The sequence below is a fragment of the Biomphalaria glabrata genome, chromosome 1 (assembly GCF_947242115.1).
Source record: "Biomphalaria glabrata chromosome 1, xgBioGlab47.1, whole genome shotgun sequence".
Lineage (NCBI taxonomy): Eukaryota > Metazoa > Mollusca > Gastropoda > Planorbidae > Biomphalaria > Biomphalaria glabrata.
The window spans coordinates 3,305,282-3,366,229 of record NC_074711.1 but is presented as its reverse complement, the minus strand read 5'-3'; the positions used below and the strand labels follow the sequence as shown (position 1 = coordinate 3,366,229).

Below are 60,948 nucleotides of genomic sequence, written 5' to 3'. Positions count from 1 at the left end.
AGACATTTCTTCTATCAGTCAATGCTAGCTCAGTAGAACCTTGACTGATGGGGTTACTGTGAAAATGCCACCAGGGATCTCTTCTGGTTAGAACCCATTTTCATTGGAACATCTCAAGAAAGACCAGGTCAGACCTCAAACATGCCATTTCTCTGTACTGTCACAGGAATGAACGCAAAAATTAATGTCCACCTCCCTTCTATTAACATGCTGGGAATATATTAGTACTAGTACAACGCATGCTTTAAGTGTTTTCCAAAAATTTATTGACTGAAAAAATATTTTATTGACTACAACAGCATAGAACAAATACCTATCACAAACTGTATGAAGCTGAAGCAATGAATAAATTGAAATGGAGAAAACATATTTACTGGCTGAGTTAAGGGAGACAACTCTTACTGGTCAAGCTCAACATTATTCTCATCGAACCTTTTATAACACAAGATGGGGTGGGGAGGAGGGGGTTGTGAAGAAAGAAGTAGAGAGACTTATCATGGGCTTTATCCCAACGAAATGATGAATGAGTAGAGAGACTAATCATGGGCTTTATCCCAACGAAATGAGAAATGAGTAGAGAGAGGGTTCAAGGTGGACATCATCTTTTTTCAAGTTCAGAGTGAAATGGAATAAGGATATTGAGATGAACAGTTCTGTGAGGTTTATGTTTAAGTTGTTTACACACAGCAGAGATATGCCCACTCCACTTTAAACACAATACAAAAATAGTTTTTACTGGCTTCTATTTGGAATCCTCTGACCACAATGACAAATTTCATAGCCATGATAACATGAAGTTTTTTAACAAGGAAATTGTTGAATCAACTGAAAGACACTATCCTCAGTACATACAATCCTCACTTCGTATTTCTACAGACACAATCATCACATACTTCCATAGTCTTTAGACACAATCATCACTACATGCTTCCATAGACTTTTACCAGTTTAAAACCAACCAATAACATCAATGATTTAGTCTTTAAACCAAATGGACAAGAACATTATTGCAGTAGTTCTCTGACCAATGGAGGTGTAGAAATTCAACTCATTGAGCAAATGAATATTTCTTCAATTTTGATACAATCATAAAAAAAAAATAGAATAGGATTCTATGCACAATACAAGAAGTTCATATTGCAGTGACAAATACTTGATAATAAAACATTGCTGAATTTAACAAGCACTCATTCCCTCTAGTTAGTTTAAAAAAAGTAAATTAATAACAGTACACTCAACCCAATGCCAATATCACAAAGACTAAGTTTAAGTAAAACTAGAGCTGACTATAAGATCAAAGTTCACCGTATACTATAAGACAATTAATGTCTCTGTGAGACACAGAGAGAGTGGAATGTGCAACTCAAAGACATTATCTACCAGTTCCTTGTAATTGAAATAAACATGAACTACAACTGTGAGTCATCTAAACCTCACTTCTGACACCAACTTAAAACCAATAAACAATGTTTTCTAATAACTCAAGTGTTGTACTTAAAAAGGAGTGTTAAATTTTGTTGCTATCCCAACCTCTGAAGTTGACAAGTTTTTACCCCAAAACATCTCAATGTATGCTGCTGATGGTCTGGTGTTAATGCTCATTAGCTTATTTGCCTGTGAGGCAACAATGCTTATCGCAATCATCACCCAACCATAACAAACTTTTTTAACCCTTCCCTTTCAAAACAATATTAACAACCATAGGACACATTTCTAATTGAACCACTAGTTTGCTCTCAACGTTAAATGATTCATACTGACATAGTCCTTGTGCAAAAGTTAAACAATATTATGCTGGTTTGAACATGTTACTCAAGTATTTCTCCACTGGTGAGTTCACTGAATGAGAAAAGTACTTCTAACTCCTTTCATTGTTGCTAGTAAAGTCACTGTGCAAATGAAGGCAAAATATAAGTCTTTACAAAATGATAATATGGGCTGAACAGAACACAGTGGTTTAATAAACTAAAAACTAAATATTGCATTATTTAATTCCCTTCAACAAGCATTGCTCTTTAAATCCTACATACAAAAGAGTTCTAATACTAGATTTAAGCCAAAAGTTAAATAGAGATTCTACTGCAGGAAAAAAACTTAGGCAATTACTACAGAAATAGAAGAAATACTAAAGCAGAACTACTGATACTAAAGAAATAATGAAAAAAACTTTAAAAAAAACAACAACAAAGCTTTCAGTGAGTAATCTATATAGATGAATGCCGCCAGAACTAGACAGTAATGTCAAGATGCTGCTGATCTGAGGTAAAGGTGAAGACTCGACAGCACTGAAGATAGAGGATAAGGCTGTTTTAGAAGGGTTTGACTATGTACACTAATGATGATTAAAGGTCAACTAAGGTCCAATAGAAAGAGCAGATTACAAATTAAAACTTTTGTCTAACTTAGAATTGGGGGTTAATCCCTTTTTGGATCCATTCTTTTGATCCTATTTCTAAAAAATTCTGAAGAGTGTTCAGCTCATAGCTTACACCATTTCTATGACTTACATCATAACACACGGCTTAGGCATTCTCCTGAGCCATTATAACAGACAATATTAAGTTTGAATAGACACTGTATAAATATATTTATACGTAAAAAGGTCAACTATAAAGTGTAACACATTTAGACAATATTAGTTACAAAGAAAACAAGTACTAAAGCATTTCAACAGAATAGTAACAACTGGTGTCATTGTATCACTTGACTGGCTGCATATATATGTACACAGTTATATACATCTGAATTGCAATTCAGAAAGTCAATATCACATTGCCCAAACACGCAACTTTTTGTCATTCATAGGGAATTGGGTTTCTTCACAAGCAGTCTCCAAAGAAAGTTTCAAGTGAGCGTATTCTTAATGAGCCAAAGTGAATAGCTCAATGTAATAGGCCAAATGTAAGAATGGCTCTCTGGTCAAACTCAAGAAATCTTGATTCATAAAAAAAAAAAAAAAGAATATTCCTAAACATAAATTATTGCCAATGATTTACAAAAAAAAATATATGTAAACATGCCAGCGTCATCGTGGTGAACTGTACGGTGAACATATTTACAGCTGTGACACTCTGTGATGCACATAACAGAAATATTGAAGAGTTAAAAAAAAGAAGGTACGACAATTGTGCGGCCAAAGCTCTGTCCACGTGTCCAGCCGGTCTCACAGAGTGATCCCACAGCGTCACAACCCCCAGCTCTGTCCACGGGTCACAACTCAAACTTCCAACTCTGCAAAGACTTTCCGGCACCACTGAACATTGGCAGCTTTAGGATGATCGTCAAGTTGTAATCTCTGAATTTCCCATTGCTCGAGCTTCTCTTGAAAGCAAGCGCTGTATTCTCTATCAAATGCATCTGTTCAAATTAGAATTGTATTCAATAAATATGCTACCTTGTAAAATATGTTAATAACTATTTACCATTCTTGTAACTAATATTTCTAAGAAATCAAGACAAAAAAAAAAGATTTTTTGTCACTATTTCACTCAATGAATTTTTAAAGTTTTTTTTTTGTTTTACATTATATATATTATATGTTAATGTAGAAAGTAGACAGTTAGTTGTGATCATAGATTTAAAAAAAAACACGTCACTTTTATGTTTTACATTTTCCTAATAGATAAAATGCTTCGTACCATGGTCAATATTCTCTCTGCCACATTCAGCAAAGGACAAAAACAGAATCTCCCTATACATGCTGCGGAAACGTCTCTTCTTGGAGTTAATTTTCTTCCTAGCGCTAACCACAATTTTGACAGCAGCCAACACATCATTTCGTTTAATGGCAGAAACAATTTGCCACATTATGCTGTAGAGCAAAAGTGCAAATGAAGAATAGTTAATGATGCAAAATATAGTAGAAGTACAGTCAGGGCAAATTTTTTTTTTGAAATCAGAAGTTTGCTATTGTATTTAATAAGTTTGGCTACTGTGCTAAAAGTTTAGCTATTGCAATGTCAGCTATAGGATTATTCTGTGAATCCAATAGTCTTTTTCTTATATCTCCGACAAGCTAATAGCTGTTGAAAGCCCCAATAGAATGAAAAAACTGGTCTAGGTGAACAAAATGCTACTTACGGTCGACTGAAGCAATCAGATTCTATAACTAACGCATCAACAACCGTAGACTTGTGACCTATTAGAAAATTACAAGACAATTAGCTGCAGAATAATATAGCCAGAACCTAATGATTTGTTAACACGGAAATGCCGACAACGGCTAAAGCACTAACCTGCTCGCCAAGCTAAATACATAGGAAGTCCTATCTCATCATGTATTCGGATGTTATCCCACTGGGGTCTTATCAAAATATTTTGGCTGGTGTAGCTTTTGGTTTTATTGCCAAGCTGGAGCTAGAGAAATATAAACTTAGAAATAATCTTCACTAATAAAAGGCAATAACTTTATGATACTACTACTAATTATAATTAATGAATTTAAGAAATAACAAAATCCACATTTCTAATGCTCTACTGTCAGCTAGACTTGGTCTGACTGCAATATTCTAAGTTCTCCTTTTGTTTGACAAGTTATGGTTGCTCCTTCAGAATGGGAGATCATTACATACTGTTGTGCTCTACCGCGGTGATGAGTACTTGAAATAGGAACAAATCCAAAAGAGGTAATGTTGAACTCAATGTTGAACATGAACACCGGCGAAAGGTCAACAATCAATAAATGGAGTCTACGCTAGTGTTAAACTATAAACACTTTTAATACTTAAGAAGGGATCTGTCAATGTCTTTTAGTAAAGCCGTATATCTACCACTGGTTACTCCAACTGTTCTACACAAAGCGTCATGTTTATAGCGTAACTTAGAGCGTTCTTGTTTTTTAAAGATCTGTCACATCACTTGTCACTAAGTAAAACTTTCCCCTTAATCCCGAAACTAATAGTAAATCCTAATCAAGTCATAACAATACAATACAAGCCCAAATCTCCCATAGGGCTGTGGGAGAATAAAGGGAAGGCAGGGCTCAAAACCAGGACTCTTGATACGACAGTCCAGAGCATGACATGACCAGGCAGCCACCAGCCTAACGATCTAATAACAGATCTAACAGTACTAACAACGATCTAATAACAATATTAACAGTACTAACAGTCTCTAAAAGTGAATGCTCAGTTAACTGACCTCATCTTTCTTGTTGGCATTGAAAGCTTTTGATGTCAGCAGGAAACCTGTCAGGTGTGTTGGCAGTTCAATTCGCCGGAAAAACCAAACCTAGTGGAGGGAGTATTGAATTTCATGTCAGTGCTACATTTGACTTCCTCTTACTTAAGAGTTCAACTCTACTTGAAACAACTTGCTAGCCTACACACAGTTTCCTTATCAAATTAACATAGTGCTGGCAAAACAATAAAAAAAACGCAGCAGAGAAAAACAAATACAAGGCTTTATAAAGCTAAAATGTCACATGAATTGGTGAAAGATATTCAGGCAGCAAGGTGCTACATCGATGTCATCGTCACAAGTCAGATTCATGTTTTGAACCCATTCTAATGTCATTACGCAGACATAAAAAGTATCAATGATTTCACCACAACATTGTAATCCTTTGTTCGAGAGAAAAATTTTTTCAAGAAATCATTTAAAACAACATTAAAATTTTGAATGACATAAATGCTCACCAAATTCCAGAAAATAATTGGGTGATCCTCCACAAAAGTGTCACTTACAAGGCACATGTTGCTCTCGTGATCCAACACAAACTCCACCTCTTTGCGCAAAACAAGGGGACTTAAGTAAGGCAAAACTATAGGCTCAGACGATGAGGCCGACCTGAATTAAAATAATTAGCAATTTGTACACATTCAAGAACTGATATAATAGACACAGTCAATGAATAAAAAAAAATCTTCTTAGATTCTAATATACAATTGGCTTTATTCCTATTGAACATGATAAGATTTTTATAAAAATGTATTTTCAACAGCTATATATAATCAATGGAGGAGCGGTGGCCGAGTGGTAAAGGGCTTGGCTTCCGAACCGGCTAGAATATAAGTGAAGACTGGGATTTTAATTTCGGGATCTTTAGGCGTCTCTGAGTCCACCCAGCTCTAATGGGTACCTGACATTAGTTGGGGAAAAGTAAAGGCGGTTGGTGGTTGTGCTGCTGGACACACGACACCCTCATTAACCGTAGACCAAAGAAACAGATGCCCTTTACATCATCTGCCCTATAGATCGCAAGGTCTGATTATACATAATCAATAGTTTAACTTGTGAATAATAAATTGAACAAACATAACATTGTGTACATGTCTGTCCTTGTAATTTGAGACTGATCCTTAAACGCTTTGTATCATTAGGGGAAGAAGAATCTAAACCAAGTGGGCATACATTGAATGTGAACGTTTTCGGTTGAGCATCTTTTTACCTTGTCATAAAATCCTTTCTTATGCCTGGTTGTTCAGATGAAGCAGTCCCTTGCGGTGTCTCTTCTTCTATAGATAGGCTGAGAGGAGACCGTTGAAAAAAATGAGTTGGGCTATCCAAGCTGGACCCAAAACCAGACTCACTGGTCAGGCATTCACTCGTGCAACGTCGCCTTATAGTTTCAGCAGCTTCCTCAAAGGTAAGGGGCATCTCTCCGCGCTCCAGCGAGCTCTGCTCCTGGCCAACCAGTGAACCCATTGTGGACATTGCCAAGCCATCCTGTTGGTCTGTACTGGCAAGCAGCTTCTCTTTAGTTGGATAGCTCTTCTCGGTGCTGCCAGCTGATGCTCTATTCTCTCTCCAATCCTTCAAGCAAATACAAACAATAATTGTGACAATTTAAAAAAATTGAGTATATAATATATTTCTTAGGGACTGACATTGTAGAATAAATAAGTCTTTTCATGTCCCTGGAATCAATAAAGGTTTAAAATATAAACAGACTGTAAGCCTGTTAAAACGAAACCATGCACTGACCTTAAGGTATATTTGTAGGTGTGGTACAAATTTGGCATGACAGTATGGACAGCTGAAACAGAAATGAAAGTGACTACAGGGGAGGACACAAAGTGAACCACACAATATGATATACACCACATTTCTCTTTTCAAAATCATGTCATTTAAAGGATTCATTTGTTCAACTTCTTTCAAATGTTTCATAAACCTTCTGTATTGGTATACATAGAGACATTGAGCTGACAAAAAACAAGCATAAAGGCCAGAAGTAGAAGAGGCTCTATTGATGTAAAATAGTTCATAGGCAATTAAAGTGGTTTGAGCAATCTGCTTCTTCCCACACTCTCTCTATCTGACTAAGTGCTAGAAGTAGAAGAGGCTTTATTGATGTAAAATAGTTGATAGGCAATTAAAGTGGTTTGAGCAATCTGCTTCTTCCCACACTCTCTCTATCTGACTAAGTGCTAGAAGTAGAAGAGGCTTTATCGATGTAAAATAGTTGATAGGCAATTAAAGTGGTTTGAGCAACCTGCTTCTTCCCACACTCTCTCTATCTGACTAAGTGCTTTAATTACAAAATACTGTCATAGCTCTGCCATGCGCACCGCCATCCAGGCTAGTGCAGAAGGTGCGAACTTCTAGAAACCAGACTAGGAAGGATGTTTACATTAGGGAGAGAATGATGTCCGCCCAAGTGGAGAGCCGAAGTAGAAGTCTAGAGCCAGCCGATATGAAGATGCTGTGCTCAAGGCAGACGTCCTATGTGTTTGTCATGTCTCAGTGTAAATAAACACATATATCTCGTTGCGTTGCCTCTCTTAAGTTATTACAATACAAATAATCTTTATTATCCATGAGGAAATTGGTCTTACAATTTGTGCATTAAAAAATACATTATAACTATAAAAAAAAATACACATTCACACTAATTTCACTTAAACATTAGAGAAGAAATGTTTACATCAGATAGGTCAATTCTATTCAATGAATTGATTGCCAGGGGAACAAAGAGGTTTTTTGTGTCTGTTTGTTTTTGTAAATGGTATCTTTGTTGCCCTTTTGTGTTGATATAATCAGCATTGCAATGAAATTAAATTTATCCTCTAAGACAGTGCAAAGGTACTTGAAAGTTTGCACTATTTCTATGTTCTCTCCAGCTGTAAAAACCCTGCAAAAATCTATTATCATTTCTTTGTTTTTTTTACATTGTGCATATCTCCGTGACTGAACTATTGGACTGGAACTCTTCATCTCACTCTAGTTTAATGATAACATTTATATTTTAAAGGAAACTAAAATGTCTTTCAGTACATTAAATTTGCACAGTGATAATATCAGAAGTTGGCAAAACTTTCAAGATTAGAAGCATCAAAAATCATGATCTACTGGCAAACAGGAACTTTTTAAATAACTCCATAACTGTGAAAGTGTTTGACAAAAAGATATTTGGTAAAGAATGTCAGATAACTGTGAAAGTGTTTGACAAAAAGATATTTGGTAAAGAATGTCAGATACAAGTTAGTCATCATCATCATCATCATCAAACTCCATTTGAGAGGCTCAAATCCTCTCTTGCAAAAGCCGTGGACAGAAACCCTGCTGTCTTGCGTAGTGCATACATGTCGCCATACAGGTCGAGAATTTTGGGTTTCCCAGGCCTGTCGAGACGGAGATCAGCAAGTCTGGGGCGATACTAGTACACCTGTTCATATTTAGAAACATTGGACAATTACATGTCAATAACATGACCTTTTATTTTAATAGTTTCACAATGATACTAAATTAAAAGCTTATTTATTCAGCAAAGTTTTTTCAGTTTTACATTTACTGATTTCGAAAACCAAAATATCACACAATTGTTTTTCAGAAATATTTCAAAACACTTTGTGGAAAACGATAGTTAGATCACACAATTTGTCAATGCTAAAGAAAGATGAAAGTAGCCTTATGAATTCAGTCAAAGCTAACGTAAGATAGAGATTGCCTTTGATAAAGAATGATAAAAGCAGCCCACCCCTCCCCTCGATTCAGGCAATTCTCTAGAGTGTGTGTACTAACCTTGTGTTAAGGTTCGAATCCTCAGCTGACCAACCAGCCATAATCTCTTCATCATAGATGAGACGATTACATTTTGTACAACGGGAGCAGGAGCTCATCTCCACTTCCATCGCCACCTCCATCTAGACAAAAAAAAGAAAAGACATCAGCACAATTGTAGATGTAGACTAGAGACATCATTATTTCATGAGTCTAGAGTGTAGAGATTGATCTCCTTACCTTTATGAAGTCCTCTGCCAGCTGCTCAACAGAAGATCCTATTGCACCATTAGAAGGACGAGGGAAATCCCCAAGTCTAGTGTAATCCTCCAGGAAAGAAGGGGATGGTACACTTTCTGTAACAGAGACAAAACTTTCATTGTAGTCAATTGTGTTTCCGTTACTTACTTAAAAAACATTTTGTTGACTAGGACTTTAAAATGTTTTGAAACAAAGTTTAAAAAAATATTTTTCATTCCCATTCCCATGCATAAATTTCAAAGTAATGAAATAAAAAAAAAGAATTCAGGTTTGATATGTACAAAATTAATTATTTAGACAGTGCTGAAAGACAATGGAGGTAGGAAAAAAGTAATTTGAGAATTACAGAAAAAAATCTAAGAGAAAAGCTGCTAACAGAAAGAATGGTGAGGTGGGACGCAAAAAAAAGGTTGTAGAATTAAAAATAAAAAATACTTAGAAACCTCAATGAATATTATTAAGCCTTTGAACTGTGTTAGGAACTAGATAGTGATAAGACTGTACTTTCATAGTTATTGTCAGTAATAGGTCTAGGTCTTATTAAAGGCATCTCTGTGGATGTCTCAATGGAAGTGGACTTAGTCTAAATGTTAACGTTTTTCTCAATAAAAGTGAAACCACTGGAATACTGTGAGAAACAGCAGGATAAACAAAGCTCACAAAATCAAGTCATGATTCAAGGCTCTCTTGAGGTTTTCAATATTGCTTGACTTTTTTTTTTAAAACTAAGCACCATTTTTGTTTCTTTACATAATTGTGTACCTAACTATTTGCTTTGTTCATGATATGCTTCAAATGAAAGTCGCCAAAGAGTTTCTGTCAGTCAAACCCATCGTCATCAAAGTCAGTTACTAGTTTTTATGTGCAGATTGCAGCTGGGTCTGCCAAGTCACAAGAAATTTTGCATTCATTCTTAATCTTCAAAATCAAAGACAATGCCGTTTTTAGTTTTAATTAGTTTTAAAGTGGTTTACTTATTTTCCACACAATGTAACAGAGCGTCAAGATTTTAAATTTGTTTTATGCACCGGTTAAAAATTTGTCAAAATTGCTTTTGAGATTCTAAGTTTTCAATAATGACAATAAAAAGAACAGCAACATAAAAATATAATTCGAGGGTCAAAGGTCACTCACCAAAAGACAAACCGGACATTCTCTTGTCAGTGTCATCCGTCACATCACTTTCCTCACTGTGACTCAGCAGATCCTGACTCCCACCATGGCGCAGCCTATCTCGTATTGTCCCGCTGGTACTGCTACCATCATTGGCATCCAGCTCTTCATTGGACTGGGTCAAGGAGCCCAGGGAGCCATTTTTGATAGGAGTGGCTATCGTATTTTTGAGCTCATTTAGTTTAGTGAAGGCTGCTTTAGAAGCGTTGGAGGCATACTTAAGAAAGCTACCAAAAGCTTCGTTTGTTTTCTTCAAGCTATGAGTCCTCTTGAACATAAAGTCAGTGGCTTTCTCTCTACGGGTCTCGGTCAGTGAACTCACTGATTGTGAATCTTCAGAAATTTGTTTCACGGACCGTGTTTCAGTTTTTTTATTAGACTCTGGCGAGTTAAGCATAGGGCCAGTCTCACTTAAGGACTGTTTAATCATAGACTCTGTCAACTGGTTGCTCAGCCTGTCCTCGGGTATAGATACTGACCTTCGGATTTCTCGGCGGTTTACTGCGACATTATCAGTGGGTCCATTTGATGTTGAGCTGCTTTGCTGGGCGTGGGAAGTTTTAGCTTCTGCTGATGAAGAGGAGCCACTGTTTGAAATATTACTATTGATAGGGAGAGACGTTGAGTCATTAATTATCTGAGAACTTTGTTCAGTGATAGTCTGAAGAATGGATTTAGGCGTTGAGTTGTGGTCACTCAGCGGATGACTAGAATATTCAGGAACTGTCCCGAGAACTGGACCTTCCTCCAAAGCCACAGAGCCAGGCAAATAAGGACTAGGAGAATTGGTCTCAATGGTGGTCAGCGAAGAGTTCTCAGGGAGGAGTTGTAAACTCAACTCCACAGAATTGCACTCATTGTCTTTAGTGGATTGCACAAGAGAGTTACTGGTTTCACTACTTGAGGATTCAGACATTGTATGGCTACTGTCTTTAGGGGCAAGTGATGCCAAAGAAATGTCATCTTCCTCCTTTTTTATCAAGTCTGAAAAGTTCAACCTCAACTTCAGTGGGTCGTCAGAGTCCTGACCTTGACCTGCTGCAATGCGAGGAGGTCTCCAGCTGGCAAAAAGGCTCATTGAGCGTGAGGGTTTAGGATGGTTCTCTCCTGCACTGCGGTGCCGCCGCCTTTTGGCTTCTTCGACTTGTAAACGTAGATCTGTATCTGGTAAACAGGAACTCTTCTCCAGACACACTTTACTTAGCATGACCAGGCCACACGAGTTATTTACTAGGAGAGAGAGAGAGAGAAAAATAAAATACAATGTATAGTAGATTAACAAAAACAACAAGAAAATGGAATCTATAATGAATTTTTAATGTTAATAAAAAAAAAAAGAAGGTTGAAAAATGATTTAAAAAAAAATGTGAAAGAATGTGAAAGAAATATAGACTAAAAAGTGAGTTTACAAGCTTAAAAAGCACAACAACAAACAAACAAGGTTTTATATACAAAGAATAGCAGGGGTTTCTGTCCAGGGCTTTTGCAAGAGATGATTTGAGCCTTTCGAGCGCAAAGTGAGATCACATCTTTGTTCACTCACACAACATAGCTTTAAAATAATTATTTAATAACTTCAAATGTTGATAGGATCTAAATTAAGTCAATGTGTTGTAGCTTACAGCAAGAATAAACTTGTCTATACATGAAACTTTAAAATATACATGAGACTTTAAAACAAGAATTTAACAGATTTAGTGCAGAAACTTAGTTTGGAAGCATTTTTTTTTAACAGATCATTGGTAAAGAATATATTTGACAAGACCAAGACTCTGCTAGGTAAAGAATTGTTGAAAAAGTCAACTCACATAAAGAGCCCTTGAGTATTTCAAAATCATCTCTGTGATTCGGGTGGACAGAACTAACTGAACGCTTGACAATACTCCCAACACGTGGCCTGTGGCTGGCCCCATGGTGCTTGATCTTGTCATCTACAATATGGACTTCTAGGAGTTTTCAAGAAGATAACAGAGTATGAAAAGAGAATTATAATGACGAGGCGAGATTCAAATGTATACTTTTGATATAATGATGTTATAAATCAAATTCTTGTGTAAAGTATGATACAAAGATTTCTTGGGCTCAACAGTTTGACAATCATAAATACTGATACAAGAAGTAATATCATATATTAAAATAAATGGGAGGGGAACTTGAATATACATTACAATTGATGTTACAAGGGGAACTTGAAAATGTATCAATCTTAAAGATACAAGGGGGACTTGATAATGTATTAATCTTAAAGTTACAAGGGGGACTTGAAAATGTATTAATCTTAAAGTTACAAGGGGGACTTGAAAATGTATTGATCTTAAAGTTACAAGGGGGACTTGAAAATGTATTAATCTTAAAGTTACAAGTGGGACTTGAAAATGTATTAATCTTAAAGTTACAAGGGGGACTTGAAAATGTATTAATCGATAAGTTACAAGGGGGACTTGAAAATGTATTAATCTTAAAGTTACAAATGGAACTTGAAAATGTATTAATCTTAAAGTTACAAATGGAACTTGAAAATGTATTAATCTTAAAGTTACTAAGGGGTCTTGAAAATGTATTCATCTTGTAGTTACAACTACAAGATATGACTTGATGATGTCTAATCTGAACAGAACTTCAAAGAGAACTTTCTGGTACAAATGAAATTGCAAGGAAACTTGACTCCGCACTAACCTTTTTTGACTTTGTCAAGGTGCTGCTTTGGTTTTTGGTTAGTTCCAACCAACAGATTGAGAGGATTCCATGCATCCATTCTGGATTTCATTTCACTGGAGGCTGGCGAGGTGGACATGACATTATCATTCACAGCTATGACTATCTGGGAAAGTTGTTTGACATCTTCTTGTGTCATAGAGTTATAGCCCCTGTCAGACACACCTCCTGAACAAGGCGTCACAGAAAGTAAATCGTATATTTAATTTTAGCATATCATATTTGATCCATTATGTCCAAAAAAAAAAAGCAAAACAACCAAAGCATTTTCTTCACTCTTAATGGATGGTTTGGGAGAACAAACACACAAACATTGCACTCTATCCAGAAGATGAGACTAATAGTGAACAGAATAAATGAGAAATGGACAAGCTCTCGAATCACAAGAAAGATGAGGCTTCTTATAAGCTTTGAGCTTACCTTTTGTTTGTTAACAGCACTCTATAAATTAAATTATTACTATTAGCTATACCGACGAGATCAACATATAATCATTTGCCTCAGAACGAGACACAACAGAATGAGACAATATATGTTCCAGAAGCAAAAAATCGGAACTAGCAAAATCTGCCCACAGGGAGTGTCACCTGAGAATGCTGACCATGTCCTTCAAAACTGCATGCTTTGCCAAGAGACCCAAACAAGACACGGGCCCCAAAACACCCCTATAGAAAGAAAACTAATTTGGAAACCACTGCACAGTTCATCTTATATATTGGTCTAGTCATCTGAATGCTCCAACATAAAAATGAGAACCAGGAAGAAGAAATGGATGACTGGTACTGTAATTAGAATAACATTACCAGAAGTACCCATTTCTTGGCCCTATTAAACAAGATCACAGGAAAGGAATACAAACACATTTCCCATTACAAATTATTCAAGTAACAACCAACCGCATTAACTTTTCCCCAACTAGTGTCAGGTACCCATTAGAGATGGGTGGAGTCAGGGGCCCCCTAAAAATCCCGAAATTCGAAGTCCCAGTCTTCACAGAGATTTGAACCATGGTGACCATATTAATTTAAACTTTGGTAAATATAAAAATAAACAAAGCAACTGGAGTTCATAGTTATGTCTTACATTATTGTAGCCACCACATAAACATTTCCACTATTTAGATCAAGCTAGTCAATAAATGGTACAGCACTCAATCAGCATGTTATAGTACTCAAAGACTGTTCTAAACATACCAGTGCTCATCCTCTCCTCCAGACTGCCATTATTCTTGTTCAGCGAATCCTCAGAAGTGTGTTCACTGCCTATTGGTACAACTGGGTCAGATTTCATCACATCAGTTTTCTGTTGGCTGGCAGCCTCTCCCAGATAGCTTTCAGCACTGGTGTGGCTGATCTGATCAAACTCACTGCCAGAGTTGGAGTACAGTGACAAGCTGCGGCGACGTATTGTTCTTCGGAACTGGGCCACACCAATAATCACATTGCGAATCCTCAACCACCTGAGACGGCCCTTTGATTGGGGAGATGGCCACTTAGCTTCCAGCATCACCTGTCAATGATACATTTTCTTTTTATTATTGTGAACATAAGGTGACCAAAAAAAAAAGTAAACATTTCTTGGATTCACTTCATACAATGCTTAGTATAGCTAACTCATAGGGGCATATAGTCTAGTAACTCATTGGGGCTCAAGCACCACTAATGTCTTACTGACTAGTTCCCTCAATTTCTCTACAGAATGTCAGCTGGGGCACGCAGTAATACTTGACATAAAGATACAAGAAAAAGTTTTATGTTGGGACAACTTAAAAAAATAATCTCCAAATGCCAATAGTTATTTGGACAAGATGAAATCAATTACATATACTCCAGAAGAATTGAAGAAATTAATTGTAAATGAAATTAATTGTAAATAAAATAAATGAGAAATGGACGAGCTCTCATCCAAATCACAAGAAAGACGACGCTTACTATAAGCTATCCCGACAAGACCAACGTCTAATCTTTTGACTCAGGATCGGACACAACAGAATGTGACAACACATGTACCGGAAGCTCAAAATTGGAACCAGTGAAATCTGCCCATGTGGAGTATCACCAGAGAATGCCGACAACGTTCTCCAAAACTGCTCTCTTTACCAAGAGGCCCGTATAAGACACGGGCCCCAAAACACCCCAATAGAATGAAAACTATATGGAGAGCTCCCTGATTTGGAAACCACTGTGCAGTTCATCTCATATATTGGTCTAATCATCTGAATGCTCCAACATAACAATGAGAACAAAGAAGAATTACATATACAACTGTAGAACTTAATTATTTCTTCTATGTTTTTAAGAAAACCTGTAAATTATAAGGACTAAATGAAGACGTTAACTTATTTTAGACCCAAATTTCAGTGCCAGGTTGCCTAGCAAAATAAATATTAAATATGGATATATTGACAAAATTATGGCTAATGTTAACCATTTAAAAGAAATGGTTATGATTTAATTCCATGATGGTTTAAATGAAATAAAACACAAATCACACATGCATAAAAAAAAAAGACTTGACTCACCTTATTGTAGTAACCATAAGTGATAGCATTGGGGTGGACACCATGTTTTTTCATCATAGTAAACACCTGGACAGCCAGCCCTGGTTTGTTGTACTGGCCTGCCAACTGCATCATCACTCGATAACAGAGCTGCAAGGAAGTTTTCAATCAACAACATTTTTAAGACTCAAAATATGTGTGTGTTCTTGATCAGCGATGCTGAACAAAGAACAGGACACTAAGATGCAAATGTATCTTCACTTTAATGTGCAGGAATGATTCTGTGTAGTTACCTCATCAACTGTGCTGAGTTTGGCTTCCTGCATCTTCCTCATCACAGCCATACCAACCTTCAAAGCTTCCATCCTTTTGGGGTGACTCTGAACATATGAAGGGAAAACCACAAACCACAGGCTGTAGCAGTAACTGAGAAGACACCTGCAACAGAGTGAGTGTGTTTTTTTTTGTTATAGGCTTGTAATACTTATGACCCTTGTTGTTATTTGTTTTTTTTTGGAGGGGGGGGGGGGAATGCTTAATTTGTAGAACCCAAGTGACTATGACAAGCAGTACATTGAAATCACAATCCTTTTATAGCATACTCCATCCTGTAGGCTCTCCTGCAGAGAGACAGGTGATGGGGTGGGCAGGGTTTGAGCCTGAGACTATTGTGATGACAATCAAGAGTTGCATGTAAACCACATCAGGACTCTCTTTCTATGAAAATGACTGGCAAGTTATACTTACTTAGCCCAAGATTTTGGATTTCCAACTTGCTGCTGAGCAACCTGCAAACATATTCAAAGCTTTTAACAGTGTAGATAGGAAAACGTTGGTACAATTTATAACATTATATATATTGTAACGAATCTCACTATCCAGGCTCACTGCAAACTGCACCACACAACTTAGACTTAGACTTAGGTCCTCCCGCGCCGTTCGGCGCATTGGGCGGCAAGCTGTCTCCATAATGATCTGTCACTGGCAATGTCTGAAGCCTCTTCCCATCTGGTGTCCACTGTTCTGAGGTCCTCCATGAAGGTGTGTCGCCAGGTAATACGAGGACGTCCCTGTTTGCGCTTTCCTCGTTTTGGCTTCCATGTTATCGCAACTCTTGGTGTGCGTAATTCATTTTGACGTAGAACATGTCCCGCAAACCTCATGCGACGCTCAGTCACAACCTCACTAAGTGTTCGACTCCCAGTTCGGCAAAGGATTTCCTTGTTTGAGATCCGGTCTGTGTAACTGACTCCCAAAATCCGTCTCAGCCATCTCTGTTGAGCCACATTTAGTCTTTTCTCAATTTTGACAGATGACTTCCACACAACACCCCAGCTTAAAGAACTTGACAACTCAGGGCTCCAAAGTAACGTAACACTTGTAACACAGGCTGTACCAATACTTCTTCGTGAGTAACTGTACAGACATATCCACTCTTGCACTGGCCTCTCTGCCTCGTTCCGGGCTTACACTGGGTCAACTGTTCAGGGCTGACTTCACACACTGGGCTCATTGGTCGGACTCGATCACAGACTAAGATCAAGACGCCGGTCATCTTGACTGTACTTGACAGTACTCCGCACTGAACCGTCGTCATGCTCCGTACAGAACCACGCCGCTGAACCACACTGAACTGTGCTGTAGTCGACCGGACTGTATTCAACCTGGCTGTAGAGAACCATCTAGACTGCGACACCTCCGCTCTTTACATTGGGTTCCTAATGGCCTTCTAGAACCGGACAGAACGTCGCTCGACCATTCTGGGTGGTCAAATGACTACATCCCTTGTGACGCCCCTGAGCTCTGTTCACGACGCCGATCCTTACCGAGCCGTCATGTTGACACTCGTCTCGGCTGACCGTCGTAACTCGTCATGGTTGACAGCTCGTCTAGCGCTGGCCTGGGGAGATTTGCGTCGGCTGACTACACACACACACCACTTCTCCACATCTGTGCCACCACCAGGTTTATTACAATATGAACGTGTTGGTGCGATTTATAACACTGTATGCATGAACGCGTTTGAACAAATAAGAATCATTACAAATACACGAGGATGGCGAGAGTTACCTTCTGGGCAGATTTGATTTCCTGTTTTGTTCTGCGGGCCAGTGGACTATTGGGACAAAGCTGCTTGCTGGGCACTGACAGAATCTCTTTCTTCTTGGTCAGGAACAAGTCCTGCTTTAGCTTCGGGAACCCATTGTAGCTGCAATCATATGATGGACAGTTCAATACTACAAGTTGATGCAACGAGAACTCGTTATAAAATAATGAATTTAAAGCAAGGACCTCAAAAGTGGATAGTTGAATATCTCACCTGTATTTGACTCCTTCAGGTAGACCAACAGGCTCTGGAGGCATGATGAACACAGTCCGTTCACTACAGAGGGAAAACAAGCAAAATATATATTTTTTATCTTCTTGTGTCATAGAGTTATAGTAAAAAGACAGTCTAATGTTGAATACTGGATACTTTCATAGGATTTATTCAAACGGCATTTTTTTTTCTGTAAAAAAACAACAACACAACATTATCTTACACTATTTCTAAATCTTACCTCATCTGGCTGTTGTCAATTTCAATTAGTTTTGGTTCATCTCTGGTTTCATCAACCTAGAGACCAAATTACACAATATTTTTTTAAGGCCATGAGAAAACTATACAACTTGTAACAGGCATGCATGGCAAATGATGAACTAACAACTAAATAAAAATGGACAAAATGAAACGTACCTTCTCTGTACATTCATCAAAGAAGGCGAAAATGACATCTTTATCGGACACAAAAGACCTCTCCTCGATGAACCGGAAGAACATCTGTGTGCGCATCATCTGGGAGTAAAACTTGGTGTTGGCTTTATCTCTGCTCTTGAGAAAACCTAAAACACAACAATGCAACAGCCCGTTTTTAATACTCAACAAACTAATAGAAAATATTTGAATCAAAAGGATTGATCTTGCAACAAAACTGCACATCACGTCACCTTTTGATCACCAGTACGGTAGTTATACATAACAATAATGAAAAAGGTAGATCAAGATATAAGTTTTCCCCATTTAAAGTTCCAAAGAAGAATTCTAAGCATCATTTATTTTGCTGTATTAAAATGAAATTAGCCTATTAAAAAAAAGATACAAAAGTAGTATTCATACAATATAACAAACAAAATAATTCTGAAAGAAATAATGTTTTCTACTTAAGGTGAATGAAAATAAAAAGTGTACACCTATTGATATTTAATAAAATATTTAAAAAAAAAAAAAGAGATCTATCAAGCCTGACCTACCCTGCATATCAAACAATGAAGCGGCATCAGTTGCCCTTAAGTTTGGCTGTTTTGTTATTGGGTTTAAGAAGTTCTTGTAATCCTTTAACAAACTGGCAGTAAATCTGAGAAACACTTCTTGTATAGACAGTTCCAGCTGCATCTGAATGAAACACAATACAAACAGAGGAGTAGAATATAGAATTTAAACACCTGAATCAAAGCACAGAATATGAAAAAAAAAAAACATGAAAACATCACAAATTAGTGGTAGATTATTTCCCCATTCTAATTAAATGGTTTTCTTTTTGAAGAAGAAAAAATTTTTTGTTTGCTAACACTTCTTGATATTTCTTAAACTGTAACACAGATTTATGAACACTCACATCTCTCTTCTTTCTTCTAAAGTCAATATCAAAGTGAGTCATCTCCAGCGACACCTCATCATTCGTGACTTTATTGATGTTCAGACTGCTGACTTTATCGTACAACCTTAATAAGCTTTCCTGGAGCACACGGGTTGGCTTCTGAAACAAAATCAAATTGACAGAATAGTCGATCTTAGTATACTGATTGAACAATGCATGATTAAATTTTTTTCTTTTATTTAGCATAAAACAATATTTTAAACTACAGCCAAAGCTTTGCCAATGCTGACCAATAAGAATATATGGGATGGACTAAGACATAGTTATAAAATACTTAGCAGACTAACGCAGCATAAAAATATATGGGATGGACTAAGACATAGTTATAAAATACTTAGCAGACTAACGCAGCATAAAAATATATGGGATGGACTAAGACATATTATAAAATACTTAGCAGACTAACATAGCATAACTTAGTTCAGTTTTGCACATACTCAGTTCGATCAAAAGAATTCATAATGAATTGAAGACATGAGCCATTTTTTTTCCTGTTCTATCTACACTTCCCACTAAGTATGAGTGCCAAAAGATCTTTGAAAACTAACCTTTGGTAAGAATTTATAACTCAGAGTCTTTTTATCTTCAGGCCTGTAGGAGCACAAAAAAATATTGATTTTGTTATGGAAAAAAATAAGCCTTGCCATATGTTAACATTGTATTGGGATGGTGGAGTAAACTGACAAGTGGCATTAGTTATGTTCGTCCATATTTAAAGCTGACTTACGGTGAAATTCTATTTGTATCAAGATCAACACAAATGACATCTGGCGGTGGGTCATACAGGTCAAAGTAGCGAGAATCAACACCTAGTGACACAATATACCATTATTAAAAAGTGGCCCTCCATGCAAGAAGAGTCTTATATATTACTGAATTTTTTTTCTTCTTATCAGCTTGAAATACAAATTGAAGAGTTTAAGAAATTTGCAACAGTGTTTGTTAAACATGATAATACTAATTTAAAATTGCTACTAATATTGTTCTTCTTAGTTTATTATGTTTCCACAAGTAATGATAACGGTAGCTCTAGCACTGCACTTACCAACAATAAATGGACAAGGTGCATTAAGAACATCAGAAAGACCCAGTGGACAGAGAGGAATATAAGGACACTGCCAGTGGAATGGAAATATCATCTGAAACAATAACAGCATAGTCTTTAGTTCCTTTTACCATCTAGCCAAGCCCAAGTTCTTAAATTCATGAGAAGATTTTGTATTCAGAATGTATTTGGCAATTCAAAAACTTTAATCAAGCTCTAAGGAATAAAATAAAAATTTTTTTTCAAAGTGTAAGAATTAAAAATTTAGCACTTTTTTTATTTCCTCCCTTTGTCCATTTTTAAAAACTTGCAATGTCATTCTAAGAAAGAAGTCAATGATAAGTTTCTTGGAAAAATAAATAAATTGAACACTAGGTTGTACTTACAGTTGAGACAGCCTCAGCTACTTCAGTGAGCACAGTAGGACGAAGTGAATGCAGCAATATCTTACTTTCCAACAAAACAAACAACAGAAGATTCATAGTCAGCTCTGGACCAAGATTCCTTAACAAAGTGATGAATGAAGCACCACTGGTAAGAGGAAAAAATATTTCAAATCATTACCATTATGTAAAAAACAAAACAAAAAAAACAACTTTGCACTAAATGCAATTTGTGTAAAATTATGAATAACATATTTAAACAAAGTTGATCCTTGACCTTTGTGGCAAAGGTGAGTCTTCAGGCATACACAATGACAAAGAGTCATGGGTCAGCTGCACCAATATTCTCGGCCTTTCCGGTGAGGGGTAAGGTACATCAAACATGAAATGTGAGATGTGCCGCTCCATGGGAACATTGTGCGGACCTGTGATAGAGATCTTGTACAGCTGGGACAGGAATTTCTTAAAGGCGTCAAAGAAAGGCCAATGTGAAAGCAAAGAAATAGACTTTCTGACATGAACAGTCTTCTGAATGCTGAACTGCTGCCGAATTTGACGATTCTTTAGACCAAGTGACCTCATTTGTAAATCAGACAAATCTTCTTCTCTATATTCTTCGTAGAAACCAACTGCTGCTCCATAAACCTAAAAAGGAAAACAAAGTTTTAAAAAGATGACACTGAAAAAAATCTTAAATTTGAATTGTACAGACATAAACTTTGCAAAAGAAAACACATTTGTATCACTGTTTGAAGATGTCCAGAGCTTAATGACCACAGTGTTATATTGAACAAGATCTGTTCTGAAAATTATTTAGGTTTGCCCCCCTCTTTGGTTGATGAAAAATAACTTAGAATCAATCAATAATATTATTTTCAGTGATAACTTTTGAAAGACTTGACTATCCACTAAATGATTTATCATATAAATTCAAAGGTGGCCTTCAGTACCTTCTCTCCGCCAGCTCCTGTTAGGATAAATGTTGAGAAACTGGCAACAGGATGTTGCGCATCAGCTGCCCAGCACTCTATGGTGGCCCCCATCGGAAGGCAGAACATAGGCACAGACTGGGGCAAAGGGAAGTCACTGTAGTCTTCTAAGGGGTATCTGTCAAGTATAGCTGCAAAGAAAAGTAGAGCTGATAAACAGGTGAATTATGTTCCCTTATTTATCTATTCGCTAGATCATTTCTGACACCTTTAAACTGATTAAAATTTTTTTTTTAAATTTCCCTTTCAGACCTTGCGATCTATGGGGCAGATGATAAGGTCATCTGTTTTTTTGGGGGGCAAAAGTTAATGAGCAGGGTGTCATGTGACCAGCACAACGACCAACTGCCTTTACTGTCCCCAATTTAAGTCAGATACCCATTAAAGATGGCTAAAAATCCAGAAATTCAAAGTCCCAGTGTACACTGAGATTCAAACTCAGGACCCCAGGTTTGGAAGCCAAGCAGTTAACCATCAGCCACCGATGCCTTTTATGGAGTAAGTTTGACCTATAGAATGAGCTAAAATGTTAGTATGTACTTAAGTTTAATTTACTAAGTACTTGTCCATAGATTTAATTAGAATTAGATTTATGAATGTTTATCAGTTTTATTGGTCCAAAGTTCAAAACAAGGCCATGATGCCAGCTTATGGAACACATTTTTTTTTAACCAGCAAATAATGTCTTGTTCCAAGTAGAGTTGAGTGGACAAGAAAAAAAGCATCCAGCCTACTGACCAACATCTTTTTTTTTTTGACCTGACAACTTCTGGTGTCTAATTGGGTAGGCTAAGAGACATTCTAAAATTCTTAAATAAAAAATCCAAGCTTTTTCGTGATTAAATTTAGGAAGCGTTCAAAAAGCTAATAACTTTTGTATCCAAGCTTCTGTTATAGACAAAACTAAACATCTTAGCACAGGGGTTCTCAACCTGTGGGTCGCGACCCCTTCAGGGGTCGATTGACAATTTGCCAGGGATCGTCAAAGACAATCGAAAATATGTATTTTTTGTGTCTATTCTTCTATTGCTGTGGGGAGGGTGGGTTGCCGAGCTTAAAAGGTTGAGAACCGCTGTCTTAGCACAAATAAATTTGAAAACGAAGAGAGAAACAAAAATAGCTTACAAGCTTTGTAGGCCAGGACATTGTTTTTCACCATTGCTTTTTTGTAACACAGGAAAACATCGGAGCCAAGCTAAGGAATGAAAAATGAGCCAATCAAGTAAAGCATAGCTCTCAGCCTATTTAAGAGAAACAATTATGTAACGCTAAGTTAGTTAAAAAAAAAAAAAAAAGTAATTCAATCCTTACCATTCCTTTATTTAAATTTTTCAATATTTTCAAAAATGTAAGAGGTGGCTCTTCATTCTGAATATAAAAAAAAAATTTAAATTAGCGAAACATTTAATTGATTAATGTGCTGTATGAGGTAAAAAAAAAAAATGTTAAAGTTTTTTAAATAATAATCTCTGCTGTATGCTCTGTGCTGTTCAAGAGTTTGTTCCCCAAACAAGGATTCCTATCACATGGTGTATAAGGCTGTCAGAGAAATGTAAACATTAAAAACATCCGCTTCCATTCCAAGCCGAAGGGTAAATAATGAAGGGAGATAATTTTAAAATGAATCATTTTTATTTCATCTGCTGCTAGATGATTTGGCAACTCTTGGTTTGGAAAAACTCTAAATAGAAGAGAAGAGCATGTTGTTTAGAAGGTCTATTCATCAAACACTAAATAGAAGAGAAGAGCATGTTGTTTAGACGGTCTATTCATCAAACACTAAATAGAAGAGAAGAGCATGTTGTTTAGAAGGTCTATTCATCAAAAACTAAATAGAAGAGAAGAGCATGTTGTTTAGAAGGTCTATTCATCAGTTCATTAAGTCTTATCAGTTTCCAGCTTCATGTTAGGTCTACTAAAAAATGTTGTTTAGAAGGTCCATTCATCAGTTCATTGAGTCCTATCAGTTTCCAGCTTCATGTTAGGTCTACTACAAAATGTTGTTTAGAAGGTCCATTCATCAGTTCAATGAGTCCTATCAGTTTCCAGCTTCATGTAAGGTCTACTACAAAATGTTGTTTAGAAGGTCCATTCATCAGTTCATTGAGTCCTATCAGTTTCCAGCTTCATGTTAGGTCTACAACAAAATGTTGTTTAGAAGGTTTATTCATCAGTTCATTGAGTCCTATCAGTTTCCAGCTTCATGTTAGGTCTACTACAAAATGTTGTTTAGAAGGTCCATTCATCAGTTCATTGAGTCCTATCAGTTTCCAGCTTCATGTTAGGTCTACTAAAAAATGTTGTTTAGAAGGTCTATTCATCAGTTCATTGAGTCCTATCAGTTTCCAGCTTCATGTTAGGTCTACTACAAAATGTTGTTTAGAAAGTCTATTCATCAGTTCATTGAGTCCTATCAGTTTCCAGCTTCATGTTAGGTCTACTACAAAATGTTGTTTAGAAGGTCTATTCATCAGTTCATTGAGTCCTATCAGTTTCCAGCTTCATGTTAGGTCTACTACAAAATGTTGTTTAGAAGGTCTATTCATCAGTTCATTCCTATCAGTTTCCAGCTTTATGTTAGGTATGCTACAAAATTTAGTATTGAATTAAAATTGTATATTGTGTTATCACATGAAGTGTCTTCTCTCGTTTTATGATTTCAACTTGGAAAATTAAATTATTCTATTCAAATGAGGACGACTGTTGGTTCTTTACCATTACAAGTTTCCAGCATACATTTGGATATTGAACCGTCAGACGTATTCAGTACCAAACACTACTGTGTAACAAGGCCCTAGACATTAGCTAGCACTAGGTTTAGTAATAAGTATAACACTCACCCTGTTGCCTAAGATGACACAAATGTCAACAACTACCAGAGTATCAGTAGGTGCAGACTTTTCAGCTCGTCTGTAGGTTATATATGTGCGGCTGCTGTTGCTGTTATTGACATTGGCAGGATGACCCTCCAGGGTGGTACTCACCACCTCACACCCTTCCATCACATGCTCTTTACCTTCATACAGGATGCTGGAGAAATACATGGTCATCTTTATGTTAGTTCAGTCATCTTTATGTTAGTTCAGTCATCTTTATGTTAATCCAGTCATCTTTATGTTAGTTCAGTCATCTTTATGTAAGTAAAATAGGTTATTTTTATGCAAGTATAGTTAGGATTTAGATTTTATGGCACATCTGCACAATTTGGGTCATGTCATGCCTGTCGTGCGCGCGTGAAGTTTTCTTTGCATTTAATATTGGTGTTACAGCGTATAGGAAGTAGTTTCTTGTAAGTGCGTTTTGTTGTCTAGAATATTGAGTATGCGTGTGTTTACGTCATCCTTAGTTTCTGCAAGAGAGAGAGAGAGAGCTTCATTTGTGAGCTGGTTTTTTGTTTCCAGATTGTAAGGGTACGTAACTACATAGTTTTATTAAGTAGGCTGATCTTTCGGTATGGGTGTCGCTATTGAAAAGATCTGTTGTAGCGGCATCGCTAGATCTAGGTTTTCTTTTTGTTTCAGGGTGTTAGGCTTTGGGCTATGGGAAAGTGTGTCGCCTTTCTGCCCTTGGAGTCGTAGAGTAACTATCGTTGTTGAGGTGTAGTTGATGTTCTGCAGGGCGCCGAGATGGACTGTGAGCGTGAAAGGTGTGTTATTGAAACTTATTGGTGTGATATTGGACTAATTATTAATCAAATGCTAACATTAATGATATTGATGTATATGTAAATATGTTGGTAACTTACAATTAAGTATAATTAAATATTGTTCCTGTTGACAACTGTTGTTATTCACTAAATGTTCAGTTGAATAACTTTTTATTCAATGTTCGTATTTTACATGCTATTACCTTTAGGTTCTTGTGTTACTCTGTTCAGGCTGGAAATACGGGACCATAATATCATACCCTAGCTAATCTGAAACCCCACCCTGACAATGCCCATAGTCAAGGACCCCCTTCTCCATTCAATGAGTATTGTATGAATGTTAAAAGCTCTACAGGTTAATGTTTAAGTGTTAAAATAAGCTTAGAATTCATGTATTAAAAATATTTTGTTAATCAGAATCTATTATATATAGACTGAGGAGAATGTGTTCTACAGCTAGTTGATATATGTATAGTCAGGTCATCTTTATGTTAGGTCAGTTATTTTGATGTAAGTAAAGTTAGGTCATCTTTATGTTAGGTAGGTCAGCTTGATGTAAGTATAGTCAGGTCATCTTTATGTTAGGTAGCTCAGCTTGATGTAAGTATAGTTAAGTCGTCTTCATGTCAGTAGTATAGTTAAAACATATTTATGTAAATATGGTTAGTTAAGTCATCTTTATGTAAGTATAGTAAGGTCATCTTTTTGTGAGTACAGTTTGTCAATATATATATATATATACAATCAGGACAATCAGATAGTTAGGCCATCTTTACGTAAGCGCTGTTAGGTCATCAACTGTGTCAGTTTTAAATCCACAATAGGAGCATCATTCAGGACACAAAAAGTTAAATGTGACTAGATCTAGTATTCATATGTTTTACTTTGACCAAATAGACTAAGTGGATTAGCTTTTAATGCTAGCTTACATAATTTTTTTATTTCCATGATTGGCATGAAAAGTGTAAAGAAATGACCAGACTAACCCCAAGTCTTTAAGTGGAGGTTTATCCCTGCCTCTCTTGTAACATATAAACATGTCAGGACAGCGGATGCTTCCATGGTTCAGATTGGCTGGGTAACCGGTTGGCGTCTGCTCTATACATTCATATCCTTTGGGGACTTTTTCACCAAGACTCCTGTCAAAAAAAAAAAGCAAGCTTCACCATGAGTTTGAAAATAAACAAGCTGCAAACCACATCAAAATTATTTCTTTTACATTGATCTAGAGTTATGAGGAAGTGTTTATTTTCATACGTAGCATAGATAAAATGTAAGAAAGTGCAAGTAGTTCAAAGATAGTTGAAGATAAACTTAAAATACCACACACTTAAAAACATATGTGCATAATGATCTATTGATAACTTTGACCTAATTTCCATGAAACATTCAGACACAAAGATTTTAAATATAAAACAAAGGAAGAGAAACTGCTTTGAAAAAATGAAGTCAATTTTTCTTGCATCAATTTAGTCATTGATTCAAATTAAAACATATTAATACAATAAAGTAACTCACCTGTTGATGACTGTAATATCAGTAATTGGATCTAATCGACTGGTTGGTTTTGTGATGGCTTCGTTAGAAAACTCTTCCAAAGGAAGTTGAACATTAGGGTCAAGGCCAGCCACAACAAAGTAGTCGGCAACTCTACGGCCATCCATTCGCCTGAAAGTTTACAGAGGAATATTAGATTTAAATGTTATAGACTGAAAGAAAGATTGCAAGCTGATTAGGAAAGTACAATGTATTGAGTACGACCATTTGAAGGTCAGTAACAAGCAACCAAAAATGGGCTGTGTGACATAGAGGCTAGTACGCTTGATCTTGGACTGGCAACCTATCAAGGGGGCTTAAGGTTTAACGCCCAACCCGAGCAGAGTTGTATTTACTCAGCACCTAAAGGCAGCATGGAAAACCTTCTCCCAGAAACCCCCCTGAGATTAAACCATGGCACTCTGAGCATGCTAAAAGAAGTTGCGCTATATAAAAGCTATTGTTTTTTTTTATTTGGTCTACATACTTATGTTCATCAGTTTCTCAAGCCATCCGCTACCAAAGTTGGGCTTCAGAGAAATTAATTTCTAAAAACTTATAACAGTTTTACATTTCCTTCTGAGATGGGCTCAATGTGTAAATAAGTTGAACAAGTTCAGACAAAATTTTATGCAAAGCACATTATTAAATACTGTTAGATTTATCAAAATTTAACCATTTCCCTTAAAACTAAAAGTTGTTCCCATTCAAACATAAACCAAGTTAGCACTACAGTTTGAGAACAGCTTCAAATTAAAACTCTTTAATATTTAATCCAGCATTAAAGCTCAACACGATTTTTACAGAATTAGACTTTTTATGTAACTGAAGCATAAATTGATTCAATAGTTCAAGTTTTAATAGAAATGAAATGTGTTACACAGCACACAATAAAATGCAGGACTAAATTATTCCTGTTTGTAAAAAAAAAAGGGGTAAAAACACACAAACTTAATTTTGGAAAAGATATTTAAAAAAACAACAACAAAAAAATTAAAAAAATTAATAAATTCAAGGCCCTTGCCATAGTTTTTTTTTTTTTTGGGAGGGAGGGAAGAGGAAAAGTTAGAGGATAAAGTAACCTGATAAACTTTCTCTCTGAAAATAAACTTTAACATATTTTTAAAAAAATTTGATAAAGAAAAGAAAATTATTGTTTCAACATTTTTATACTAGCATCGGCAAGGTAACATTTCAATCCAAGAGAATGGACAAGAGTTCAGGAGAGTGTTTGAAATAAACCACTCTGAATTAATACAAAACTAACTTCATTAAGAGGCTTCTTTTTACATTAATTTATGTCAAAGCCACTTTATACCAATTGTATGTAAGGATGTTAAAAAAATCTTTTGTTTCTTATCTTATCTTATATAATACAGACGTTACTTCAAAAAAGAAGATGATTACGTCCTACGCGTCATGCATTTAGTCATGCATATTAACCAATGACTTAAATTCTGCCAAGTCACTGGTTTTCCTGGCTAGCTCAGGCAACCCATTCTATGCTCTAATAGCACTAGGGAAGAAGGAGTATTTGTACAAATTTGTCCTAGCATATGGGACATATGTTTTATGGTGAAGCAATGACTTTAATTGAAGAGTATTTCTAAGAGTTGAATCTTCATTTTTCAAAATAATGATATGCATATATATCAAAGCTAATTTTATACAAGAAAATGATATGTATTATTATTCACATCAAGAAAAAAGTGCACAAATGAAATTCACAATGAAAAAAATCAAACAAATAAGGGCATGGAAATGGTTTGCTCGTGGTGGGGCAATGGTAAATTGTATTATTTACAGTATGTATATATATATATATATATATATAAAGCTATCTTTATTTATTTTAATATTTAGAAATAAAAAACAACATGTATACTGATATTAACAATCTTTGTTGTTGATATCTCTCACACCACAATCAGACACACACACACAAAATACATATTGAAAACAAATATTGTCACTATATAACAGCTTACATATTGTGTTATTTCTTAGAAAAGATAGTAATCTAATCTAATAGTGATAATAATCACAGCAGAAACCTAATTGACCTTATCACATGAATTATATATAAAAAAAAAATTATTTGAGCTCATGCATAAAATCATAGATTGGTTATATTATGATGCTTTCAGTGTTGCCAAGATAAAAACTGATATTTAAAAAACAACGCTCAGGTTTATCATGGATAAATCCTTGTCAGTCTATTTATGACAGCCCACACAGAGTACAATTAATTCAATGGACACAGATGCTGCCTACATTAGAAATCTGGTAACAGACTGGTGAAGGTCAGATGATCTGTTCAATAAACACCCACTGTGAGACTTAGCCTTATAAACTGAAGAATAAGACTCAAGTAATTAAAGATATCTGACAACAAACCCATTACAAGTTTTAAATTACATGTGGTCAATGTAGAGTGTTGTGTGCAAACTTAGATTTCACTAGTACCCTTTGTACTAATTGATTTTTTTTTAATGAGGAGTAAAGCTAGTGATCAAGACATGACTAATATCCTCTACCCTGAGCTAAGTTGAGTATAAGATCTTAACAGATGTTACAGTGACTCAAAGTATACACACCACATTGTCAAGGTAAATGAATACATCAAAATACACAATGTTGATTAGACTCTATGTCAGGGGAATCAAAACCATAGCTTCAATATTTTCTTTTCAGGACAACCATTAAAACATTTTATTTACATTTCTTATGATATAAGTAAATAGTGCTAAGAAAATAAGAAATAGTACTAAGAAAATAAGAAATGGTACTAAGAAAATAAGAAATAGTACTAAGAAAATAAGAAATAGTACTAAGAAAATAAGAAATAGTACTAAGAAAATAAGAAATAGTACTAAGAAAATAATAATAATAATAATAATTTTATTTATAAAGGGCTGTTAACAAACAAAATGTAGGCTCAAGGCGCTGTAACAACATTACAAACATAAACATAAACAAATAAGAAATAGTACTAAGAAAATAAGAAATAGTACTAAGAAAATAAGAAATAGTAATAAAAAAAAGAAGCAAATAGTAATAAGAAAAAAGTAAATAATATAAGGAGAAAGTAAATAGTAATAAGTAAATAAGAAATAGTAATAAGAAAATAAGAAATAGTAATAAGAAAAAAGTAAATAGTAATGAGAAAATGCTACTGACAAAAAGATTTTTATAATTGCTATTTGCTAAAACTTAAATCTAATATGAAGCCCCACTTCAATGTTACATTTATACAATAAAACAAAAATGTGTACAGTCTCATTGTCGATGCTGATAAACAATTTTCTTGACAAGTTAACACATTAAAGTTAGATGAAAAAAAAAAAAAAAAAAAGGTTTCAAGGGGTATGAGTACTTAAAAAAAAATGGAAGGTGAGTGTTTCTATGAAATTAAAAGATGGGAGGGTAAATTAAATATATCTCACCTATACATGGTCAACTTGAGAGTGAAAACACACACACACACAGACTTATCTCTTTAAGTCCACTACATCACTGTGTAGAATCACAAAGTGGGAGTCTCTGTTCAGACCTCTTTATCTTGTCTTAACTGGGCCTAGGGTATGCATTAGTCACCCAGAGCAGCAAGGACTTCTTACTAGAGTGACAGACCAAGGTAATATAGGTGGCTATTAACACCACTGACACACTCACTACTACTGTCCAGCTTCAAGTGTCTGGTGTGCGTAATGTCCTAGCCAGACCTCACTTCCCCTTGTCCACCTGAAGTGGCCATTAATCTAGCCATCAAATGTCTCTACTTCTCAGTCATTATCTGATTGTATCTCCGCATCACTACATCTATCACAACATCGCAGAAAGAAGAAGCAATTGTTTTTATCACAAGAAGTCAACCGATATTAAAAAGAACACGCACACACACACACACACACAAAACACAAGATTACTACTGCTATTCTAGTACTACTGCTAGTAACTGGGACAAAGATTTATCTTAGCTACACATTACACATAAACAGAACAAGAGTTTTACTGGAAAGAAAATATGGAATTAGGCCTTTCAAAGATTAATAAGCTGAAACTTAAAACACAATAACAGCATACGTTTCAACATTTAAACTAAAACGAATGTTTGGTTTGTTTTTCTTTAAACACAAATATATAGACTATTAACCAGATCATGCATGTATTGAGTCTACTTTACAACAGCCTGGCACCTAAAATGTTTTCATGGAAATCTAAATATAGACAAGAAGAAACAATGAAATAATCAAAGACAATCTTATTTATAAACTTGCTGTAAGATAAAGAAGAGTCTTTAAGTTTAGCTTCTGAGACTCTGAACTACCTGTAATACAGACATAGTCTTGTATGATAAACAAGTCTAGATTTCATTCAAATCTTATTTACTCACAAACACAACACATTTTCAATAATTTATCAAATAATCACAGTCCACAGTCAGGAAAAAATTACATTGATAAAAAAAAAAAAAAAGTTCAGCATTGTAATATTTATAGAGAAATATAATCTGGGTAGGCTGGGAGGAGCACAAACTAGAAAAAAAAAAAAATAAAAAAAAAAGACAATAGCTCTAAGTGTTACAGGAAACGAAATACATCCCTACAGCTCAGTCACACGCATGCAATGTGGCTCACACACACACATTTAGTGTAGCTCAAGTGTACACACACACACACACAGCATTGGGAAATTAAAAAAAAAAAACAGGACATGTAACAATGTGAAGCTATCAAGAGAATATAATGGCTGATAAAAGATGTGCCTGTAGAGGCAGTGAGAGTCACTATGAATGGTAGTGGTTCTTTATCTAATCTAGAACAGACCAACTTAACTCTTTCTCTCCTAACTGACGATACCAACATTGATTCCACTAGAATGTGATAAATAATTACGGAGAGAAAGAGTTAAACAAATGTGAACACCAAGTCAGAGCTATGGCAATATTATTGACAAGCTGGATGAAACAAAAATTTGTTATGATGTACACATTTGAATTCCACTTAAATCATAATTTAAAAAAGTAAAGTTCCAATTTCAGACCTTGCGATCTAAAGGGCAGATGATGTAAAGGTCATCTGTTTATGTGTCCCACAGTTAACAAGAGTCTCATGTGGCCAGTACAATGACCAACCGCCTTTACTTTTCCCCAACTAATGTCAGGTACCCATTAGAGCTGGGTGGACTCACAAGTGCCTTAAAAATCTCGAAATTAAAAAAAATCTGTCTTCATCAGGATTTAAACCCGGGACCCCCCGTTTGGAGTCAAGAACTTTACCACTCAGCCATCACGCCTCCAAATCATAATAAGAAAATTATAATGTTTGTTGACTATTTCCTTCCCTAAGAATAATTCAATTCTTTCATAAATTTTTTTCCCCTATATAGTTGTATAGTTGTTTTTTTTATAGCTCATTAGCAAGGAAATGTATTTTATGCATTGTACTTAAATTAACAAACAAATGAATGCTTCTAAGTTGTCTCAAGAAAGGATTTAAAAAAACAAAACAAAAGCCCTATGCACTAATGAAAACATACTTGTAAGTATATTAAATGAGGACACATATGCTGCTAGATATTTATGCACAGATCGTCTATAGGGATGACAAATGTTTCCGTGAAAATAAAACAAACGCATTATTGAGAATGACAATAAATAATGCCTGCCTTTGTCAGAAAAACAAAACATATTGTGACTGACAATAAAAACAAAACAAGAAATGAACATTAAAAAAAAAAAACAGCAAAAGTTACAGCCATGAATGTAACACCACTGAACGTAACTCCCACTGTAACAGAACAGATATAAGCTCAATAGCTACTCCCTACTGTCTGGTGTTAGTGGGGAGGGGGGCTATATAGGTCACTCTAACAAGATCTTAAACTCTACACACACACCCTCACAGATGTCACATCAATAACTCAATACAACAAAACAGCTGTAGTGAAAGATGGCCAGGCTATTTATGCACACAGATGAATACATTATTAACAGCTTGGGAGAAGTTTCTCTATCAAGGGCAGACAATTTTCATTAATTTCTCTGAAAATTAGTTCTAGTTTAGTTAAAAGTATTTTAAAAAAATATTTGACAACATTTAATAAACTTTATTTCCAATATATGCTAATTGTGCAAGATATTTTCAGTTACTGTATCTGCCAATAAACTCTAAAACTTCAGAGATTTTCTTGAATACATCTACCTGCTTAGTTTCATTTGCTATATTTACATGTGTGTGGCTGTAATGCAATTGCAAGAATGAGTCATCCTATAATAACGAAAAGCTCACAAATGATATGTTATACATTCCATTTCTCTCTTTTTTTTTTTTTTTTAAAAAGTAATCAGAAGAAGATGAATTCAAGTAAAATAAAGCTAAACATAAACAAGTTAAGCCCCAGTAAGAAGATCAGATATTCTTATTGTAGCAAAACATTGTTTGTTTTTAAGCAAACGGCTTCAAATAGATGCTACAATCGACTTAAAAGCATGTGCTTCGAAGACAAAGCTGCAATAAACTCTTGCCTATAACAAGAATTCAGTGGCCAAAAAAAAAAAGGTTGTTTTTTTTACCCCTGAAAAAAAAAAAAACACAAAAAAAAAAAACAACAACAACACACACACACACACACAAAAAAAAAAAAAAGATAGAAAAGATAATTAACACACAAACTTAAGGAAGGCTCTTGCGGTTCAGTTGTTCTCATGCGGAATGCATTACATTGCATTTAAATACAAAATAATAAATCATGCTGAAGTTGGGCATAAATATGAAATGCTTTAGAAATCTATATATTTTAACAAATGTTTTACAAGTGCATCACAAATACAGAAGTGTTATAATTTATAAACAAGACTTTTAGATTAGATTATACAAGCCAGCTTATATAATAATGAAAATGACAACTACTTGGTGAATGTTACAAATCTATATTGTAACAAATGTTTTACAAGTGCATCACAAATATATATACTTAGATAATAAAAACAAAACTGCTAGTTTTCCATAAGTGGCTAATGCATCCAAAGATACTTATATAATATTTTTTTTTATGTGAGAAAATGTCAATGTGATATATATTCATCATACAGAAGTATTATAATTTATAAACAAGACTTTTAGATTTGATTATACAAGCCAGCTTATATAATAATGAAAATGAAAACTACTGGGTGAATGTTACAAATTTTTCGTATCTTATAAAAATTACATATGCACAGTGTCACATGTGTATGTATAATGCCAGCACACAATAATGGCTGACCAGTAGTAATTCAACAGTCAGTAATATTAGGTCACATTGAGTGTGTGTGTGGGGGAATATAAAGCAGATTATTCTAGATAGCCTTGATTTGCATATAAACTAGATATAGGGTTAATGTGACATTATGGGAAGGTGATAGAGCTTACTATCGGTGTTGGAAACAATCCAGAAAAATCGATATATGCTACTACATAAGAAATGTGAAGCTAGCTATCAGGGATGGTTAGTCATTGTATTGTTCACAGTCACTAGTGATTGGTCATTGTCACAAGTAGATCTGCCTGGTCGTGCAGTTTGTGCGCTAGACTGTCATTCAGATTTATCGATGGTCGCGGGTTCAAACCCTGCCCACTCCCACCTCCCTGTGGGAGGTTTGGATTAGGAAGTAATTACCTTCAACTCTGAAGGAACATCCGAAACATGTAAAACATTTCACAACAAACAAACATTTTACATTTTAATATGTTTTTTCCAATACTGGATTATCACTGATCACCTGTATCTTCACTGTGGTTTATTTCAACTATATATATATATATATATTATTCTATTCAAGTCATCATTGTACAAGTGATTTATTTTTGGATTAATTTTTTTATCATTGAAATGAGTTGGAATGCATTAAACTCAAAAAAAAATAAAAAAAAAAATTTATTCAGCAATGAGTTGTTTCATTGTGACCTAGCAGTGTGTTGAATACATTTATAGGCACCTCCGAATCTCTGTTGGTCATATGCTTGTGGAAACGATACTTAGCTCTCCCAACCACATCGTGAAACACAGTATTAAAAAATGAATCTAAAACTATCAAGCAAGTATGGTCTTGGTGTATGTTTGTCTTTTTTACATGCATCATGTAGCACATTTTAAAAAAAATTTAATGGGTTGTTAATTCAGATTTTTAAAAAAAAAAAAACAATTTAAAACAAAAAAAAAAAGATGTCAAGCGTTTATCTTTTTGAAAACAAAACAAAACCCAGTGAAACATTTTACATATATGAAAAAAAAAACAACTATTAATGGTCCACTGCATCAGTGGATTAAAGATTTTCTGATAGGGAGAGAACAAACTGTAATAATAAATGGCTCTAAATCAACACCGATAACAGTAAACTCAGGTGTACCTCAAGGAACAGTCTTGGGTCCACTACTATTTTTAATTTACATAAATGATTTACCAAATTGCATTAGTTCAGGAACAAAAGTCAGATTATTTGCAGACGATTGCATAATATATAGAACAATAAAAACAACACAAGACACAGATATTTTACAAAGAGAATTAGATGAATTACAGAAATGGGAATCAAATTGGAGCATGTCTTTCCACCCAGAAAAATGTCAGTTGTTAAGAGTAACAAAAAAACTAAAACAAATTAATTCCACTTATCTTATTCATGGCAAACCAGTAACACAGACTAAAAACGCAAAATACCTAGGTGTTATAATAAATGAAAAACTATCATGGAATCCACATATTGATGAAACTACAAAAAAATCAAACAAAGCATTAGGATTTATTAAAAGAAATTTCTATAAATCAAATAAGAACATAAAACTAAAATGTTATTTAACCTTGGTTAGGCCAATAATAGAATATGCATCCTCCGTTTGGGACCCCTCAACTCAAGAAAACATTAAGAAACTGGAACAGACACAAAATAGAGCAGTGAGATTCATAACAAATGAATATTCACATTTGACTAGAGTAACACCTTTAGTAAAATCACTAAATTTAGAAAGCCTTCAGGACAGAAGGCTCAAAAGTAAAGTAGCAATCATACATAAAACACTGAACCATAATCTCCAAATACAAAAACAAAATTTAATAAAATACTCTGAAAGACACAAAGATAAAGGCACATTCCTCGTCCCATATGCTAGGACAAATTTGTACAAATACTCCTTCTTCCCTAGTGCTATTAGAGCATGGAATGGGTTGCCTGAGCTAGCCAGGAAAACCAGTGACTTGGCAGAATTTAAGTCATTGGTTAATATGCATGACTAAATGCATGACGCGTAGGACGTAATCATCTTCTTTTTTGAAGTAACGTCTGTATTATATAAGATAAGATAAGATAACTACTTATAAATTAAATAAAAAAAAGCTCAAAAGAAATGAAGATTCTATGTTTATCATAAAGTTAATTTTATCTTTTATCAACAAAAAGATGATACAATAGTATCAGCAAGCCCAATAGAAGGGAAAGTTATTATTGTTATATATGGAATGTTTTAATGTGATGAAGCAATTGTAATATTTAAAATATCACTAAAAATATTATAAAACAGTTCCAATAGGCATAATTGGTATGTATGCACATTTTCTGTCAGCTTACTAAAGCTCAATACTACTATAATAATTTAAATAAGTCTTGAAAACCATATTTTTTTTTCTCATTCTGCCAGATTTTTTTTTCACAATTTTTATCACATATGCCTATTTAAAAATGTCATACATACTGTTTTTTTTCTCTTTGTTAAAACATAGACTTGTTATATAAAAAATTTGTTGGAAATTGAATGTAGTACAAGATAATTTATACTTCAGTGTTATAAATAGTCACTGGAAAAAAAATTAAGTGATATCAGAGATGAAAAAAAAATATATTTTTTTTATTTCTTCTAAAAATTGACTTACCCAAGAAAAAAAAGATCATCCCAACAGTCCTTATTCAACATTATTGTTTAAAAAAAATAATTAAACTATATCCAAGAATCTACAGAAAAAAAACATGACACTACAAAACTTGATCAATATTTAGACTTTTAGGCTTTCTACTAGGGTCTGGCTGGGGAGAATACCCCTTTTGTTTACTAGATCTAAGAGTGTCTTCTAAATGTAAATCTATTTCACTATCAGACTCGCTTGACTCTGAAGGTTGAAAATCGCTACAAAGATATTTAGAGCCTGATCAGCAGTAAAATGGCGAAGAGGCTTACAGCCAGATGTAGAGCAAGAAGGCTTGTCAGTCATGATGCAAGCAATCACTTATGAAAACAAAATATTTAGAACAATGAAAAACAGCTTAGATCCACAATATTTCAGAAAGTTTTTTTTTTTTTAAAAGCTGCTCTAGCAATCCCATAAACCATTAATAACGTGGATTAGAAAAGAAAAAGGAGTAAGCAGGGAAAAGTTGATCAGACGCTGGTAGCATCATTTTTGCATCGCGTCTCAAGGGACTGGACGCTGACAGCATAATTGTGGTCTTCAAGTGTTAATGGAATTTTTTTTTATATAAATAAAAAACATACATTTTATGAACAATGTTATGTTTACTTACAATATAAATAGCCTTTAATAATCCAAGAAACAGTTTGTAATCCTCATTATCTTTGAGCCTGAAAAACAAAAATAAAACAATGACTTAGATAAAAGGTGATGTAAAGATAAAAGTGATGTAAACATTAGTCATAATGTCATGCAAACTGCTATGTTTACAGAGCAGCTATATGTGATGATTGATGTTTGTCATACTTTAAAACTAAAAAGCCATTTCAAACTATAGTTTACTGTGTAGTATAAGCAGATTAAGTTTATTCCAAAGTCTATGAAGGAAAAAATTCAATATTTCAAACAAATTTTAGATAGTATGTGACAGATACTCTGTGGTGAAATAGTTGCTATTTGTTTATGTTTGTGTAACGTCGTGAGAATGTGTTCACAACATTGATTTAGTGTGCTACTGTCCAAGTCTCCTTCGTCAGTTCATGTGTCGTTCTAGTTTAATAAAGCCTTGTTTTAGGTTAATCTTCAGTGTTCTTTATTTCTTATTACAATTTATTAAACAAATGGAAATTAGAAACGTCCAGAAACAGAATCTACATGGCCTCTACACATCTTTCTCGCACTACTCACGGCCATATTTTCGCTAAAATAAAGTACAAAGATGAACAATATGAAAGTGTTAAGCTCTCACTACTAGATGGACTAGTATCTGATGTAATCTTAGGGCTAGATTTCATCAGCCAGCACGAAAAACTGATGATCCCATTTGAAGGAAAACGAAGCACTCTCCAGGTCTGTACGCTGAAAGCTGCACGAGTTGAAGCCCCTCGCCTCTTCGCTAATCTGGCTCCTAACTGCCATCCCATAGCCACTAAATCTAGAAAATATTCTATGCCTGACTCCAAATTCATTCAAACTGAAATCAAGAGACTTCTATCTGACAAAATTATTGAGCCTTCCACGTCCCCGTGGCGAGCCCAGATAATTGTAACAACGAATGAAAGGCACAAAAAGAGAATGGTTATCGACTATAGCCAAACCATCAATCGATTCACTTACCTCGACGCGTATCCCGTGCCAAAAGTGGATGAACTGGTGCAGGAAATATCTAAATACTCAATGTACAGTACATTTGACCTCAAAAGCGCTTACCACCAGATACCTATCAGGGATGATGAAAAGCAGTACACGGCGTTCGAGGCTGGCGGAAAGCTTTATCAGTTTTGCCGCATTCCTTTTGGAGTGACAAATGGAGTCGCCGCATTTCAAAGGACGATCAACACAATAATTGAGGAGGCAGGGCTACAGGACACGTTCGCTTACGTGGATAACGTTACCATCTGCGGACTTGACTCCATTAGCCACGACCAGAATCTACAGAGATTTCTCAATGCCGCTAAAAAGTACGGTATCACCTTCAACAATGATAAAAGTGCTATTGCGACTAATAAAGTATGCCTCCTAGGCTACGAAATCTCACAAGGGCAATTAAGACCAGACCCCGAAAGATTTCAAGCATTGAGAAACCTACCTCCACCACAAGACATGAAATCACAAAAGCGGGTGATTGGACTACTGTCCTATTATTCTCAATGGATCCCAAATTTCTCCAACAAGATCCATTTATTGGTGAACAACAAAGCCTTTCCCCCCCCTGAACAAGTACAACAAGCTTTTAAACAGCTAAAACACGAACTTGAAAACGCTGCTGTGTCGACGATAGACTACAATCGACCACTAACAGTCGAAACAGATGCCTCTGACATCGCGATTGCCGCCACTCTTAATCAAGACGGCCGTCCTGTCGCCTTCTTTTCAAGAACACTCACTAATAGTGAACGCAGACACTCAGCAGTGGAAAAGGAAGCATACGCTATCGTAGAAGCCCTGAGAAAATGGCAACATTACCTTATCAGTAGACCCTTCACATTGGTTACAGATCAACGCTCAGTGTCTTTTATGTTTGACCAGCAGAACAAGGGCAAGATCAAAAACGAAAAGATTCAAAGATGGCGACTGGAGCTTAGTTGTTTCCAATATGACGTCGTATATCGACCCGGGAAACAAAACGCCGCGGCGGATACCTTTTCAAGGAACCACTTTGCGTCAGCAATGACTGGAGAAGACCTCAAACTGTTACACAGCAACCTCTGTCACCCAGGGGTCACGAGACTCCTCCATTTCGTTCGGACTAAGAACTTACCTTTTTCCTGCGAGGACGTCCGCAAAGTGGTAAACCAATGTAAAACTTGCGCTGAACTGAAGCCTAGATTCTTAAAACAGTTTTCAGGCACCCTCATCAAAGCTACCCAACCATTTCAGAGAGTAAGCATTGATTTTAAGGGGCCACTCCCATCTGCTACTCACAACAAATACTTATTAACAATGGTGGATGAGTACTCACGCTTCCCATTTGCCTACCCATGTCCCGATATGTCCTCATCCACTGTCATAAAGTGTTTAAATCAGCTGTTTTCCTTTGTTGGGATGCCAGAGTACGTCCATTCTGACAGAGGTACGTCCTTTATGTCGAGGGAGGTGCAATCCTTTCTGCACGAGAGGGGAATAGCTACAAGTAGAACAACCGCCTTTAATCCTTCAGGCAACGGACAAATTGAACGACTAAACAAAACACTATGGAACGCTGTTACTTTAGCACTGAAAGACCTCGATCTCCCGATCTCGAGATGGGAGCTTGTCTTGAACCAGGCCCTATACTCGATTAGATCATTACTATCTACGGCAACAAACGAAACTCCACATGAGAGAGTTTTCCGGTTCAACCGGAAATCCTCCTTCGGGATATCTATCCCCACTTGGCTATCTAGCCCAGGTAGAGTGTTGCTGAGAAGAGAGAACCGATCTTCAAAGTATGATCCTCTCACGGAGGAAGTCGAATTGCTGATGTGCAACCCCCAATATGCCGTCGTACGGTTGCCCAGCGGTAAAGAGGAGACGGTCTCTCTAAGACGCTTGGCTCCCACCCCCTCCCCATCCACAACAAGTGAACCTTCGTTCTTCCCTCAGGGTGAGGATAATGAATATCCTCCAAAAACTCAAAACACGGAAGTACCAGTCAACACCCCTACGGTGATACAAGAAAAGAAAGAACCCCTGGTAGGCTCTGAGGACCTCCGAGCGCTTCCTCTTGAAAATACCCCACTTGACGCTCAGGAACTCACTAGTGACTCCCAAACTGTAGAACAGGATAGTCAACCCCGTTACAACTTGAGAGAGAGAAGAACCAGACCGAACTATAGAGTCTAGAGTTGTTCCTTTATTGCACTACTTATGTTCTACATAAACTGGCATTGTTTATCTCTTGCTACTGATACTAGAGTTTACTTTTCACTTATTTACGTACATGTCTACTTACTACACTATTTGTTAATATTTAAAACAGAAACTAGTAATTGTTTATAAGTCATACAACAGATACTGGTTTTTAGGTTTCTTTGCATCACCATTCACTATTGTTTACAAGAGAAATTAATATTTCGACACTATTTATTGATCTATTGTATTACAGGCACAGGCATTCTCTTTTATTTATGCTATTGGCCTACTATATTACTATACTTGCTATTTTAATTCTAGGCGGGGTGAATGTGGTGAAATAGTTGCTATTTGTTTATGTTTGTGTAACGTCGTGAGAATGTGTTCACAACATTGATTTAGTGTGCTACTGTCCAAGTCTCCTTCGTCAGTTCATGTGTCGTTCTAGTTTAATAAAGCCTTGTTTTAGGTTAATCTTCAGTGTTCTTTATTTCTTATTACATACTCAAAACTTTATCTGAAAATTAGTGTTTACCTCCCTTTCTGCTATATAAAACAAAATTAATTAATTAGTACTAAATGATTAACTAATTATTTAATTTTTGGATTGATTCATGTATTGTTGGGAGAAAAAACTTTTTACCAAACAGACAGAGTGAATTGATATAAAAGCTTTGTAAAAAATGGCAATATCTTTTGGCTTTTACATACTGTTATTGTTTATTCTGAGCATGTATGCACCTTATCCAAAAAAAAACAACAACACATTATAATAAAGGGTAATGTGACCTTTCAGACCTTGCAATCTATGTACCAGATGATGTAAAGCTCATTAGTTTTAGTGGCCCATGGTTTAAGAGGGTGTCATGTGGCCAGCAGAATGACTGACCACTTTTACCTATACCAATGTTAGGTATCTATTGAAAAAGTAATTAAGCAAAAATTAATGTGAGGGTTGGCCGTTGCAGTCAGTTATTTAAGCAAATAAGCAAAAAAAACTGGGTAAATAATAATATTGTAAGACAGTCCCCTAAATGAGCACTGAGTATTTCAATCAGGGCTTTGTCTTTAAGACATAGATAAACCAAATAGTCAATGAGTTTTATGAGATTGATGTACTAGTACTAGACAAAAGCTTCTGCCAAGTCACTGAATTTCCTGGCTGACTCAAACAACCCATTCCATGCTCTAATAGCACTAGGAAGTTAGAAGGAGCTTTTGTACAAATTTGTCCTAGCATATAAATATGGAACAAGGAATGCGCCTATATCTTTTTTGTCTTTCTGAGTATTTTTTTTAGGTTTTGTTTTTTTGTATTTGAAGATTGGAAGATTCTAGGTCTACGCTGTAGATTCTATATATATTTAACATAAAGACCTAGATCTAGAATTCACTAAATAAAATTCAAGCTCCCCTCTCTCTGGCAGACCTGCCTACCTAAAAAAAAGTCCCAATGTGTAACACTGATGATCAAAATGTGTATTATTTTGGCACCAGAATGTGTAACACGTGATTGACTATTTTGTCAAATGTAATTATATATATATATATATATATATATATATATATATATATATATATATATATATATATACACACACACATATATACACACTGTGATTACATATGCCCAACCTGCGATCGCAGCGCTGTGTATCAAGGATCGGCCTCTTTAGTCACACAAGAAGTTGCAAAGGGAAAAGATCGTCTCTCGAGGTGTAAAATGCCACAGATATACACACATAACTATGCATTTGTCAAATCAATTATTGTTACTTGATTTTGGAAATAAATATCTTACTAACACCCCACCCAGAACAGAAAAAAACATCATCAGCTGTGTCATGTCCACAGAAAATGCAATGAAAGTTATCAAGTAACAACTTGACTGTCATCCCAAAAACTCAAGACAACCCTTTTTTTGCCAAAGATTTATTAAAGAACTCTGGCTTTTATGACTGAAATAACTTTTACGAACTTTTTCACAGCTGTGTGCAAAATATGTTCATTACAGTAGACCTAGACTCTTGATCTAAGCCACTAAAATTCGCGGAATTTTCACAGCTATGTGCGAATAATCTTAACTGTTTCTTCCATAAATCTAGACTCTAGATCTGAGTCACTAAAATTCGCAGACTTTTCACAGCTGTTTGAGAGTTATCTTCACTGAATTTATTTCTAAATCTAGACTCTATATATCTAAGTCACTGAATTCGCAGACGTTTCACAGCTGTGTGCAAATTATGATTAGATCTAAATCTAGATCAAGTATCATGATCAAGTAGATCTAGTTGAAGTAGATCTGAAGTGAGTGTTACCAATCCTGTGGATCCACTATAAAGTACAAGCTAGATCTAAAATCTAGATCTAGTCCTGTATAATATGACTAGACCTATATATCTAGCTACAATATGGATGGCTGCCTGGTCGTGCGGTTTGCACGCTGGACTGTCGTTCGGACTTATCGATGGTCCCGGGTTCAAACCCTGCCCGCTCCCATCCCCCGCCATCCTGCGGGAGGTTTGGACTAGGAAGTAATTATCTTCAACTCTGAAGGAACATCCGAAATAAGTAAAACATTTTTTACAAACATTTTTTTTTACAATATGGTGTTTTGAATCAATAGCGCTTCGCTATTTTTGATTAAAACGAATACGGGAATCAGGAATTATTTTTGCATAAACTTGACTTTTTTTAAAGCTCCAAAATAATAAATTTCTAATGAACTTTAAAAAGTCATGTTGGTGTAATAGCTAAATGAATGGTATGGCTTAGCGTGACCTCTGTGACCAGTCATAAGCTAGTCTAAAGAGGAGAAAAAAAGGATACGAAATGCGTAACACGACGGGTTAAATTCATTTTTGCGTACTGGCTGTCATTTTTGGGAGATTTTGCGTAACGAAGTGTAGTACGCATTTTGCAAAATGGTAGGCAGGTCTGCTCTTGTTCCATGGACATGGATGTCAACCGATGTTAGGTCAAAACGCCACAAAAAAAAATCATAACTTTCTAACTGTTAAACATTCACATACAACTCATATACTACCCTCAGTTAAACTAGTTAAACTAAGTATTTTAATGATGTACTAAAAAAATGAAAAATTGTTTTTTCAAAGATATTTTTTTTTATTTCACATCCATACAGTACAGACTAGATCTAGAATATTCTAGAATGATAGAATCTATCTAGTCAATTCTAGTCATTTTATTCTAATCATAAAGACAATAAAGTCATAAATCTAGTCAATCTAGTCAAATCTAGTCATACTCACTGGACACTGCCTTAGTGCCTATAGACATAGCCTCATAGCGTAGATAATCTACTAAGATAATCATAATATATAATCTAAATCATAATTTTAAATTTACCTAGACCTCACTCTAGATTCTAGACTTAAGACACTCTAGACACTGGTCTAGTACCACATAGATCTAGTCCTAGAATCTATCTAGATCTATGATAATCTATCATTATTAAATTTTAATAGAAAATAAAATAATAGAATCTACTTCATAAATTTATACTGATCTAGAATTCTACATCTGTAAAGACAACTACATTATATAGAATGACTACTTACAAAATAAATTAATCTGAAAATTTGCGGTTCGGCAAGGTCGAATAAAATAATGAATAGATCTAAACCGTCTAAAGAACAAAATGTCAACAATAACAATGGTCGGATTCGATGGACTCCATTTTGTTAGGTTTATTGATCTATATCATTTGCCAGACTTTTTTCGACAAGAGATAACATTATTTCAGTAACATTATTTTCACATCTGTTTGATTTCGATAATATATATTTAATCCAAAAATGTAAAATTGCTAATTAACGCAAACAAGTCATAATTTGATAACAGACTATACTGAAAACGTAAAAAATTAGCAAAATGTAATTTAAAGCCTATCTGGCAGGATTAAAAAAAACAAACAAAAAACATTGAAGTCGACAATATGTTTGCAAAGCAAATTATCTAATCATTCAAATATTTTCTCATAAATTGATTAGTTGTAGATCTAGATAGACATACATTTGAATGTATCACCCATGATATAAGAGCTTAAAATATGGATTAGAATTTTAAAATGTTTAAGTTTCAGTTAGATCTACAAAATTATGACGGAATTTTATTTAGCTGCTACGAAAAGGGAAAAGCCGCTATTAGTTTTGAAGGTCCATCCGTTTGTCACTTATAAAACTTAAAAATGAAATGCAACGTCTTCTATTTTTTTCTGCTGTAAGCGAACCCTTTTGTTTTAAAAGCTAAATATGGAAACAGTTTTTCCCAAACAATAGAGTCACTAAATTACTTAGCCGTTTGCCTATAGGCCTAGCCTATCCTATATTATACTAGCACAACTATGTATGCATAGTAGGCCTAATAATTTTAAGGAACTAAAATTATAAAACTATAAGTTTTTGTAAATCTAGGCAAGCAACTCAAAAAAGGGGAGTGAAAAATGTGGATGTTTATTTACATAATGAGAATGAATTCTGAATGTAGATGAGATGACAAAGCAAACACACCCAACAGTCTTCAGGTTTTAGGTTCGGCTCTTCCTCATTAACGGCAGCTTCCGGCGCGCCGTTTCCATGTAACTAGTAACTATCCACTATTTGTCTCAAGAAGGTTGTCACTCTGTTATTCAGCAGATAATCAAATAGTCTTTCCCTCATTGAGCAATTTCCCAAATACTGTATAATACAGTAACACTCGCTTCATGATCTTCTCTGTTACAGAACTTCTTAACAGAAACGACCTCGTATCAAAACAGGGCTTACTTTAATAGGCCTACCAGGGCCGGCCTTAGGCCAATTAAATGTTATTTAATCTTGGTTAGGCCAATAATAGAATATGCGCAAGGTTGCGCTCAGATGCTCATCAGTCAGTCTTGATCGTAATACTGTTTTGTTTATCTTCATTCTGGAGAAAAAATGTTTGCAAACGTACGTACTCCCAAACATCGCTAGAATTCTAGTAGCTGCGCAGAATAAGTTTGGAAATTTCTCTCTGGGAAGAAACTGGTAGAAATCTGGAACGCCAACATCAGCGTATTTTTGCTTCAGAACAGTGTCACACTGCAGGTCTAGTAGTTCCATCTGGACTTCCTCTGGAACGTTTTTCACGTCAACTGCAAACGGAGTGGCAACAAGGAAAAACTTATTCGAGAGCAATGAATTGCTGAAAGTGGTGTTCAAAATCTTTCAGTAGTCTGGAGAGGATGTCACCGTAGTCTTTCAGGTGCTGTGGTTCAACCGTTATGCTTTGTAGAAAAGAGAAATGAGCCAGGTTTTCATCTGCCAGCTGAGTGGCCCACAAAGTCAGCTTGCATCTGAATGATTTGATGCGGTCAAACATCACGGTAATCAGCTACTTTGTGCCCTATAGTTGTGAGTTGAGTGCATTGAGATGTTGCGTGATGTCAATAAGAAAAGCAAGATCCGACAAAAACATTAGGTCACTGAGCTTAGGTATGTCTCTGTATTTCATTGCCATGAACAATGCTATTTCCCGTCTCAGTTCAAAAAATATCTGCAGCACTTTTCCACGACTCAACTGACTTCCGTATGATACAGCAACTCTCCGTATTCCGTTTCTAAATCAGCTAGAAATGACACAAACTGTCTGTGGTTGAGACTCCGTGCACGTCTAAAGTTCACCGTCTTCACGACAACATCCATCACGTTTTTCTTGGTGCAGAATTCAGTGTATGGCTGCAAAAGGTCCCGCCAAGCAGAGCTGATTCCGTTTCTCTACCATTAATCCAACAACACCAACCTTCTCTGAACACATTGCTGGTGCACCGTCCGTAGCCACTGAAATAAGTTTTTTCCCACGGTAGCCCACACCTGTCAATACAAGCTTCCAGTTCTTGAAACATGTCGCGTCCAGTCGTCGTTCCTTTCATTGGGTAGTAAGTCCAATAGCTCTTCAATAATGTTCAAGTTTTCGGCGACCCCACGAATGAATACGGCACATTTTGCGGTGTCTGTTACACCAGTAGACTCGTCCACTGCAATGGAATATACTACAGTCTTTTGCAGCGGCAATCTGTTGCTGTTGAACATTTGTCGCTGCCTCAGTGATCCTGCTTGCAACTGTGTTCGCAAACTTATGCCTTCGAAGAGCTTCTTTTTCTCGGGGCAGATAATTTCACACGCCTGTAGCATACACTCTTTTACAAACTGGTCTTCAGTGAATGGTCGTGATGCCTTTGCTATCATCTCGCTAACAACAAAGCTTGCCTTCACGGAATCTTCGCTTGCAGTGTTGATGCGTGCAAAAAAGTTTCTTTGTTTGCTGAAAGATGCTTTCAAGTGATGGACTTTTTCCTCGCGCATTTTGCTGGACAGTCCAGCATACTGTTCTCGATGCAATGATTCATATTGTCTACGTACGTTGTATTCCTTGAGCACAGAGATGCACTGCAAGCAAATCCTACAGCTGAGTTTCTCGCCCACTTGTGTGACAAAAAATATACATTTTCCCACTTCTCCTGGAACAGCCTTTTTTCATCCGCAATCTTTCGCTTTTTTGGTCGACGATGACATTTTTAGGGCTATTACACTACTACAGTGGAGGCGCGGTGGCTGAGCGGTAAAGCGCTTGGCTTCCGAACCGGGGACCGGGGTTCGAATCCTGGTGAAGACTGGGATTTTCAATTTCGGGATCTTCGGGCGCCTCTGAGTCCACCCAACTCCAATGGGTACCTGATATTAGTTAGGGAAAAGTAAAGGCGGTTGGTCGTTGTGCTGGCCACATGACACCCTTGTTAACCGTAGGCCACAGAAACAGATGACCTTTACATCATCTGCCCTATAGACCACAAGGTCTGAAAGGGAAACTTTACTTCTTTACTACACTACTACAGTAAAGTTGAGTAAACAATGAACACTCCCCAGCAACTGATAAACCTGATGACAAAGCAGAAACAAGAATATTATATGTATCTTAATCACCAAACACAACATACATATAGGCCTACACTGTTCTAGCCGCCCACCTGAGCGATGCCCGCCTGACACATGTACCCCGTCCCTCCCCGGCTTATATGTGGTCATTGTAAATGTTATCCAATTTTTTTTTTTAATTCGCGGGCGTGGGCACAGCGCATTTGGTTGGAGTGTGATCGAATACCAGCGATACAGCTTAGAACAATCAAAAGCATAAATAACACGACTTGGACGACTTTTTGCGGCATTCAAATAATTAAAACAGCGATTCCCCATATAACAGCCCGAGGGCCACAACCGGGCCAAGATGCCGAGATATCCGATCCGTAATGCGGTGATATCTGGGCCGTGATGCGGTGAAATACGGCCTGAGGGGCGGTGATATCCGGCCTGTGGTGCGGTGATATCCAGCCCCTCGAAATTTCTGGCCACTGTGCATATCATAGCCACATAGAAACGGTTCCATTGGATTCGACTTTTTTTTTTTCGGTGATACGGTCCATTGGATATATAGGCCTACTCTATTTTCCCGGAATTTAAAGGCGCTGGCGAGCTGACCTACAAATGAAATGAAGATGCTGAATAGTCTTGGGGCCACAACACATAATTTGTTTTACCCCGCACTTAATGGAGAATGTCATAGAGTTACCAGAGTTGTGAAACTGTAGATTGCCGCTGACACTATTAGCCTATAGATACCGTAGCTTATTAGGACAGACAACTTTCTCTAATAAGCTATGCAAACAGACCACTTCTGCTGACAAGATCACAAGCCTTGGTCAAATCGATAGGCCTACAAGCTAAAGGCCTATAGAAGGGCTTTTTAAAAATTATTATTCTGTAGCTACTGCTAAAAGAAAATCATATCTGTTGTAGATCTATCTGCCTTAAATCCACTCTGCGACTCATAATAAACTCGTTCCGACAAGATCTGCAGCCGTTTTAGTAGAAGACCTCCTCCAGCACAAACCATTCCAACAATGCTTAACAGTGAGATACCTCTGTAACTGTTACTTTCAGAGCGGTTGCCCTTGTTTTTATAAATTATAAAATAAAGTTGGTCTATATATCCACAGTAGACCCGATGCAAGGCTTTTAACCTGTCTCGACTTAAAGCCAAAACGAAGAGACGGTGTATCCAGATCAGGGAACTGCTGTTTGCAAGAAGGATTAAAAAGGCTAATTAATGCTTTGCACATTATCAAGAATTTAGTCTCACACTAAGTCTCAACAAGACTGACACAACAACTTCACAGAAGTAAGATAAGATAAGATAATTTTTATTGGCCCAAATCAAATGGAAATTCAGTTTGACTACAATTTGACCTCCTTAGCGTAACTATTGTAGGCCTACTAAGCAATTAAGGCAAATGCCTGCCAGACACGAGGACACGACCCCAAAAAGGAGAACGCCTGGTTATACAATATCTATACATTTTCGACAGATGTGACAGATGTCTCGGACTGTACTATTCTTCTTCTTCTTCTTCTAGCCAGCTTTATTGCTGCTGAGCTGTGAGCTCTTTTGCAGACTGTGCCAAGGAAAAAAAGTGTGCTGTTTTCTTCAGTTGTTCAGCACTGCCGTACAGGGTGTTGGTTATGTTGGGCTGTAGTGGAAGAAGGGTCTGCCTAAGGTGGATTAGGGAGGGGCATTCAAAGAGGATATGGTTTACTGTTTCAAAGGGGTGGGCGCAATGTCTGCAAAGGGGTAGTTGTGTGCCAAGGACTGTACTATATATGACTCCTGTTTCGAAAGACAGTGGATAACTACCCGTGATAAGTATCAGCTCTGAGATCTCACCCTTACCGTGGTACAGGGATCAATTATACTACCAGCAACCTAAATTTTGACATTGAGGTGACAAAAGAATTGCAAAGGCTTCTGCAGCAAAATTTAAGTCACTGATTAACATCTGACTAGATTGACACATGAAGTAACGTCTGTAAGTTATAAGATAAGATAATAGCAAAACTCTCTATGCGTGCTTGGAAAAAGCCAAACTGAACACAGCAACCAAAATGCTAGTCTACAACGACTGTATATTAATCACTATTCTTTATGCTAGCGAGCGCTGGTCAACAACATAGCCATGCATCCAGAACATAAAATTAAAAAGTTTTCACTTGCACTGCCTGCAACACATAATGTGCATCTCCTGGACGGATCAAATCTTCAATCGCAAAGTTATAAAATTGGCCAGTACGCACAGTCTGTATGCTCTTTTGACACAGACAAAAATAAAGTTGGCTGGGACATATCATCCGCATGGATGGAGAAATCCATAGGGACATGCTGAGCTTAAGGAGTAGGCCTACTAGAGGCATCAATGAAAGAAGGCTATTTGAGAGTAAATCGCGCAAGATCGGACGGCATGGAGACAGACTGTGCTTGCTGGTACAAACAATGCCGAAAGCAAAAGGAGTGAAGCGGCCTTAGATAAAAGAATTTTAAAAAGTTAGCCCATCCAAATAGTTCTGAAACAGATACATATGAATTTTGACAAATTTTGCCGCCCCAAATCGGCTTCTTTAGTTATATAAGTTTCTGCCCGGAATCAAGAAGAAGAAAAAAACCACAGTGATTCTTCTGGGCACATCCACTGTCTTTCGAAACATATATAGTACTACATATGTATTCTTTAGTACAGTCCGTGACACATATGTCGAAAATATATAGATATTGTATAACGAGACGTTCTCCTTTTTTGGGGTCATGTCATCTGTCTGACAGGCTTTTGCCTAAATTGCGAAAATTACCGGCGTTTTTGTTCTGGTGTTTATTTCTACATCAGTTGAATGCAATGTGTCATATAATATCTTCTTATTCAAGCATACAAACTCACTCAGAAATATGGCACGTTTTTTTTTTTTTTTTGTCAAGCTCCTGTAAGAATGGGTGTTTGTCAATTCAGAACCGGGGAAACATACCTGATACTGATCTATGAATACTGATTCTCTATGAATTTTTCAGTTGGCAACTTAATCTAGCTAAATCAACTATACAGAAATGCTTGCGTTGGCACCTAAATTAAAAAGTATTGCCACGTAGGGCTACACATGTTATTGTAACAACTAGACTGGGTTAACGGAATACCTAGTTTAGAGTATTTAGACTCTAGACTTGTGAATCTCGTAAAAACAATAAAGACTAAAGTTTAATTGGATCTAGATCTAAGTCTATTTGAGATCAAGAATAGATTCGCTGTGTTTTGGTATGATCGTATGAAATACTATACTTATACTATAACTATTACTATTAGTATTAGACTAGTACTTATTTACTAGATCTAGATGTAGTCTAGATCAACTCTACGATCTAGACTAGAGTCTAGGCGCGGCTAACCCCTAGAGTACTAACTATCTAGATCTAGACTGACTTAGAGTAGTTAGAATCAACTCTAACTTAGAGTCAGACTACTCTACTCAATAACTCACTACTCTAGCTAGTCATTATAATTATATTTATTATAATTTATAGAGTACTAAGACAGACAGACATTCTACTTACTACTACTAGTACTACTCTAGAGTCTAGATCTAACTACAATGACTACATAGTTTAACATACTACATTTAACTACATAGTCATAAGTGATAAGACATAACTTATGATTATGTTATATTATTAATAACATAACGTCATAACCCATAAGTATGATGGTCATAAGGCATGAAAATGATTTACTCAGTAGTCTGTACATGTATGTTTCTTTAAATAATCTTTCTAGAATAAGAATCTAGACTAGATGTGAAAGTGAAGCTTGTATTAACTTGTATTACATGTGTGAAAAATGGAAGATCTCATGAGAATGCAGTGCAGCCTTGGCATGCCAATTTATGATTTAACAAAGAGCTAGATGTCATAAACTAGCCAATGCTGCTAAAAATAATTGGATATCTCTACGAAACATCAGTGAATTAAGAGAAAAATACTATTAACAACTACTAAGAAGAACTCATATATATGACTATAGCCTTCTGAGACGTTTCAGTGTGGAATACAATTGCTAAGTTAATTTAGCCTGTTTAAAAAAAGGACCAGTTGTTGTTTTAATTTATTCAGTTAAAATCTATCTGATCTATAAAGGAACAGTTGTTGTTTTAATTCATCCAGTTAAAATAAAGGACAATTTGTTTTTTTAATTTATCCTGCTAAAATAAAGGACGTTTTGTTGTTTTAATCCAGTTAATAAAGGACTAGATGTTGTTTTAATTTATCCTGTTAAAATAAAGGACAAGTTGTTATTTTAATTAATCCTGTTAAAATAAAGGGCCAGTTGTTGTTTTTTTTTCAGGCTGTTTAAATAAAGAAGTGGCAGGTTGCATCCTTTTAACATTTAAAAGTTTAGCATATCATTCATTTTACAATCCAACAGCTTTAGAAAATTTTCAAATAGTAGTCAACATTATGGTTTGCTTATAAGATTGTAGATGTCAGATTTACAAAGAATTTACCAACTAATCGAATGTGAAGGAATATGAATTGTCCAATTTCTTAAATAAATAAAAATAACAACAGGACATTCCATATCAGATGGGATTCTCAGAGCAACCTATGAAAAAAAAAATCTTTGTATATATATATATATATATATATATACATATATAATATATAATTTTGAGGCTATTATTATTTGTTGGTAGATCAGTTCAACTCTTCCTTGAATATTGTCATGGTCATCCTTAATACATATTTTTCATATATCAGTATTTCTCTAATGAATAAACATAATAAACATGAGTTAATTATTATCAGATCAGCGGATTGCTGAATATCAAGCCTCTCTTATTAATGTCATCACCTGATAGTCCTCTACTACCTGTTTTGTCCCCTATAGCCATCAGGTATAAATGTCTGGTTTTTACTGTGCCCTGAAGCCCCTGCCCTGAATATATCTAACCACACTGTTACAATACTTGACTATCATTATGTACTTTTTTCTTAGAATGTGTCTTATTCCAATGAAAATATTTAATCGGCTGCATGTCGATTTGGCATGTATTCTTTTTACATTAATTTGAGAAACTTAACAAAATATCAAATTATGAAAAGTGTAAGTATTTGATTAATAAAGTGGTCCTCTTGTTAGGACTGTTAATTTGATCTTTCTTCAACATTTCCCTCAGTGACAAAAAAAAAAGCATGCTATGGTCATCCTTGCTATTGCACGTTCAAACATTCTTACCAAACCACATTTAAAACCCAAATCTTTTGGATATTTAGATGACAGGAGTAGTTGAGTAGTCTCATAAGAAGAAGACATGCTAATGCATGAAAGCCTTTTTTTTTTTTTTTTTTTTTTTTTAAGTATGAAAGCCACTGGCTCACTATCTCAAGTGGTGTCACTACCTCACAACCACATGTGACAACCACACATGCATGAAAAGAAATGATTGCCTCACATTCTCAGAGTGGTGTCACTACCTCACAATCTCAAGTGGTGTCACTACCTCACAATCTCAAGTGGTGTTACTACTTCACAACAACCACACATGCAGGAAAAAAAATGATTGCCTCACTGTCTCAGAGTGGTGTCACTAGTTCACAATGTTGGGGATCAGAAATGAGTTCCACTATATCACATTTTCAGACTTAGGCTCAGTAGCATGGATGGAATCTAATCTGCAAGAGTTTTAATCCCTTTGACAGATAATATAATGTCTTATAAATCTTTGGACATAGATAGGTGCCAGGTCATGTGGTATATACTTCAGACTGTGATTTGTATTATTACATTATTATTACAGCTTTTATATAGCGCTACTTTCATGCTTATAGCATGCTCAGAGCGCTTTGGTACAATCTCATTTGTGGACCAGTGGGGGGGGGGGGGAGGGGGTATCTAGGAGTTGGTTTTCCATGCTGCCTTTAGGCGCTCAGTAAACACAACTCTGCCCGAGTCGGGTGTCGAACCTCGAGCCCCCTTCTAGGTAGCCAAGCCAAGTTCAAACACACTTGGCCTCTCGACCACGCTTCCCACAATGGTCCTGACTTTGATCACTGCCTGCTCTTGCAGGAGGTTTATTTGGGTTAGGACATTTTAATCTTCATTTCTGGAGGAATGTCTGAAACATGCAAAACATCAACCAACAATGTGTGGTCTGGGATAGAATCTATCCATTTTGAATACTAAGCTTCTGTAGCCTGCTCGGGTGTACTGTAGTTATAATCTTGCCTACAATGCTAAGGAGAGATTCACAGATTCACCTGTAGATTTTGAAGTTATGTCTGACATTTTAATTCTACCATAAATGTATATTGGCATTTCTAAAAATGAAGGTGTGGTGGTCAGGTGGTTAAACCCATAGCTTCTGAACTTAGGGCTCTGAAGTTTAAATCCTAGCGGGAATCTTAGGACACCCAACTCTAATGGTTACCCGACATTTGGGGAAAGAATAGGTGGTTGATCTTTTTTTTTTTTGGGGCCATATAACACCCTTGCTAACTATTGGCCATAGAAATAGATGAGCTGCCCCCGTGGATCACAAGGTCTGAAAGGGAAGGATCTCTTAAGCTATTGGGTTCTGGATGCTTTTCCAGAAATAACAGGTTCAGTAAGTGAATATACGAGACACTACTGCTGCCCTATATTTTTTGTTTCTTTTTTTTTTCTTTAAAAAAAATATTAAAAGGCTGGTTATAAGTATTTTACTAATAATTACTAGCTTAACTATCTACTTCAATTTGACCATAATATTACACCTCTGATATTTCTAATATTTGTTTTAGTGAAATGACAACAAGAAGTGGGAAAGTATTCAATGACGGCAAGGCTGATATCAATATGAATTCACCTGGAAAGAATGGCAGGGCTGAAAAATCAGACAGAATATTTTATATAGTGTTTGCCTCCCTTGTTTTGGATCTTTTGGCATTCACAGTTATCCTCCCCTTACTGCCAGGATTGTTGGACCATTATAGTCAAAATGATTCAGTAAGTTAATGAGTTATAGTTTTTAGAACTTGAGACAAAGTATTCTACACATCCAGTGACACGTTCTTTCAACTTTTGTTTTAAAACTCCTTTTAAAATTAGAAAATATGTAATTTAAGGAATGTACACAAATCTTCCATGTGGATGAATGTGCTTGTGTATAATTAATATCTCCCAATCAAACAACTCACCTGTTGGCTACATTACTTACTGAAATCCACACAGTTTCAGTGATCACTTGAGATTCAATGTTTAATACTTTAATCTCAACCCACAGAAAAACAATTGACATCCTAGTGTTGAGTCAAATGATAAATCCCTAGGAATAAATCCATTTAGCCTGGATGAATGTTAAACTTATAGAACATTAGTCAATATAACTAAAAGAATGGAACTCAACTGATAGAAACTTTGACCTTGATATACTCACTGACTCTCTTTTATAGTATAAAAAAAAAAAGACTTTTCTAGAAGTTGCAGTAACTTCTGAACCTCTGTTAAATAGAATAATTAAACTGATTGAGCATAAATAGTAGGTTAGTAAATAATAACCATTGATTGGGAATGTGGCCGTTTGGTTGAGAGCCTAACTGACCAAATGCATAGACAATATTTTTTAATATAAAGAAAACTTTATGTTAATTTGTTTTATTATATAATAGAAACATTTCTTTTTGTTCTTTGTTAACAGTCAGGATTGTACAATGTTTTAAAAAATAGTGTTTCTGGCTTCCGCTCTCTTGTTGGTGCCCCTGACAATGCCAGGTGGAATTCTGTTTTATTTGGAGGTAAGGGAAACCGAGTGAATAAATGACAAAAAATTCTCAATATTTGTTATATCTTAACATTTTATCAGCTTTTGTGTCAACACATTCCTAAAAAATTTTATGTAGCTACAATATTTTGTAAAAGAAGATATGTATTAAAATTTTTTTTCCTCAGGTGTAATCGGTTCATTGTTTTCCTTGCTCCAGTTTTTAACGTCACCAATAATTGGGGCTGCTTCTGATGTCTATGGAAGAAGGCCATTGATGATTTTATGCATGGTAATGGAGGATTCATTGAATTAATAATATTCATTATGTTTTAAACCAAAAAACAGTCTAAGTAACATACTTTATGACAATTATTTAGAAATTCAATTAGCACAATTCATATATCACATTCACATGTTTCAACTCAATGCTTTACTATATGGACAAAATATGTGTGCGTTTGTAGTTGTAAAAATTGCAATAGAATAATTTTTTTCCACCCTTATTTTTCTTTCAGATTGGAATAGCCACTTCCTATCTGATATGGGCAGTGTCCAACAGTTTTCTTACTTTTGTTATTGCAAGAATTGTGGGAGGAATCAGCAAAGGTAATGTCAGTCTCAGCACTGCCATCGTAACAGATGTATCTTCCCCACAAAAACGTGGAAAAGGCATGGTAAGAAGTGTATTAGTTTCTTTGTATGTCTATTCAAATCTAACCATGAACTTCAACAATTTTATTTTAAACATCCATGTTTTAAAAGAATGTTTTTTTTAGTTTTGTTCACTTACAATATTTAATGTTCTCAAAAATACAGCTTTATTCTAATCCAGTAGCTGAAAAAATATATGCTCACTTTCAACAATAAAAATTCACTATTTGAAAATTATTTTTCTTTTACATTCTAAAATGTCAAAATTGTGCCAGAAATGGTTTTCATTTTATTGTCTGTTTTTTTTTTCTTGAAAGTCTTTTAATAAAATTTCTAAGACTAGCTTAAAATTAGTACACAATTTTAGTCTAAGTAATATGGATGTTAAACGTATGTGCTTGTTTTTTTTTACATAGGCCTTAATTGGTGTGGCTTTTTCTATCGGCTTTGTGTTTGGACCCAGCATTGGCGCTGGTATTTCCATTTTAACTAAAGCAGATGATGCCGCTGTTGCCTACATGATACCTGCATTATTCTCCTTGACCTTGGCTCTCGCTGACCTTATTTTCATCTATGTCTTCTTAGAGGAAACATTACCCACAAATAAAAGAGTATGTAGTCGTCTATTTGTTATGCTCAGTTGGAGGACCCTTTTTGTTCCCCACATTACTGGCTGTTTAAAACTAAATAAATACATATTTTAATTATCCAGAAAAAAAAATTTGTGATGAGATTTATTGTCATTGGGCAAAATAATTTACACTTTGTTTCAAATAAATTTAATTTTTTGTTAAGCATCCCAATAGGCTAATTTTTTAAAATTATTTTCCAGCTGCAATCTAAAAATGTTTTGAGCCATGCCATAGAGTACATCAATCCAGTTTCACTTTTTAAGTTTTCATCTGTGAAAAAGTTGTCTGCTACAGGTAAATGTTTGTTTGTAAAATGTTGTACATGTTTCAGATGTTCCTTTAGAGTTGAAGATAATTATTTCCTAGTCCAAACCTCCCGCAGGACGACGGGGGATGGGAGCGGGCAGGGTTTGAATCCTGGAACATCGATAAATCTGAACGACAGTCCAGCGCGCAAACCGTACGACCAATAAGTAGGCTAAAAGATATGATACAAATTTAGAAACTTTAAAATCTGTTTGGCTGTAGGGATGGGTGTTTGGATGGTTAAATGAAAATTGCCAATGTGAAGGTTGCAGGTTTGAATTTTAGAGAAATTTTGTTCAACCAGCTCTAAATGGGTGCTAGGCCTCACCTAGAGATACTAAAGCTGATTAAACACAACACTATTGTTAATCTCAGACTTAGAAACATAAAATTAACATCCTCTGCCCAACAGACCACTAGATCTCTTAGGAGACAAAAAAAAATATGCATATGAAATAATATTGCGCCAAGTAGCCATGACCTTGCTAGCACAAAGCTGTTTATCTGTTACTTTCTTGAAGATGAAGTAGCATACTATTTCATCTTGAGCGATTAGGTTTATGTTGTTGTTAGTTGTTGAACAGGGTATACATAAACCTGTTTCAGTTTCTACTCCTACAAAACATGAAGTCATTTCTATTTATTCATTATTGTGTTCATCATTATTTTATCTGTAAATACATAATTCTAAATATCTATATTCATGTAATTTATGTATTAGGGATTCGTGTCCTGCAGCCTTTATCTTCTTCCAGGTACTTTCCAGTATGCCAGTGAGGGCTAAATGGCGATTGAGTTGATATTTATAGCGCTTGCTGTGGAGCACCTTTGTTATATCGTTCTCCTTTAATAATAATAATAATAATAATAATAATCTTTATTATCCATAAGGAAATTTGTCTTACAATTTGTGCATTACACTAAACAAAAAACATTATAGCTATAAGAAACCAAAAAAGATTACCTCTAGCATGCAGTTGTCATCCATGCGGGAAAAATGTCAGACATGTCAAGTCGAATGGTAATTAAATAGACCGCCAGCAGACAATGGCTTTGTCTGCACAAGATGCGGAAAAATATGCTGATCCCAACAGAGCTTTTGGACCACTCTGGGCTTCTGCATAGTCATGTGAAACACTGCACTCATCCATAATCTTCGGAATTGAAGACATTGTGATTTGTTATTATATGTAAGGGAATGAAGCAACCACAAAAAAAGGTACAGACCTTCATCAACAGATGTCTGAGAAATATCTTATATTCATTATATAATAGGAATTGAGGAGGTGGGCTAACAATACAAGTTTAGTCAACTCTTACTTAATCTTATTTAGTGTTTGTGTCTATTGGCTGATGTTAGACATGTGCTGTGTTAACAAAGATGTTTGGTTTCTAGTTACATGACTTAACTTACACGTTTCCATTCTATTTTGTTGTTCAGAATCCAGTAAAGTCCAGAGTCTAGGTGCTATTTACTTTATTTATCTCTTCATCTATTCTGGTCTGGAGTTTACTCTCCCCTTTCTCATGCATGATCGCTTCAGTTATACCAGGTAAGCAGAGGATCACAGTAGGTATCTGTTTTTTTTCTTCTATCCATTAAACTAAGTCAACTATTGAAGCCAGCCTGTTTTTTTTTGTTTTTTTTGTTTTTTTTTACACCTTGAAGAATATTTCAATAGCATAAGAACCATTCTAAATAATGTATTTGCTATAATATTAGACGTGGAGTAAATTTAGAATCTAATTATTGATGCGCACTAACTTTCAATACTTGGTTTATCTCCAGTGTTCAACAAGGCAGGATGTTTTTTTTTCTTGGATTTGTCATGGCTTTGGTGCAAGGTATTTCTTTTCACCCATTTTTTTCTTTAGTAAAAACATGTAATAACCAAATTTATTATTTTCAAGACTGAAACAAAAATGTAATAAAATTGTGCCTTATGATTAAGCCTGATTGGCTGTATTAAACGGAAATATTATTTCATAATCCAAACCTTTGTTTCTGTGCAGGTGGATATACCCGTAGAATCTCACCTGGCAAGGAATCTAAAATAGCATCTCATGTAAGCCTCGTAAAAATATGTTTAAAAAAATTTACAACTTCAAAAAAAGTGTCTAACCATCATTATTGAAAGAGATAATCATAAAGAAAAAATGATTCCAAAATAGACTAATAATTTATGATTGAATTTTCCTACAGGGTATATTGATATTGATGCCATCATTTGTCATGATGGCTTACGCTTCATCGACTTGGTTTATGTACTTAGCTCTGACATTATTTTCATTTGGTGAGTTTTACAGCTCTGATCTCAATGCACATAAATATATTTATAGTTTTTGGTAGTTAATAATAATTTAATTTAAAAAGCACTGTTAACAAACATAATGTAGGCTCAAGGTGCTATAACGACAGACAAATTGTAAGACAAATTTCCTTATGGATAATAAAGATTATTATTATTATTATTATTAAACACATGCATAAAAATGACAAAATAATCTAAAAAAAAAAGATATGAACAAAAAAGTCTTAATATTCTTCTTGCATGTGGTGAAGCATGTTGTTTTTCTGAGATCAATTTTTGAAGTAAGTTCCTATCCTTTGTTCCATGCACTGAAAAAGCCTGAAAACCTTAACTTTTGAGGGAGAAATGTGGTACAACTAGAAGCGTTGAGTCCATGGAGGGATAAGCTCACTATTTTGTTGTAGATGCACTGATGATGAAGTGTGGCTGTCTTGTATTCACTGGAAGCCAACGAAGTGTACGCAGGAGAGCAGTAACAGAATCATGTCTAGTTTTTCTTAGGGCTATTCCTGGAGCATTGTTCTTAATTTTCTGCAGCTTAGTGATATTGTCATTGGGTGCTCCTGCTAGCATGGCATTGCAATAGTCGCACAGATAAGCTATAAGCAAATTCATCCAATGATTCCAATACACAATAAATACACAACAATACACTCAAAAATATAAAATGGAAGCAAAAATTGAGACTTCTGATGTTTTCATTTCTTACAGCCTCGGCCACCGTTGTCCCATGTTTGACCACACTCGTCTCTACTTACGGGGGAGACAATGAAAAGGGCACCATCATGGGCATCTTTAGGTCTCTGGGGGCTTTAGCCAGAGCTTTTGGACCATTCTGGGCTTCTGCTGGTAAATTCTATTTATAAAACATTTTGTCTTAAATAGCATTTCTAGATAATTATGAAATATTTTAACAAAACATTTTCTTTTACTAGCAATTTTTCAAGATAAAATTTAATAACTAATTATTCTACTTCATACAATCTTGTTTTTCTTCTTCAGTCTATTGGAGTTTTGGTCCAAATGCCTGCTATATTCAAGGGGCTTTGATCCTTCTTCTGCCCATGTACCAGATTTATAAGCAAGTGAAGGCCGAAACTAAAAGATCTACATTTATGTGAATGTGTTGCCTGTATGGCACATTGAATAATGTTGTTGGGTGAATGAACTCTTGTTATCATCTATGCAAACTGTTACTATCTACTTGTTGAATTGATTCATTCATTATATTTGTATAACTTCCCATGTATGTAGATATTTTCTCCAATTATTTTATGCAATTATGTCAAACCAAAACTAATTATTTTTAGACATTTTTTTTTCTGGTAATCAAAAAAAATATTTTATTTTGTTTTGAAGTACACTAGTCATTGATCTTTTTTTTTTTTTAACTTTACAGGATAAATGATTTTCTTGTATCTTTTCAGAATATCTTCTTTGATTTGTTGTTATTGTCTAATGCATGTTGAAACCACAATATATACCCTTTATTTTTCTCTGACATTTATACACATTTTGTTTTTCTCGAAGTTTACAAAAATGTTTTTTCTTTACAATTGTTTCTCAAATACTTTGTTTCAGCCATTGAATATTTTGTTTTTGATTCATGTAATGTTGTTTTAGAACATTTTTCTGTGATGATGTCAGCCTTGAGTTTGATGAGGTGATAGCTTAGAGTTTCATGACTAATTCTTCCAATGTGATGCTTGGAAATTTTTTTTTTTTTTTTGA

At 35.5% G+C, this 60,948-nt stretch overlaps 2 protein-coding genes across 6 annotated transcripts in view; one reads left to right on the top strand and one right to left on the bottom strand.

Annotated features, from left to right (window-relative positions):
- Positions 1-1,030: 1,030 nt before the first annotated feature.
- Positions 1,031-44,401, bottom strand: LOC106079469 (DENN domain-containing protein 4C-like). Of its 4 annotated transcripts, XM_056008364.1 has the most exons (37): positions 44,247-44,401; positions 37,445-37,502; positions 30,335-30,710; positions 26,871-27,020; positions 26,339-26,491; positions 24,547-24,736; positions 23,018-23,074; positions 22,832-22,901; positions 21,668-21,837; positions 20,995-21,362; positions 20,721-20,865; positions 20,335-20,428; positions 20,017-20,098; positions 19,838-19,880; positions 19,248-19,388; positions 18,883-19,024; positions 18,329-18,474; positions 18,153-18,208; positions 17,912-17,974; positions 17,662-17,800; positions 16,339-16,379; positions 15,885-16,029; positions 15,613-15,741; positions 14,285-14,600; positions 13,053-13,259; positions 12,185-12,322; positions 10,338-11,606; positions 9,183-9,298; positions 8,964-9,085; positions 6,925-6,976; positions 6,389-6,753; positions 5,637-5,787; positions 5,140-5,229; positions 4,236-4,356; positions 4,081-4,138; positions 3,639-3,811; positions 1,031-3,357 (listed from the first exon to the last, which is right to left on the bottom strand). In XM_056008364.1, exons 3-37 carry the CDS (start codon positions 30,340-30,342, stop codon positions 3,218-3,220), a joined length of 5,850 nt encoding a protein of 1,949 aa, XP_055864339.1. In that variant the 5' UTR covers positions 30,343-30,710; positions 37,445-37,502; positions 44,247-44,401; the 3' UTR covers positions 1,031-3,217. The 4 variants fall into 4 exon arrangements, with proteins under 4 accessions (XP_055864339.1, XP_055864556.1, XP_055864482.1 ...); XM_056008581.1 differs by lacking the exon at positions 30,335-30,710; XM_056008507.1 differs by lacking the exons at positions 37,445-37,502; positions 44,247-44,401 and adding an exon at positions 32,646-32,916.
- A 6,287-nt stretch (positions 44,402-50,688) lies between these two features.
- LOC106072099 (major facilitator superfamily domain-containing protein 10-like) overlaps positions 50,689-60,948 on the top strand; it is an 11,837-nt gene continuing 1,577 nt past the window's right edge. Inside the window, exons 1-14 of one of the 2 annotated variants that reach the window (XM_056007965.1) lie at positions 50,689-50,836; positions 52,381-52,469; positions 54,355-54,559; positions 55,251-55,347; positions 55,502-55,605; positions 55,832-55,990; positions 56,384-56,578; positions 56,800-56,893; positions 58,347-58,458; positions 58,695-58,750; positions 58,919-58,971; positions 59,109-59,199; positions 59,929-60,066; positions 60,220-60,948. The exon at positions 60,220-60,948 is cut by the window's right edge and continues 1,577 nt beyond it. In XM_056007965.1, coding sequence (XP_055863940.1) covers positions 52,417-52,469; positions 54,355-54,559; positions 55,251-55,347; positions 55,502-55,605; positions 55,832-55,990; positions 56,384-56,578; positions 56,800-56,893; positions 58,347-58,458; positions 58,695-58,750; positions 58,919-58,971; positions 59,109-59,199; positions 59,929-60,066; positions 60,220-60,338 — 1,476 coding nt within the window. In that variant the 5' untranslated portion in view covers positions 50,689-50,836; positions 52,381-52,416 and the 3' untranslated portion in view covers positions 60,339-60,948. The remainder of the gene's footprint in view (positions 50,837-52,380; positions 52,470-54,354; positions 54,560-55,250; positions 55,348-55,501; positions 55,606-55,831; positions 55,991-56,383; positions 56,579-56,799; positions 56,894-58,346; positions 58,459-58,694; positions 58,751-58,918; positions 58,972-59,108; positions 59,200-59,928; positions 60,067-60,219) is intronic. The other variant, XM_056008026.1, reaches the window with a different exon arrangement.

What these genes read in the sequence shown, in the direction of transcription:
- LOC106079469 (XM_056008364.1), bottom strand. An exon ending in ATTGACAACAGCCAGATGAG is followed by an intron (nt 17,975 to 18,152) that starts GTAAGATTTAGA and finishes TTCCCTCTGTAG; the next exon opens with TGAACGGACTGTGTTCATCA. An exon ending in CCTGAAGGAGTCAAATACAG is followed by an intron (nt 17,801 to 17,911) that starts GTGAGATATTCA and finishes ATATGATTGCAG; the next exon opens with CTACAATGGGTTCCCGAAGC.